This window comes from Dipodomys spectabilis, unplaced genomic scaffold, assembly GCF_019054845.1.
Source record: "Dipodomys spectabilis isolate Male_0828 unplaced genomic scaffold, ASM1905484v1 ptg000328l, whole genome shotgun sequence".
Classification (NCBI taxonomy): domain Eukaryota; kingdom Metazoa; phylum Chordata; class Mammalia; order Rodentia; family Heteromyidae; genus Dipodomys; species Dipodomys spectabilis.
This window is the reverse complement of record NW_024871005.1, coordinates 2201334-2273422: the sequence shown is the minus strand read 5'-3', so window position 1 is coordinate 2273422 and position 72089 is coordinate 2201334. Positions and strand designations below refer to the sequence as shown.

Here is a 72089-nt window from a genome sequence, read left to right as displayed (position 1 = left end):
CCAGAGACAACCCAGGAACAAACACTCCGGCTTGAGTAGAACCTGACATCCTCACTGCTTCTCAGAGAGCAGAGTAGGAAAGGCCGCCCCCCCCCCCACAAGACATCTCCATCTTTGATACTGACAAAGGCCCAGCTGAGCAGCTAGCTCCAACTCAGGCCCTGGAAGAAAACAAAAGAGTCCTTTAGCAGGTCACAGGAACCTGACCTGTCCTGTCAGGCTCAAGTCCACCCAGGAGAAAGTCGCCCCGCCCAGGCAGAGAAGGCTCCGCCCCAGGAGGGGCTTTCTTCACTGGGTAAACAGAGCCAGAGGCTGCCCCTCTCTACAGCATCCTAATCAATCCATTGAAATTCAGTAAACATAAACCTAGAGAATGGCTCCAGGCTGGGCTCTGTGAGTGTCTCTGAAGCTAGCCCCTCAGGGAAAAGCTACAATTTGCTGAAAGGCCTCAACTCTACCCAGAACCTAGCCTCATCACAGCATCTCCAAACTAGAGGAAACAGCCATCTCCCTCTTTTGTGATATTCAAAGCAGACCTCCCTCTCATAGAACTAGCCTGGGAGGAGGATCTGGGTAAAGCAGGGCATTTTTCTGCTTGCTCAGAAAAACTGACTTAAGAAACCAATCAAGCCACAGGAAAACCAAACAGCACAAGTAGACCAGAGACATCATCAAGAGGCTGGTTACAGACACAAGGGAGGTACCGGATCTTCCCATTCCCCCTCCACCCCCACCCCCACCCTCACCAACAAAAAATCAAACAACTCTTTTTTGTACCTTTTTAAAAAATTTTTTTAAAAATTGTTTTCTATTAATCTTTTTTTTTATAATTTTTATTTTAGGTATGTGTGTGTGTGTGTGTGTGTGTGTGTGTGTGTGTGTGTGTGTGTGTGTGTGTGTGTCTGTGTCTGTGTGTGTGTGTTTATCTCTTTTGACCTTTTGGTGCTTTTTATTCTTTTCTTAATTCTTTTCATTTTTTCTCTTCCGTTCATTTTTGCATGACTTAATTGCTATTCTGCGCATCCTCAGATATATACCTGTTGTCGATTATGAGATCTTATCCCTCATTGTGTACACATTTAATCCAGAATTTATTACTCAATTGAAAACTTCTTAGGCTTAAATTCTTTAATACCAGTGTTATCTCTTTATACTTGTATATTTTCTTAAGAATTTTTGTCTTTCCATTTTTTCTTGCTTTTTTTTCCTTTTTTTTTTTTAAATTTAATTTAATTTTATTTGTGAACATACTGTACAGAGGAGTTAGTTACATGGGCAGGATAATGCGTACATTTCTTACCAAGCATTGCAGCCTCCTCCTTTGTTTACCCTTCACATCCCTTCCCAGCCTCCCCCCTCCCACCCTAATCCCAATCCTTCTCCTTCCCCCCTTCCCCCCCTTTCCCCCCCCCCCACCCGCACCAACGTTGTAAAGCTCGTTTTGGACATGACAACTTGTACTTCTTATTGATGCAACAGGTCCACCTGTATCCTTAAACAACTGGTTTTTCCCCATCTCCTCCACAAGTTATACTGACATCAAGTATAGTGAAAGCACGGGTTATACTGTGGGGGAGGGACATACAAAGCAACAAAGAGATAATCTTACAAATGTGTTAGAAACAGATGCATGAAAGAAAAAAAAACATTAAAATACACATCTAACGGTTCATTGTCCTGACATCACATTATCTGACCTTTTCCGCTTGACTCATACATATACTAGATATTACAAATAAGGGAAACCATGGGACCTACGTATCTTTGGGCCTGGCATACTTCACTTAATATAATTTTTTCCAACTTTTTCCATTTCCTAACAAATGGGGCAATGTCATTCTTTCTGATGGAGGCATAGAATTCCATTGTGTATATATACTACATTTTCTTGATCCATTCATCTACTGAGGGGCATCTGGGTTGGTTCCATATCTTAGCTATGGTAAATAATGCTGCAATAAACATAGTTGTGCTGGTAGCTTTAGTGTGGTCTTGTTTGTAAACATTTGGTTAAATGCCCAAAAGTGGGATTGCTGGGTCATAGGGGAGCTCTATGTGAAGTTTTTTCAGGAACCTCCATACTGCTTTCCAAAGTGGTTGAACAAGTTTACATTCCCACCAACAATGAAGTAAGGTTCCTTTCTGTCCACATCCCCTCCAGCATCTATTGTTGTTAGAGTTCTTGATTTTTGCCGTTCTAACTGGAGTGAGGTGATATCTCAATGTTGTTTTGATTTGCATTTCTTTTATGGCTAGGGATGTTGAACATTTCTTCATGTGTCTATTGGCCATCCTTCTTTCTTCTTCAGAGAAGTTTCTCTTTAAGTCTTTCGCCCACTTATTTATTCGGCAGTTGTTTCTTTGAGGATTTGTTGTTGGGGGGTTTAATTTTTTGAGTTCCAAGTATATTTTAGATATGAGACCCTTGTCCGTTGTATGGCTAGTAAAGATCTTCTCCCAATCCGTGGGCTTTCTATTGATCTTGCTAACTATGGCATTTGCCCTGCAGAAGCTCTGCAACTTTATGCAATCCCATTTGTCCAACCTTTCTTTGATTTGTTGTGTTTCCGGGTCTCTATTCAGAAAATTTCGGCCTGAGCCAAGGAGACCTAGGGTTTCTCCTATTCCATCCTGTAATGTTTTCAGAGTGTCTGCTTTGACTTCAAGGTCTTTGATCAATTTGGAGTTGATTCTGGTGCAGGGTGATATATAAGGATCTAGCTTAAGTTTTCTACATGTGGTTAACCAATTTTGCCAGCACCATTTACTGAAGAGGTTGTCTTTCTTCCATTCTATTGTTTTAGCTCCCTTCTGGAAGATTAGATGGCTATAGGTCTGTAGGTTCATTTCTGGGTTTTCAATTCTATTCCATTGGTCCTGAGGTCTGTTCTTATGCAAATACCAAGCTGTTTTGATTACTATGGCTTTATAGTAGAGTTTGAAGTTTGGTATTGATATTCCTCCAGCAGTGTTCTTTCCATTCAGGAGCGTTTTTGCTATTCGGGGTCTTTTATTGTTCCATATGAATTTTTGGATTGCCTCTTCTATTTCCTTGAAGAATGAGGTTGGAATTTGGATAGGTATTGCGTTGAATTTGTAGATAGCCTTGGGAAGTGTTGCCATTTTCACGATGTTAATCTTTCCAATCCAGGAGCATGGGAAGTTTTGCCATTTTTTAAGTTCTGTGTTGATTTCCTTTTTCAAGATTTTAAAGTTTTCATCATAGAGGTCCTTCACTTCTTTAGTTAAGTTAATTCCTAGGTATTTTATTTTTTGTGGGGCTATTACAAATGGAGTTGCTTTCCTAATTTCAGCCACACTTTTCTCATTGTTGGCATACAGAAAAGCCATTGATTTTTTGGGGTTAATTTTCTAACCTGCTACTTTGCCAAAGTTTTGAATCAGCTTGAGTAATTTGGGAGTGGAGTCTATGGGATTCTTTAAATACAAGATCATGTCATCTGCAAAGAGGGAGAGTTTTATTTCTTCTTTCCCTATTTGGATCCCCTTTATGTCTGCATCTTGTCTTATTGCTGTAGCTAGGCATTCTAATACTAGATTGAAGAGAAGTGGAGAGAGTGGGCATCCTTGTCTTGTTCCTGAGTTAAGAGGAAATGGCTTTAGTTTTTCACCATTGAGTATAATGCTGGCTGTAGGTTTGTCATATACAGACTTTATTGTATTGAGGAATGTTCCATGGATTCCTAATTTTTCCAAAGCCTTCATCATAAAGGGGTGTTGGATCTTGTCGAATGCTTTTTCTGCGTCTATTGAGATAACCATGTGGTTCTTATTGTTGCTCCTGTTGATGTGATGAATAATATTAATTGATTTGCGTATGTTGAACCAGCTTTGCATCCCTGAAATGAATCCTGTTTGATCGTGGTGTATGATTTTTTGGATGAATTGTTGAAGTCGGTTGGCCAAAATTTTGTTGAGAAGTTTTGCATCAATGTTCATCAAAGAAATGGGTCTATAGTTCTCTTTCTTTGATGAGTCCCTGCCTGGTTTTGGGATGAGGGTTATGATGGCTTCATAGAATGTGTTCGGTAGTGAGTTTTCTCTTTCAATTTCATTGAGGAGTTGGAGGAGTATTGGTGTGAGCTCTGCTTTGAAGGCCTTGTAAAATTCTGCTTTAAAACCATCTGGTCCTGGACTTTTCTTAGCTGGGAGGTCTCTTATTGCTTATTTCAATGCTTGATATGGGCCTGTTAACCTGGTTTAACTCATCTTTGTTTAGTTTTGGCATGTCAATATTTGCTAGGAAAAGGTCCATTTCTATCAAGTTCTCAAACTTATAAGCATAACGTTTTGAGAAGTATTCCCTTATAATGCTCTGAATCTTGGTTGTTTCCGTGGTGATGTTTCCATTCTCATCTCTGAGTTTATTAATTTGGGTGTGTTCTCTTCTTTTTCTTATAAGATTTGCTAAGGGTCTGTCAATTTTGTTAATTTTTTCGAAGAACCAACTCTTTGTTTTGTTGATTCTTTCTATAGTTTTTTTGGATTCTAATTCATTTAATTCTGATTTAATTTTGATTATTTCTTTCCGTCTACTGGATTGGGGTTTATCTTGCTGCTCTTTTTCAAGGAGGTTTAGATGTGTCATTAAATTGCTAGTTTCAGATCTCTCCAATTTGTTGATGTAGGAGCTCAGAGCTATAAACTTGCCTCTGAGTACTGCCTTTGCTGTGTCCCAGAGGAGCTGGTAATTTGTGTGTTCATTTTTGTTGAATAGCATGAACATTTGAATTTACTTTCTAATCTCTTCCATGACCCACTCTTGATTCAGCAGTGTGTTGTTCAGCCTCCATGTGATACCGGACTTTCTTTGGTGGCTTTTGGTGTTGATTTTATTCCCTTGTGGTCAGAGAGAATGCAAGGTATAACTTCAATGTTTCTGAATTTAGACAAGTTTGCTTTGTGGCTTAAAATGTGGTCTATTTTAGATAACGTTCCATGTGCTGCTGAGAAAAACGTGTATTCTGAAGCTGCTGGGTGAAATGTTCGGTAGATGTCTGTTAAGTCTAGTTGATCTATGCAGCTGTTTAGATCTGCGTTTTCTCTGTTGAGTTTTTGCCGAGTTGATCTATCTAGTGGGGAGAGTGGTCTGTTAAAATCCCCAACAATTAATGTCTTTGGATCTGTATGGGATTTGAGGGAAAGTAGTGTTTCTTTGATAAATTTGTGTGCTCCATTGTTTGGCGAATAGATATTTAGAATTGTAATATCCTCCTGAAGGAGAGATCCTTTAATTAGTATGTAGCGACCTTCTTTTTCTCTTCTCACGAATTTTAATTTGTAGTCTATTTTATCTGATATTAAGATTGCAACTTCCGCCTGTTTATGGGGGCCGTTTGCTTAGTAGATTTTGTTCCAGCCTTTCACATTGAAAATGTGTTTGTTTTTACGGGCAAGATGTGACTCCTGCAGGCAGCAGATAGAAGGGTCTTGTTTTTTAATCCAACTACACAGTCTATGTCGCTTAATTGGAGAGTTCAGTCCGTTAACGTTAAGAGATAGGACTGAGAGGTATTTGGGAGTTCCTGCCATGTTATCCACCTTCTTGGGGGCTGCAAAAACTGGGTTCTTCCTATGGTTCTTGGATTCTCAGTTTGGGTGCAGTTTCTTGGCCTTTATTGTGGTCTTGCTGGTTTTCTATTTGTAGGACATCTTTAAGAATCTTTTGTAGGGCTGGTTTGGTGGAGATATATTGTTTCAATTTTTCTTTGCTATGGAAGGTTTTTATTTGTCCTTCAGTTATGAAGGAGAGTTTAGCTGGGTACAGTATTCTTGGTTGATAGTTGTTTGTTTTTAGGGCATGGCATACATCTTTCCAGGCTCTTCTTGCTTTGATTGTCTCTACTGAGAAATCTGAGGTGATTCTAATTGGTATCCCTTTATAGGTGATTAACCTTTTCTCCTTGACAGCTTTAAGGATCTTTTCCTTGGGCTGAGTTGATCCTGTGTGGATTATAATGTGACGGTGGGATGTCCTATTCTGGTCTGGTCTATTTGGGGTTCTAAAAGCTTCTTGTATCTGAATAGGCCTATCTTTTTGTATGTTTGGGAAGTTCTCTGCTAGGATCCTGTTAAACAAATTTCCTAGACCATTAACTTCTGTTTCTAGGTGCTCCTCTACACCCATTATCCTTAGATTAGGCCTTCTGATGGTGTCTTCCAGGTGTTGGATAGATCTATCATACTTCTTGGACTTGTCTTGGATGGTTGTATGTTCTTTCTCTATAATATCTAGGCTGTCTTCAATCCCTGAGATTCGATCTTCTGCATGGTCTAACCTGCTGTCAAGACTCTCTACTTTGTTTTTTATCTCTTTTCCTGCTAATTGGTCAGCTTTGATGGCTTCAAGTTCTTTGTTGAAGCTCTGTTTTAGGTCTTGTATGAATTTCTTTACTTCCTTAATTTGGTGTTCAATGTTTGTTCTCAAATCACTTAGTTCATTGGTTATGGTTTCTTTCGACTCCCATTCCTTCTGTTGGGTTCCATTCAGCATTCCCTTTGTGGTCTCCCTGACTTCCTTCAGCTCTTTGTTAATGGATTCCATGAATGCCTTTAGTGATCTTTGTGTGTTCTCTACCTGGTCTCTCAATTCCTGAATTACTCTTTGATTAGCTTCCTCCCGTTTGTGGGATTCCTGCAGTTCTCTTTCCTCCCGTTCGTGGGATTCCTGCAGTTCTCTTTGAGTGTTCTCAGCCTGTTCACGCCATTCCTCCCTTTCTCTTTGAGTATTCTCAAGTTGTTCACGCAAATCCTGTATCAGTTTTTGAGTAGCTTCCTCACACTTATGATATTCCTGTATAAACTTTTGGGATGCCTCCTCTCTCTCCCTATCATGCTCATACAGAGTCCTTTGTAAGTTGTCAAACTTCTCATTTATCATGTTTGCCACCAGTGTTTGTAGAGCTATTTGGGAACTCTCCTCTGGATTGTTCATTATCTGATCTGACCCCTTATTATCAAGATTGGGAATTGAGATACCCGAATTTGCCATTTTTCTTGTGTTTTTCCGGCTTACTCTGCCCATTTGAGATGAAAATAGCACCAGTTTTGTGCTAGAACACTATCTTAAGGCAACCATCAACCAACGTTTGCATTTATACAGTCAATAGTCTACAAATACAATCTAGTTCAACAGATACATCTATTCAACATCAAACAACTATATGTTAATGGGCTTCAAACCGCAGATAAGAATTTGGAAAACCAGAAATTTTTAGGGTTAGGGAGAGATGTGGGTAAAAATTAGGAATAGATTGGTGTGGGGAGGCACAGGGAGAGTTAACTAAGTCCTAATCTCAATGCAGGAAATAGGTTGGGTAGGATGCAAGTAGAGAGGGAGAGAAAAAGAAGAAAGGGAAAGGGAAATGAAAAGAGACCAGAAAAAAAAATTAGAAACGTAAAGATTAATATAGTTATGGAGATTGAAAGACCATCTATTTAGAGAGGAATGTGAATATAATGAGAAAACAGGAGGGAGATAGAGGAGATGTGAAAAACTTAAAAAATGCTTAAAATATTATATAGGTATAAAGAGGTAGTACTGCTATTAAGGAATTTAAGTCTCAGAGGTTTTGGATTGAGTAATAAATTTGTGGATTAAGTGTGTACACAATGGGGGATAGGGTCTACTAGTTAACTATGGGTTTATCTGAGGATGTGCAGGACAAGAGTTAAGTCACATACAGAAGAACAAAAGAAAGGAAAAGGTGAAAAGAATAAGAAAGGGAGAAAAAAAAGATCAGAAGTTCAGTAGAGCTAGACAAAAAACAAAAAGATAATTAAGAAAGAAAGAAAAAGAGAGAGAAGACAAGAAAAGAAAGGAAAACGTACATTCACGTATTCCTAAAATAAAAATTATAAGAGGGAAAAAAAAGTTACTGGAAAACAATTATTTTTTCAAAAAAGGCAAAAATTAAAGATTAATAAAAGTTTTAGAAAAGGAAAAAATTTTTTTATATATTTATAAGGTACCAAAAAAAAAAAAAAGAAAAGAAGAAAAAAAAAGTTCTTTGATTTTTTTTTTTATTTTTTTGGGAGGGGTGGGAAGAATCTTGTATCTCCCTTTTGTCTGTAACCAGCCTCCTGTTGGAGTCTCTGGTCAGCTTGAGGTCCTGTGGCTTGATTGGTTTCTTAAGTCAGTTTGTTCGAACAGGCAGAAAAATGCTCTGCTTTACCCAAGATTTTGAGATCCCCCTCCCAGATTAGTTTAATGGGAGGGTGATCTGCTTTGAGAATCACAAAAGAGGGGTGATGAGGCTAGGTTCTGGTAGAGTTGAGGCCTTTCAACAAACAGTAGCTTTTCCCTGGGGCTATTTTGTGAAAAATTCACAGAGCCCACCCTGGAGCCATTCTCAGGGTTTCTGTTTTTCAATTGATTGTGGAGGCTGCTAGAGGGAGGGGCAGCCTCTGGCTCTGGTTACCCAGTGAGGAAAGCCACTCCAATGGCTGGTGCCTGAGCTGGGTGACTTTTCCCTGGATGGAGCTGAGTCTGGCAGGTCACCTCGCCGTTAAGTTCTTGTGACCTGATAAATGACTCGTTTTATTCCAAGGCCTGAGTTGGAGCTAGCAGCTCCTCCGAGCTTTGTCGGTATCCAAGATGGAGATCACCGGTGCTGGGGGGGGAGGGGTGGCCTTCCCTCCTCTGCTCCCTGAGAAGGAGTCAGGACGTCGGGCTTCTACTCTCACCGAGTCTTGGATCCTGGGTCGTCTCTGGTCTGCAAACTGCAGGTTGAAGATGTCTGGTCCTTGTCGGTTCTTGCTGGTGTTGAGTAGAATCCTCTCGCCCGCTGCGTCTGGCTCCTTCGTCCCGGACTCTCTGAGTGAGCGCTCAGGTATGGCCTCCGCTGCGGTCGCCACTGCGACCCTGCCGCCGCCGCCGCGGCTGCTGGCAGGCGCTCAGATGTGTCTTCTTGTCTTGGCTTCCCCTCTCTTGTCTAACTCTCTGTCCTGTGATGGCACACTTGGTGTGATTCTCTGGCTTAGGACTGTTCACTGGAACTCTAAAACTGCTTTCTTTGCGAGAACTTGTTCAGATTCCAGCTTCTCCTCCGCCATCTTCCCGGAACTCCTTTTTTTTCTCTTTTACTTCTCTTTTTTTATCTCTTTCCTATCATTCTGTCCAATCCATTTCCCTCTCTGAGATTAGGACTTGGTTAAATTCACTCTCATTTTACCTCTCCATATTCCTCTAATCCTGTTATTCCCCACATTTCTCCCTAAACCTAATAATTTCTGGTTTAGCAAATTCTTCTTTGCTGTTCTTAGCCCATTAATCCATAGTTGTGTGATGTTGAGTAGATTGTGTCTGTTGAACTAGATTGTATCTCCAGCTTTTTGACTGTGTAACTACAAGACTTCGGTTGATGCTGCCTTAAAATAGTGTTGTAGCACAAAACTGGTGTTACTTTCATACCAAATGGGCAGAACAAGTTGGAAAAACACAAGAAAAATGGCAAGTCTAGGTATCTCAACTCCCACTCATGATAATCAGGTGACAGAACAGTTCATGAATAATCCAGAGGAGAGTTCCCAAAGAGCTCTACAAACACTTCTGGTAAACGTGGTGAATGAAAAGATGGAAAACTTGCAAAGGACTCAGCGTGAGCATGATAGGGAAAGAGAGGAGGCAAACAAAAGATCAATAAAGGAATCTTGTGAGTGTGAGGAACCTACTCAAAGATTAATAGAGGAATTGCCTGAGCAGGTTGAGAGCAGTCAAAGAGAAATAAAGGAATTGTTTGAGCAGGCTGACAACAGTGAAAGAGAAAGACAAGAATTGCATGAGCAAGCTGAGAACAGTCAAAGAGAACTAAAGGAATAGTGTGAGCATGAGGAAGCTAATCAAAGAGTAATACAGGAATTGCGAGAGTGGGATGAGAATAGACAAAGATCAACAGATGCATTCATGGAATCCATAAACAGATAGCTGAAAGAATTCAGGGAGACCACAAAGGGAATGTTGAATGGAGCCCGACAGAAGAAAGGGGAGTCCAAGGAAACCATAACCAATCAACTAAGTGATTTGAGAATAAGCTGAACACCAAATTAAGGAAGTAAAGAAGTTAATATAAGATCGAAAACAAAGCTTCAACAAAGAATTTCCAGCCATCAAAGCTGAAAAATTAGAAGGAAAAGAAATAAAAAAACAAAGTAGAAAGTCTTGATAGTAGGTTAGACCATGCAGAAGATCGAATCTTCGGCATTGAATACAGCCTAGATTTTATAGAGAAAGAACAAACAACTATCCAAGACAAATTGAAGAAATATGACAGATCGATACAACATTTGGAAGACACCATAAGAAGGCCTAATGTGAGGATAAAGTGTGTAGAGGAGCACCTAAAGAGAGAAGTTAATGGTCTAGGAAATTTGTTTAACAAGATCCTAGCAGAGAACTTCACAAACATGCAAAAAGATAGATACAGATACAGATACAAGAAGCTTTTAGAACTCCAAATAGACCAGACCAAGACAGGACATCCCACCGTCACATTGTAATCTGCACAGGATCAATTCAGACCAAGGAAAAGAACTTTAAAACTGTGAAGGAGAAAAGATCAATCACATATAAAGGGAAATCAATTTGAATCACCTCAGATTTCTCAGCAGAGAAAATTAAAGCAAGAAGAACCTGGAATGATATATGCCATGCCCTAAAGACGACTATCAACCACGAATACTGTACCCAGCTAAACTCTCCTTCATAACCGAAGGTCAAATAAAACCCTTCCATAGCAAAGAATAACTGAAACAATACAGCCCCACCAAACCAGCCCTACAAAAGATATTTAAAGATGTCCTACACATAGAAAACCAACAAGACCACAACAAAGGCCAAGAAACCACACCCAAACTGAGAATCCAAGAACCATAGGAAGAACCCAGTTGTCTCAGCCTCCCAAAAAGGTGGAATGGCAGGACCTCCAAATGCCTCTCAGTCCTAACTCTCAACATTATCGGACTTAACTCTCCAATTAAGCGACATAGACTGTCTAGTTAGATTAAAAAGCAAGACCCTTCCATCTGCTGCCTTCGGGAGTCACACCTTGCCCATAAAAACAACGTTTGAAAGTGAAAGGAAGGAACAAAATCTACGAAGCAAATGCTCCCCGTAAAAAGGCAGGAGTTGCAATCCTAATATCAGATAAAATAGACCTCAAATTAAGATTAGTGAGAAGAGGCAAAGACGGTTACTACATACTAACTAGGGGATATCTCCTCCGGGAAGATGTTACAATTCTAAATATCTATTCAACAAACAACGGAGCACCCAAATTTTTCCAAGAAACACTAGTTTCCCTCAAATCTCACGTAGATCAAAAGACATTAATTGTTGGGGACTTCAACACACCACTATCCCCACTAGATGGATCAACTCGGCAAAAACTCAAGGGAGAAACCACAGATTTAAACACCTGCATAGATCAACTACATTTAACAGACATCTACTGAATATTTCACCCAGCAGCAACAGAATACACGTTTTTCTCAGCAGCACATGGAACATTTTCCAAAAGAGACGACATTTTAGGTCAGAAAGCCAACTTGTCCAAATTCAGAGACATTGAAGTTGTATCATGCATTCTCTCAGACCACAAGGGAATAAAATTAGAACTCAACACCTAAAGTCCCCAAAGAAAATCCTGTAACACATGGAGGCTGAACAACACACTATTGAATCACCAGTGGGTCATGGAAGAGATTAGAAAGGAAATTCAAATGTTCATGATATTCAACAAAAATGAACACACAAATTACAAGCTCTTCTGGGACACAGCAAAGGCAATACTCAGAGGCAAGTTTATAGCTCTGGCTTCCTACATCAACAAATTGGAGAGATCTGAAACCAACAATTTAATGAGACATCTGATCCTCCTTGAAAAGAGCAGCAAGATAAACCCCAATCCAGTAGTTGGGAAGTAATAATTAAAACGAAATCAGAATTAAAGGAATTACAATCCAAAAAAAAACAGGTCGAATCAAAAAACAAAGAGTTAGTTCTTTGAAAAAATTAACAAAATTGACAGACCCTTAGCAAATCTTATTAGAAAAAGAAAAGAACACACCCAAATAAATAAACTCAGAGATGAGAATGGAAACATCACCACAGAAACAACCAAGATTCAGAACATTATAAGGGAATACTTCTCAAAACTTTATGCTAATAAGTTTGAGAACTTGGCAGAAATGGACCTTTTCCTAGCAATATTGATATGCTAAAACTAAACCAAGATGAGTTAAACCATCTTAACAGGCCCATATCAAGCAGTGAAATAGAAACAGCAATAAGAGACCTCCCATCTAAGAAAAACCCAGGACCAGATGGTTTTACAACGGAATTCTGCAAGGCATTCAAAGCAGAGCTCACACCAATACTCCTCCAACTCTTCAATGAAATTGAAAGAGAAAGTTCATTACCAAACTCATTCTATGAAGTCATCATAACCCTCATCCCAAAACCTGGCAAGGACTCATCAATAAAGAGAACTATAGACCCATTTCTTTGATGAACATTGGTGCAAAACTTCTCAACAAAATTTTGGCCAATGGACTTCAACAATTTATCCAAAAAATCATACACCATGATCAAACAGGATTCATTTCAGTGATGCAAATTCATCACACCAACAAGAGCAAGGATAAGAACCATATGGTTATCTCAATAGATGCAGAAAAAGCATTCGACAAGATCCAACACCCCTTTATGAAGAAGGTTCGGGAAAAATTAAGAATCCAGAGAACATTCCTTAGTACAATAAAGGCTGTATATGACAAACCTACAGCCAGCATTATACTTAATGGTGAAAAACTAAAGCAATTTCTTCTTAACTCAGGAACAAGACAAGAATGTCCACTCTCTCCACTTTTCAATTTAGTATTAGAATGCCTAGTTACAGCAATAAGATAAGATGCAAACATAAAAGGGATCCCAATAGGGAAAGATGATGTAAAACTCTCCCTCTTTGCAGATGACATGATCTTGTATTTAAAGAATCCCATGGACTGCACTCCCAAATTACTCAAGCTGATTCAAAACTTTGCCAAAGTAGCAGGGTATAAAATTACCCCTCAAAAATCAGTGGCTTTTCTGCATGCCAACAATGAGAAGAGCACAGTTGAAATCAGGAAAGGAATTCCATTTGTAATAGCCCCACAAAAAATGAAATACCTAGGAATTAACCAAAGAAGTGAAGGACATCTATGATGAAAACTTTAAAACCCTGAAAAAGGGAATCAAAACAGAACTTAGAAAGTGGCAAAACCTCCCATGCTCCTGGATTGGAAGGATCAACACCATGAAAATATCAATACTTCCCAAGACTATCTACAAATTCAATGCGATACCTATCAATATTCCAACCTCATTCTTCAAGGAAATAGAAGAGGCAATCCAAAAATTCATATGGAACAATAGAACACCCCAATAGCAAAAATGATCCTTAACAGAAAGAACAGTGCTGGAGGAATATCAATACCAAATTTCAATCTCTACTACAAAGCCATATTAATGAAAACAGCTTGGTACTGCACAAAAACAGACCTCAGAACCAATGAAATAGAATTGAAAACACAGAAATGAACCTACATACCTATAGCCAACTAATCTTTGATAAGGGAGCTAAAAAAAAAAAGTATGGAAGAAAGACATCCTCTTCAGTAAATGTTGCTGCCAAAATTGGTTAATCACTTGTAGAAAACTAAAGCTAGATCCGTATATATCACCCTGCACCAGAATCAACTCCAAATGGATCAAAGACCTGGGAGTCAAAGCAGACACTCTGAAAACATAACAGGATGGAATAGGAGAAACCCTAGGTCTCCTTGGCACAGGCCAAAATTTTCTTAATAGAGACCCAGAAACACAACAAATCAAAGAAAGGTTGGACAAATGGGATTGCATGAAATTGCAGAGCTTCTGCATGGCAAAGGATATAGCTAGCAAGATCAATAGAAAGCCCATGGATTGGGAGAAGTTCTTCACTAGCCATACCACAGACAAATGTCTCATATCTAAAATATATCTGGAAGTCAGAAAATTAAATCTCCCAACAACAAATCCTCAAAGAAATAACTGCCCAATAACTAAGTGGGCCAAAGGCTTAAACAGCAACTTCTCTGAAGAAGCAAGAAGGATGGCCAATAGACAATGAAGAAATGCTCAACCTCCCTAGCCATAAAAGAAATGCAAATCAAAACAACATTGAGATACTACCGCACCCCAGTTAGAATGGCTATAATCAAGAACTCTAATAACAACAGATGCTGGAGGGGATGTGGACAGAAGGGAACCTTACTGCATTGTTGACCCAGCAATCCCACTTTTGGGCATTTACCCAAATGATCACAAATAAGACCATACTAAAGCTACCAGCACAACTATGTTTATTGCAGCATTATTTACCATACTGCGATATGGAACCAGCCCAGATGCCCCTCAGTTGATGAATGAATCAACAAAATGTGGTATGTATACACAATGGAATTCTATGCCTCCATCAGAAAGAATGATATTGCTCCATTTGTTAGGAAATGGAAAGACTTGGAAAAATTATATTAAGTGAAGTAAGCCAGGCCCAAATAAACATATGTCTGATGGTTTCCCTTATTTGCAATAACTAGTATTTGTCTGAGACAAACAGAAACTGTCACACAAGTTGATGTTAGGCTACATGTACCTCAAGATAAAGATTTATATTGTTTTTCTTTCTTGCAATTGTTTCCTACATATTTATAAGATGATTTCTTTGTGGCTTTGTATGTACCTCCCCTGGGTATAAGCCCTGCTTTCACTGTATTTGATGTTGATATAATTTGTGGAGGGGAAGGGAAAAACAAACTGTTTAAATAGGGTTACAGGTGGACCCATTACAACAATGGGATGTAAAAGACGTTATGTCGAAAAACGAACTCTACAACTTTGGCAGGGTGGGGGGTGGGGGGTTGGGGGGTGGTAGGGGGATGTGGGGTGAGGGGGTGGAGAGGGGAAGGAATGATATGGGGAAACAAAGGACGAAGCAATAATGCTTGATAAGAAATGTACTCACTATCTTGCTCACGTAATTGTAACCCCTCTGTATGGTATTTTCACATATATATATATATATATATATATATATATATATATATATGTACAGAGAGAAAGAGAGAGAGAGAACTATACAGTAAAGGGGGTAACAATGCTCGATAAGAAATGTACTCATCACCTTACTCATATAACTGTAACCCCTTGTACAGTATCTTTACAATAAAAGAAAGTTTTAAAACAAAAAAATTCCTCTCTTTCCCTTATGTCATATATCTTGTCTTTTATTCCAGTTAAGAAAAAAATGTGTAATCCATGGTGGTTGGAAGACTGGATCTTTCCCTCTTTGGGTAGTAGCTGAATTTTTGTTGACAGTCCTAATAAATTATGTAATTCCTCTTTAGTTCTAAGCAAGTCTTAGCTTATGTCCACCTTTCCTTCAAAGAATATCTTTACTCTTCCATTAGGATACCAATACTTGGAGAGTTTGGACAGCAAGTTTCTAGACAGGAATCAAGTCGCTTTCAATCATGTGTTTGTTATGCAGAGATGGGAAAAGATATGGAAGAATAGCAGGGAAGGAGGATGAGAGAAATGTAAGTTCACTGTGAGCGTTGGCAGAAAGCAAGTCTTTCAAAGCTGTTGTTGGCATTTCATGAAGGCCCAGGCTGCTACAATGGGGAGAGCAAACAGTGGCAACAGCATCACAGCTACAGAAATACTTTGTGGCTCCCCTTCATCTTGACGTCCTATAGGTCTATTCTGCACCTGTCACCGGTGCTGCACTCTCAGGGACAGAGCATAGTTTGCATTATTTAAGAGGTCCACAGCATCCTGGTGCAGCATGTTCTTTTTGTCTTGACCATTTATAAAGAGGAGCCACATTCTCTTTGATTGGGAGGACATGGATACCAATGTCATTGGAGACATTGTCCTATCGACAATGTTGAAAGCCAGCTCTATGAGTCCTCTTAAAAGACTGATTTCTTGCTCAGGGAACAAATAATCTACTCTCTTGTTCAAGGTTTGAACAAGAGAGTCTGAAGCTCAGGTAGGTGCCACAGGGGAGAAGGTGAATCAATCTCTTCAGCACATCCCCAGCTGGGCCCTTAACTCTCTGGAAGTATTGAAGCATCCTTCCCATCTGTCTTTTTCTAGTTGTTTGATTGTGGGTGTCCAATTTGTTTTCTCCCAATATTTTGTCAACACATCTCCTCATCCTCAGTAACTGAGTTTGAATATTATTGCTTGGAATTGTTCCATTTGCATCCTTACCTAGAATTTTCTATAACTGTTCGAATGACTGTATGATTGAGTGATTGACATGTTGTTTGTTTTGTGAGATAGTGTACTGCCACCACAGCCAGGTGTGTCCTGAACTGTCCAGCCTCTACACCTGCCTCCCATTACCTGGATCACACGTGTGGACCTCTGTTTCTCACCCACTGAAGAGGATTTCAGTAAACCATTCTAATTTTTCCTTTTTGGTCTTCGCTGTGATCTCCACTAGATGATTTCATTTGCTTTACTTCTCACTCATCCTGAGGTTTTGGAGTAAATGTATGTACTATTATTTATGCATGTTTGTATGCATGTACCTTTGGATTGGTACTTGTTTTCTGAACATGTTACTCCATGAGTGGCTCATGAAGACTTGAAGCATCTTTTCAGCTGGGCTTTTCTTAGTGTTTGATTAGTGGTATCCAGTGGGTTATTGTGCTGAGGCACATTCAGGGTTCATAGCCTCCTCCACATGGGGCATTAATATGAGTTCTACACATTGACACAATTACATGATTAATTGTTTTTTTTATTGTGAAAATACCGTACAGAGGGGTTACAATTACATGGCAAGGTAATGAGTACATTTCTTATCAAGCATTGTTGCCTCCTCCTTTGTTTCCCCTTCCCAACCCTTCCCATCTCCCCGTCCCCCTGCCTCACCCTTACCCCTGAGCCAAAGTTGTAAAGTTCGTTTTTCTACATAACGTCTTGTACATCTCATTGTTGCAATGGGTCCACTGTATCCCTATTTAAACAATTTGTTTTTTCCCTTCCCCTCCACAAATTATACCAACATCAAATACAATGAAAGCAGGGATTATACCGTGGGGGAGGGACATACAAAGCAACAAAGAAATCATCTTATAAATATGTTAGAAACGATCACAGGAAAGAAAAAAAACTTTGAATACTTATCTTGGGGTTCATTTCATCTAACATCAACTTATCATAATTAATTGTTGGGTAGAATCTTATTTCAATATTTACAGGGTTCTGTGCATTTTTTTAAAATTTGTGAGTCTGGCTTGGATCCCCACATGATGATTTCTTTGCTTGGGTGCTCACTTATCCTGTGGTGTCTGCATAAATGTCCGTACTTTTATTGATGTATGTATGCATGTATGTATCTTTTGATTCATAAACCATTAATTTTCCTCTTTGGCCTTCACTGTGAGTTCCATGAGATGATTTCCTCTGGTTTTTGCTCAATATCCTATTGTTTCTGGATAAACATATGTACTTTTATTGATGTACATATGCATTTATCATTTGATTGGTATTTTCTCTGAATATGATACTGCATACATGTCCCAGAAATATTTGAAACATCTTTCCACTCTGACTTTATATTTGTGTTCAACTAAATAGTAGTGCCCAAGTCATTTTTGTGCCCAGACATATTCAAGAATCATACCCTACTCTGCATGGGTCATTAACATGAATTCTACTTATTGATACACTTAGATACTTCCTGCTTGTTTAAATGTGTATTTTTTGTTTTTGTGGGTCTGCCTGTTATACAGAAGACCAGACATGACCTGACTTCTGCAGCCTCCCACATCTACCCCCTTTCAGTATCTGTGTCCCACATATGGACCCCCTTTCTGTCTCACAGTTGTTTTTTTTTTAGGTTATTTTTGTTTTTGTTTGTTACATCAACTTAGATGTAATCTCTGAGGCTGAACTGTACTTGGTGTCTCAGTCAGTTTGCACACCTAAACTTGAATCCGGCTTCCAATGTAGCTTTTTCCTTAAATACACTCCTAGAGGGAATCTCCTGGAGTTTCTGCCAGGATTGATTGTGCAGAGTTCTCTCTACTGAGTGAAGGATCCTAGTTTGGGCTAATGTTTCTTATATCTGCTGTGGTTATTGAGATTCTTTGCTTCACACTCAGGGTCTTTTTAGCCATGGGATTTACCTTTGTGGTCAGTTATATTTTTAGTAATTTTGTGTATTTCTTAGTTTCTATCCATGTGCCACATCCATGTATGTATGTATGTATGTGTGTTTCTGTATTCATATATTTGTTATTGACATAATTGTTTTTGTCTTTATTTTCTGAGCCCAGCTATCTGTCCCTGCCACAGTCAGAGCAGGAAACCTCCAGTCTGTTGCCACTGCCTCCCAGAACCTGGATGTCACCTAGTGGTCACCAGTGAAGACTCACAGAAGTGGCTTTTTAATTTTTTTTTTTTTTTAGGCCTGGGATGTAGCTCAGTGGCAAAGTGCTTGCCTATCACGTGCAACGTCCTGGGTTTGATCCCCATACCAAAAAAGAAAAGACCAAAAAAATACAATTAAAAAAAAACAAACAAAATTTTTTTTATTGTGAAAATATTGTACAGAGGGGTTACAGTTACATGAGCAAGGTAATAAGTACATTTCTTATCAAGCATTGTTGCCTCCTCCTTTGTTTTTTCCCTACCATCTCTTCCCTGCCACCTGCTCGACTATACTCTCCCTCCCCAGCCAAATTATAAAGTTCGTTTTTTGACATAGCATCTTGTACATCTCATTGTTGCCATGGGGGTTTTCTTTCTTGCTAGTGCTGCTAACGTATTTATAAGGTACCATGTGGTTTTTTTTGTTGCTTTTATGACCCTCCTCCACTGTATAACCCTGTTTTTACTGTATTTGATGTTGGTATAATTTTGAGAGGAGAAGGGAAAAAACAATTGTTTAAATAAGGATACAAGTAGACCCATTGTAACAATCAAAAAGTGGCTTTTGATGAGTCCTTGTCCATTCTCAGTTGGCATCTGCCCTGGGATTTCAAATCCTGGACTTTCTTTGTTTGATTGTGAATTCATTTTTTCTCTACTAATTAATTTCTGTGGTTTTTACTTATGTATCTACCTATGTACAGACCTCCCAAGTTTGTATTTCTGTCTGGGTCAATGTTTGTTTCATTAGTTCCGTATATGTCCCTGGAAGTGTTGAAGCATCCTTCCAGCATGCCTTTTATCTAGTTGTTTGATTGTTGATGTCTAATATACTTTTCTCCCCAGATTTTGTCCAAACATCTCTCCATCCTCAGTAATTGAGTTTCAGTATTATTTCTTGAAATGGATCCATTTACATCCTTACCTAGACTTTTATCTGACTGATTGTTTGAATGACTGCATGAGTGACTGATGTCACTGACGTGACTGATGTTTGTTTTGTGAGACAGAGTATTGCCACCACGGCCAGGTGTGTCCTGAACTGTCCAGCCTCCACACCGGTCTCCCATTTCCTGGATCACACATGTGAGCCTGTTTCTCACCCACTGAAGAGGATTTCAGTAAACTCTTTTCATTTTTCTGAGTTGGTCTTCACTGTGATCTCTAGTAGATGATTTCATTTGCTTTGTTTGCTCACGCATCCTGTGATATTGATGTTTTATGCATGCATATATCTTTTGATCAGTAGTTGTTTTCTGAATATGTTGCTGCATTTATAGTCCAGAAAGACTTGAAGCATCTTTGTGGCCTGGCTTTTTGTTAGTGTTCCCTTAGTGGTGCCTAGTGAGTTATTATGCCCAGACACATTCACACATCATACCCTCCTCCACATGGGGCATTAATATGATTTCTACTTATTGACAAACTTACATACATTTCATGTGTTTAATATGTATGCCATCATTTTTATAGTTTTTTTGTTTTTCTTTTGTCTAGCTGTTATACAGAAGTCCAGATATGTCCTGACCTCTGCAGACCCCCACATTACCAATTTCAGTATCTGGATCACACATACTTACCCCCTTTCTGTCTCAAAGTTGTCTTTTTTATGTTTCTTTTTGTTTTATTTTTCATATCTCTGCTTGGATGTAATCTCTGAGGAAGAACTGTGCTTGCACACCTATATTTGAACTATGTTTCCACCTGGCTTTTTTCTTTAAATACACTAATTGAGGTTATCTCCTGGAGTTTTCTGCCAAGGTTGATTGTGCAGGATTCTCTCTTGTGAGTTTCCGAGTTTAGACTAAAGTTTTCTGTTTCTGCTGTTGTGATTTATATTCTTTTCTTCATATTGTATGTGTCTTTTTAGCAATGAGCTTTTTCTGTGTGTTTGAATTCATGTTTAGTGATTTCTGTATTTCTTCATTTCTATTTATGTATCAGGCATCTGACCCTCCCTGCATATTTATGTACATGTAGTTCTATATTCATGTATATTTTTCTCTCTTTTTTGTCAGTTGCAGGGCCTGAAATCTGGGCTTGGGCACTTTCCTGAGCCCTTCAGCTCAAAGCAAGGCGTTCTACCACTTGAGCCACAGTGCCACTTCTGGTTTTCTGGTGTCTAATTGTTGGTGAGAGTCTCACGGACTTTCCTGCCTGGGCTGGCATTGAACCACTATCCTCAGATCTCAGGTTCCTGAGTAGTTAGGATTGCAGGCATGAGCCACCGGACCTGGCTCATGTATATTTCTTATTGATATGTTTGTTTTGTATTTATTTTCTGAGCCAAGGTGTCCCTCCCTGAAATAGTCAGAGCAGGAAACCTCTGACCTGTTGCCACTGCCTCCTAGGACCTGGATGCCACCTATGGGCCACCAGTAGGGACTCATGGAAGTGGATTGTGGTCTGTCCTTCTCACTTCTCACTTAGGGTCTGCTCTGGGATTTGAAATCCAGGACTTTCTTCCTTGATTGTGAATTCATTTTTTTCTTACTAATTTCTGTGTTTTTTCCCTAATATATCACCTATGTGCTAACCTTTCTAATATGTATTACTCTTTGGCTCAGTGTTTGTTTCAATGAATGTCTGAGTTACACAGTTTTCCCTGGAAGTCTTTTTTTTAAGTAAAGGATATTTTATAAGAATTATATATGTATATATATACATATATATAATACATAATGGTAAATATCAGAAAAGAATTAAAAATACCTACTTTAAATTTGCAAAATTCATCATTATAATTCAGGTCGTAGGAACATTGTATATAATCGCTAAAGTAGTACAAATTTTAGATTGAAAATATAATGAAGAGGAATTGTTTTATGACTTGAAATGGATTCAGAGACCTCAACTATAATTTTAGTCTTTCTTAAAATCAAAAGAATATACATAAATAGTACACTTGCCTAAAACTTCAATATTCAATATATTTTCAAGAAAATCTAACTTATTTAATTGCATTATCAACTAAAGGTAAGTTTCTTTTTTATTTTTTATTGTGAAAATACTGTACAGAGGGGTTACAATTACATGGGCAAGATAATGAGTACATTTCTTATCAAGCATTGTAGCCTCCTCCTTTGTTTCCCCTTCCCATCCCCTCCCAGCCTCCCCTCGCTCCCCCCACCCAATCCTCCACCCCCCACCAAAGTTGTAAACTTCGTTTTCGACATGACAACTTATATTTCTCATTGTTGCAACTGGGCCACTAAAGGTAAGTTTCTACCAATCATGAGGCAGAAGTTTTCAAACTTAAATATATTTATAACCAAAAGAGGAAAGAGTGTTCCTACTGCTTGTCATTTGATTCATTTTTATATATCAAGATCTTTTTTTTTTAAACACATACTTTCCTTTTTCTTTTAATTTTTATTGTTTTTTGTTTATGTGGTACTGGAGAATTGATCCCAAGGCTTCATGCATGCTAGGCAAGCACTCTACTAAGCTTTTGAAATTTAATGTCTAGGGCTGGGAAGGTGGCTCAGTGGTAGAGTGCTTGCTTTGCATGCCTGGGGCCTTCCCCAGCACCACATAAGCAAAAGGAAAAAAGCCGGAAGTGGTGCTGTGGCTCAAGTGATAGAGCGCTAGCCTTGAGCTGAAGAGCTGAGGGACAGCGCCCAGGCCCGGAGTTCAGCCCCACAGCCGGACCCCCCCCCAAAAAAAAGAAAGAAATTTAATGTCTATACCCTTGGAGGTAAGCAGGTATAATGCAGAAGCTTCTGCATATGCCATCAGATACAAGGAACATACCAGAGGTGGATCCTCCAGTGGTGCTGGCTGAAACGAGAACTGGAATACAGATGATGTTTCTACAATGAGTTGTTATCTAAACAAGTCTCAAAAAAGCATCTTCTACTTCAAGTTGAATTGTATATTAATGTGTCACAGTTGGATAAGACAAGTATCTTCCTATCTAGCAGTTGACTCAGATGTAACACTTTTTCTCTTATAACAATGCTGTTATGTGATAGTTTTTCTTTTCTAATTGAAAAAATCAACTGTGGTGATCATCTCTGTATCTTTTTGTTGCTGCATTGTATTCTGCATGGTACCATTAATTCTACTGTTTTTAATTATTACTTAACTTGATGATGATATATTTTTAACTTTTCACTTACTTTATGAATTCTCTTGAGTATAACCTCCTCTGTGTTTTTCATTGTCCACTTCACAGAAATGTCCCGTTTTTCAATAACTCTCCTTTTGCTGTCTGTAATATAAACTTGTCACCAACTTACAGTGCCCTACTTATTGACCAATTGATTGTTAAGTGTTCTCCTCCCAACTGGAACAAAAACATTCTTTTAGGATAAAGGTTTGCAAAAGTGTCTTGACAAATCCCATGTCCAATCAATATTTATTAAATAACAACTAGATTGTCTATGTTAAAATTTATATAACTGATTGCATCAAGCAGAGTCTAGACTGTCAGGTTGAAATACATAAGGCATGCAATCTGGTGATTTATTTGGAGGCTAGAAATGATTAAACTTGATTCAGCTATCCTTGGTGCTTCAAAACCAACTTAAGTTCCACAAGAACAGGATGGTTCCTACCTCACCAGCATCCCTGTATCTCCTAAGGTCCATTCACACACAGTCTCCTTCCCAGACTTCCCCAGAAAACACCCAACAAATCCTCTCTTCCCTGAACCAAAACTCATTTCCTTCCTTTCTCTGAGAAAAACAAGTTTATTTACTTAGTAATAAAAAGCATCGCTAGTATTCAGAACCTTTGAAAAAATAGTAATCCAGGCCTTTTCAATGTAACTAAATCAGAAGCAGAGCTGATTTCTTCTCTATCCTGCTAGAAGCCATAGAATGGCCAGCAGCGTAGAGGGATTCAGATGCCACCTGAGGCCCAATCTTTTCTTTCCAGGTATGTTTCTGGTTTGCTACAGCCCTAGCCACAGCCATCTCAGCACTATGGCATCCTGGCACAATGTAACACCACAAAAGCCATTAGATAGTCCAGAGCTTGAATGATGTTTTTGAATGGTGTTTTTGAATGATCAGCTTTGAACTGAGCTATTTTATAAATTTCCTGAAGATCACCATGGTATTATGAGGAATTTGTTCTTCTACAATTTTTAATTAATTGTTTCTGCTATTACTTTTCTGACTCTGAACACCCTCTTAGAAAGTTCCTCACCACACTATGTCTGTTCTACAAAATAGATCTTTAAAAGTTCTTTAAGCTAAGCACCATTAATTCAAGGCTATAATCCTAGTTACTCAGGAGGCTGAGATCTGAGGATCGTGACCGAAAGCCAGCCCAGGCAGGAAAGTCTGTGAGACTCTTATCTCCAATTAACCACCAGAAAACTGGAAGTGATGCTGTGGCTCAAGTGGTAGAATGCTTGTCTTGAGCTGAAGAGCTGAGGGACAGCGCCCAGGCCCAGAGTTCCAAGACCCACGACTGACCAAAAAAAAATTTCTTCAATTAGGATCACCTCTTAGATCAGAAACTGAAGTAGTTTCCTTACCTCTTTAATTCTCCATAAAGCATCAATATTATACTGTCACATAAGAATGAGTGTGTGTATCTGTTATGTCATTTACTTTTTTTAAAAAAGTAAGAAGCTCTTTAATTCTCCTGTGTCCAATATACGCACTCATGAGCATAATTAGAAATTCTTAGTAAAGGCCACAAACAATTCCCAAGGAAAATCATTAAGTTAAAATCCTCTTCACTTTATGCCATACATCTTGCCTTTTATGCCAGTTAAGAAAAAAGTTGTAACCCTTGGTGAGTGGATGACTGGATATTCCCTTTTGGGGTAGTTCGCAGTCCTAGTAAATTACGTAATTCCTCTTTAGTTCTAAGCAAGTCTTAGCTTATGTCCACCTTTCCTTCAAAGAATATCTTTACTCTCCCATCAGGATATAAACACTTGGAGATTTTAAACAGCAAGGTTCTAGGCAGGAATCAAATCACTTTCAATCATGTGTTGGTTATGCAGAGATGGGAAAAGATATGGAAGAATAGCAGGGAAGGAGGATGAGAGAAATAAAAGTTCACTGGGAGGGCTGGCAGAAAGCAAGTCTTTCAAAGCTGTTGTTGGCATTTCATGAAGGCCCAGGCTGCTACCACGGGAGAGCACGGTGGCAACAGCATCACAGCTACAGGAATACTGTTTGGCTCCCCTTCATCTTGATGTCCTATAGGTCTATTCTGCAGCTGTCACCAGTGCTGCACTCTCTGGGACACAGCATAGTTTGCGTTATTTAAGAGGTCCGCAGCATCCTGGTGCAGCAGGTTTTTTAGGGCTTGGCCATGTACAGAGAAGATCTTATTACCCTCTTGGAGTGGCACATCCCGGGCTGCAGCCTCATTCTCTTTGATTCAGGGGATGTAGATACCACTGTCATTGGAGACATACTGTTGATCTGTCCCACCAACAATGTTGAGGCTCAGCTCTAGGGTTCCTATAGAAAGATTGATTTCTTCCTATAGAAAGATTGATTTCTTCCTAAGAGGTCAAATAATCCACTCTCTTGTTCTTGGTTTACTGCTCTTTGGGACTGGTCTGAAGCATAGGGAGATGCCACAAGTTTGAAGGTGAATCAAGTTCCTACTTTGTCCCAAGCTCAGCTCTAACCTCCTTGGAAGTCTTGAAGTATCCTGCCAGCCTTCCTTTTTCTAGTTGTTTCATTATTGGTGGCTAGTATACTTTTCTCCCCAGATTGTGTCAACACTTCTCCCCATTCTCAGTAACTGAGTTTGAATATTATTTCTTGGAATTGTTCCATTTGCATCCTTACCTAGAGCTTTATATGACTGATAGTATGAATGATTGTATGTGGCTGGTGAACATGTTGTTTGTTTTGTGAGACAGGGTATTGCCACCTCAGCCAGATGTGTCCTGAACTGGCCAGCCTCCACACCTGCTTCCCATTACCTGGAATTACATATGTGGGTCACTCCCACCGACTGAAGAAGATTTTAGCAAACCATTTCATTTGCCCTTTTTTTTCTTCACTGTGATCTGTCATAGATGATCTCCTTTGCTTTGGGTGCTCGCTCATCCTGTGGTTTCTAGATAAGCCTATGGACTTTATTGATGAATGTATGAATGCTTGTATTTTTTGAACAGTAGTTGTTTTCTGAATTTACTCCATATATGGCCTAGGGAGACTTGAAGCATCTTTGCAACCTGGTTTTTTCTTACTGTTCAATTAGTGGTGTCCAGTATGTTTTTGTGCCCAGACATATTCACAGATCATATGCTCCTCCACATAGGGCATTAACATGAGTTCTACTTATTGACATACTTACACACTTCATACTTGTTTAAATATGCATTTCATTATTATTGGGTTTTTTTTTGTTCTGTGAATCTGGCTGTTATTCAGAAAGGACAGACATGTCCTGCCCTTGCAGCCTCCACTTTTCAGTATCTGGATCACACATGTGGACTTCCCTTTGTGTCTCACAGTTGTCTTTTTTAGATTGCATTTTGTTTTTGTTTCTTATCTCAACTTGGATGAGATCTCTGAGGCAGAACTTTGCTTGCTCTCAGTCACTTAACATAGGGAGACTTCATTCATGTTTCTGGCCTAACTTGTGTCTTTACACTCCTAGAGAGAATATCCTGGAGTTTTCTGTCCAGGTTGGTTGTGCATAGTTCTCTCTTCTGAATAGAAGTACACTAGTTTGGACTAAAGTTTCCTGTTTGCATTGTGTTGATTTATTTACTTTTCTTCATACTGCATATTTCTTTTGATCCATGGGATGTACTAGTGCTTGGCTGCATTTTTAGTGATTCTTTTGTGCCTAGTCCCTGTATATGTATGTAGATGTGCTTCTGTATTCAAATATTTCTTAATAACATGTTTTTTTTGTCTTTATTTTCTGAACCAAAGTGTCCCTCCCTGCCACAGTCAGAGCAGGAAACCTCCAGCCTGTTGCCACTGCCTACCAGGACCTAGATGTCACCTAGGGGAGTATACTGGGGTCTGATCTAAATGGCGTTTAGCAAATTAATTTCATTTTTTATCTAGGTCTGCATCCACAACTGGACTTCATTCTTTTTTTGTTTTCTACTTTGATTCCTATTTCATTTTGTGTGTTATTTGTCTTTGTTTTAATGTATTTATGCATTTCTATTAATCTGTAGAATTTTTTACTTGTTCAGTATTTGTGTCAGTGAATGTCTTAGATACCTGTTTGACCCTGGAAGACTTTTTTTAGACTGATGTATTTTATTGGTTGATTGATTGATTGATTGATTGTCAAGGTGATATGCACAGTGGTTTCAGTTGCATAAGTAAGGTAATGAGTAAATTTCTTGTCCACCTTGTTACCCTTTCCCTCAGTTTTCTCCCTCTCCCCCAAGTAATGCAGATCGTTTCCAACATATTGTTTTGTGTATATAGCTATTGAATTGGTTCTCCCTTGTCCTTTGTTTCACCATTCTGTTGTTCCCCTTCCCTTCCATAATTCAAATAAATATATATACAATACCAGACTACCAAATAGAATAACAACAAACAGTATACCATAGGAGGAAGAACATACAAAAGAAATAAAAAAATCACATAGTACATTAAAAACAACAACAACAAAACACTTGTGTCCATGTGTTGGAGTTCATTTCGCTTAGCATCATCTTATATGGTCATATATAGATAGATGTAGAGCTATTCTGTTCATCTCCTAAGATTATCCTAGATGTATACAAATTATTGCAAATAAGGGAAACCATGGGATCTATGTTTTGGGGGTCTGGCTTACTTCACTTAATAAGATTTTTTTCCAGGTCTTTCCATTTCCTTACAAATGGGGTGATGCCATTCTTTCTGATGGAGGCATAGAATTCCATTCTGTATATATACCACATTTTCTTGATCCATTCATCTACTGAGGGGCATCTGGATTGGTTCCATAGCTCAGCTATGGTGAATAATGTGCCGATAAACATAGTTGTGCTGGTAGCTTTAGTATGGCCTTGTTTGTGGTCATTTGGGTAAATGCCCAAAAGTGGGATTGTTGGATCATAAGGGAGCTCTATGTGGAGTCTTTTGAGGAACGTACATACCAATTTTCAGAGTGGTTGAACAAGTTTACACTCCCACCAGCAATGCAGTAGGGTTCCCTTCTGGCCACATCCCCTCCAGCATCTGTTGTTCTAGAGTTCTTGATTATAGCCATTGTAACTGGGGTGAGGTGGAATCTCAATGTTGTTTTGATTTGCATTTCTTTTCTGGCCAAAGAAGTTGGGCATTTCTTCATGTGTCTGTTGGCCATTCTTATTTCCTCTTTAGGAAAGTCTCTCTTTAAGTCTTTAGCCCACTTATTAATGGGACAGTTGTTTCTTTGATGTTTTGGGTGGATTTAATTTTTTGAGTTCTAAGTATATTTTAGATATGAGGTCCTTGTCCGTTGTATGGCTAGTGAAGATCTTCTACCAATCCATGGGCTTTCTATTGATCTTGCTAGCTATGTCCTTTGCCATGCAGAAGCTCTACCATTTCATGCAATCCCATTTGTCCAACCTTTCTTTGATTTGTTGTGTCTCTGGGTCTTTATTAAGAAAATTTTGGCCTATGCCAAGGAGCCTTGAGTTTCTCCTATCCCTTCCTATAATGTTTCCAGTCTGTCTTTTTCTTGCTTTTTGATTGATGGTCTCTATTCACGTTTTCTACCCAGACACCTCCCATACTGGGTTTCAGCTTTGTATTTTGCAATTTTTGTTTCATTCTTGTTTTTGAGTGAATGAATGACTAATATAAATTTTATTTGTTTATTGAAACAACCACCTAGAATAGGTGTGCCATGAACTATCTATCCTTCCCTGTCTCTTCTCTATACCTTCCTCACACATGTTGCCTAACCATTTCTCACTCATTAAAGGACATTTTGATAAACCATTTTTCTCTTTCCTTTTTGTCTCTACAGTGGTGTGTACTTATGGATTTCCCTTTTTTTGCTTACTCATCCTATTTTTTTGATCAAACTCTTTAGTTTTATATGTGTATTTATTTATATAACTCTTTTATGAGTATGGTAGCCCAGATTTGGTCCTGGAATACTCAAGCATCTTTCCACCCTGTCTTTCACTTGTTGGTCTGTTATTTGAGATGAGGGTGTTTTCTGCCCATACAGATTCACATATCTGTCCTTAGTCAATATCTGGAATTCAATACTGTTTATACTGATTTAAACCTTTACATACTTATTTTATTTTGTTGGTTTTGAGTGTCTGGGAGTTACAAAGAAAACTAGGTATGTCCTCACCTCTGCAGCCTCCCACATCTGCCTTTCACTATCTGGATCACACATTGAGGGCCTTATCCTTGCTTGCTTACTCGTTCAGCCTGCACTCTTACATGTGAACCATGCTTCTAGGATGACTTTTACTTGTTATTTTGGCAATAAAGTCTTTTGAACTTTTCTGAACAGAGTGAGGATTCTCATCTTACCATTCTTATTAGTCTAATAAATATTTGGAGCCTCTGCTACCATACTTTATTGAGCATTTTATTATTTGTGTTCATATGTTTCGAGCTGTATTGCTATTTGGGGTTGTGTTTTACCACTTAGTTCATTCCTATTTCTTATTTTCTTTTCCTTTAGCCATTAATTTGTTTATTCATTTATCTATCTATTGTTTAACCAATCCATTGAACCATCTATTCATTTATGGATCCTTCCATGTACTCACGCATTTTTTATATAGTTGTTTCTAGGAATTTATTAATTACACATTTTTTGGTTTTTTTTTTTTGTGACCATGGTCTCACCCAGTGCCCAAGGCCATCAGGAACCCTCCACCTTCTTCCATCTGCCCCTCTTGTTCTAGATTACACATGTGGACCTTGCCTCTGGTCTCACTGTGGTTTATCACTTACATTTGTTTTGGTATCAATTACAGTCAAAGTAGCCTCACTTGACAATTTTCAATTATTTGCCAAATATTTGCTAGTGATTTGGTTTCTTACTTTGAATCCTAAGTAGTGTGAGTGTTCTGGTTACAACCATACCAGGCACATAATTTGTAAATATTTTTCCTCAGCCTCTTGCTTGCCTTCTGTTTGGCATGCCAGTATTTATTTATTTTTTGTATCTTTTTTAAAAATTTTTATTTATTTTTTATTGTGAAAATACTGTACAGAGGGGTTACAATTACATGGGCAAGATAATGAGTACATTTCTTATCAAGCATTGTAGCCTCCTCTTTTGTTTCCCCTTCCCATCCCTTCCCAGCCTCCCCCGCTCCCCACCCTATCCTTCCCCCCCACCAAAGTTGTAAAGTTCGTTTTCGACATGACAACTTGTACTTCTCATTGTTGCAATGGGTCCACCTGTATCCCTATTTATATGATTTGTTTTTTCCCTTCCCCTCCACAAATTATACTGACATCAAATGCAGTGAAAGCAGGGGTTATACTGTGGGGGAGGGACATACAAAGCAACAAAGAAATAATCTTATAAATGCGTTAGAAACAAATGCGTGAAAGAAAAAAAACATTTGAATACATATCTCAGGGTTCATTTTCCTAACATCGCCTTATCTGACCTTTTCTGCTTGACTCATGCATATACTAGATATTGCAAATAAGGGAAACCATGGGACCTATGTTTCTCTGGGCTTGGCATGCCAGCATTTATTGAAGAGTGTGTTTGTTTGACTAAAGACTTATTTGTCATTTTGAATTTTAGGGATGATTTTATGGAAGTCATTTCTCAGAAATATTTTTCCAATTCAATTTCACATCTAACTCAATTTCACAGCCATGTTTTTCTGTTTTTTTAATATAAGTGTTTTTATTGTGAAAATATGTACAGAAGGGTTACAGTTACATGAGCAAGGTAATGAGTACATTTCTTATCAAGTATTGTTGCATCCTCCTTTGTTTTTCCCCTACCATCCCCTCCCTCCCACCTCCTCAACTACACTCCCTCTCCCCCAGCCTAAATTGTAAAGTTCGTTTTTCGACATAATGTCTTGTACATCTCATTGTTGCAATGGGTCAACCTGTATCCCTATTTAAACAATTTGTATTTTCCTTCCCCTCCCCAAATTATACCAACATCAACTACAGTGAAAAAAGTTTTATCCAGATTGGTAAGTTTGATTGGATAGATGGCACTCTACCACTTGTGTCCAACATTTGTTACTGTTGTGTGCTGAACTTTTGGGAAGAGCAATCTCTTGGAATTTCTACCAGATCCAATTGGCCAGTTGTGTCATTCCCAGAACCTGTGTGATCACAGGTCTTAACTATTGATCATGGTTAAATTGTGTTATTTTTTTGTTTAATTTTATCATCTTTCATAAAAATGCATACATGTATTCACATACCTTTTTCCTTGTTTATTTATTTTTGTTTGTTTTCTGAGATTGGTGTTGCAATCTTGACCAGGCATGCCCAAATTTTGCATCCTCCCCCATCTGCCTCCCAATATCTGAATTACACACCTGGGCCACAGTGTTTCTCTGACTGTTGTGTTGTTCTTTTAGTCATTTTTGGATTTTGTAGTGTGATTTGAATTCAAAGACTCATGTTTGTTTGTTTGCTCACTGAATTGGCATTTTTGTACTTGAACTATGTTCCCATCTTGTTTCTTTTCTTGTCATTTTAGGGATACTGAAATCTCAAATTACTGCCCGTGCAGATTCTCATTGTTTCAACATTTTGACTACCTATATGGCTTGTAGTGTGTCTGGTGCCAAATTACTGAAGTTTTATTTTTCATTTTATATTTATTTTTATGTTTACTGTTATTTTTAATTTTATGATGTTTTCCATATTAACATTTATTTAATCTATTCTGGTCATGTACATACATGGGTGTGCTTAAGTATTAATGTGCTTATTACTTGTATATTTGTTTTATCTTTGTCTTCTGAACCAGGGACTCTCCATCTACCACAGCATATCCATGAATATTCCAGTCTTTTGCCTCTGACTCTATAGTACCTGCATTACATATGTGGGTCCTCATTCCAAGCGCATTGTGGTTTATCATACACATTCTCCTAGGTGTGAATAATGTTGAATGTTTTCTCAACTGCTTTGCTCCCATACCTTGCTAGATACTTCCTAGTGATTTATTTCTTACTTAGAAATCTAAGTGACTTTTAGGTGTACTGTGTTCAAGCCTTGCGGGTATATTATAAGATGAGAATGTCTCGATTTTATTAAAACATTTGCCTCTTTTTTTAGTTACCATGGTTTGAGTGTTGTTTATCAGAAGTTTTTCTTTTTCAAGGTCAAAGCATTTTGCAAATTTTGTTCTCGTACATTGACTCTCTTTTGGCACTCTCCCACTTGTGTCTCTATCACTGCCTTTTGCTTGTGTTTTTATAGCAAGAGTATCCTGGAATTTCTCCTGGTCCTTTGGGCCTTATCTGTCTGAGTACCTTTGTTATTATAGATGTTATTATAGGGATGACCTACTGTTGTTAGGTTCATTGTGGGTTTTTTTTGTCATTTTTATTTTATTTTATCATTTATTAAAATTTATTCATTTACTTACCTACCTGTTCATTTTTCAATTTGCTTATTTATTTAGTGTGTTTTCTGAGGCAAGAAATTACAACCTATTACAGGCTGGCCTTGAACTCTCCAGCGTTCCACACCTCCTTCCTCAGCACTTGGATTATATATGTTAGCCACCACTTCTGTCCCACTACAATCTTTAAATCATTTTTTTGTCTGCATTGGAATTTGAACTCAAGGGCTCACTTGCTCACTCCTGTGGCACTCTTGGACTTGAACTCTGCTTCTAGCCTGGCTTTATTCTTATTCTACAGAGACTGCTCTTCCTTATCTCATCTTCTTCAATAGTTGATTGTGGCTTCTAGTGCACATTTTTATTATTGCTTTTTGTGTTAATCTTTTAAATTTACTATTGTGTATTGTTAATTGTTCTTATTTACTTTTATTTTTATTTGATTTATTGATTCATGTGTGTATGTATAGATAGGTGATAGATAGATAGATAGATAGATAGATAGATAGATAGATAGATAGATAGATAGATAGATATTTCTTGTTTGTCTTGTTTTGATTTTCTGAGTCTGGGTTCCCCCCACACACACTGCTTTATCTCAGAGGCCATTTGTAAAATCCTCCATCTTCTTCCTTCTGCCTCTCCAGTACCTGGATTAGAGGTACAGCCTTCCATTACATGTTCACTGTGGTTTGTCACAGTTTCCTAGTTGTAAATAATGTCCAATGTCCTCTCACCAATATCCATATTTATTTATTTTACTTATTTACATATTTACTTATTTACTGGTGATTTGTCTTTTTACTTTGCATTCTACATATTAGTTAGTTGTTTTGGTTTCCAGCCTACCAAGGATGTGATTTTCAAATATTATTTCTGACCTTTTAGTTTTCCTTGTGCTTGTTATCATAGTCACTTTTCAAAAGAGAGTCTCTCAATTTTAGTTAAGACTCATTTGCCATTTTTTTAAATGCCAGTACTGGGACTTGAAGTTAGGGTCTGTACACTCTCCCTGAGCTTTTGTGCACAAGGATAACATAATCTACCATTTGAACCACAGTTTTTTCTGGTTAATCAGCTCCTAGAAGCTACTGTTTTTTAATTTTAGATATTAGAGTTGAGAGTTGTTGTATCTGATGTTTTGCTCTAATTGATGTTTATCAAAAGTTTATTCTATTTTTTGCTTATTTTTCTGCAATTTCCATGGTATACCCTTACACCTAGTTCCTCTTAGTTTTCCTACCCTTTTTCCTTCAGGATTACTTTTTTTTTTTCAAAATCATGACATCATACATTTTAGAATTAGGTAATAGTACTGAGCCACTCCTTCAATCCTATATTTCATGTTCAGGTTGAGATAAGTCTTTCCCCAGCCATAGTTCCGATCTGAATAGTTTGACTCTTTCCATCATGTTTGGAGACCTGCTTCTGGTTCCTTAGTCCAAGATTATAGATGTGTGCCAGCATAATTGATTCCTTTTTCCCCTTACTTTTCCTGCAATTGTGCTTTTGATTTCTATAAACTTCACTGTCATTTTTTTTGCTGTTTTCCATGTTTTCTTTGTACTAAATATTTTCTGGTGTAAATTTTCCATTCCTTCAGTGAGTCATACTACATTTTGGGCAATTTTTAAGTTGGTGCATTTACTTCCAATATATATGCTAATTTAAAGTATTTTAGGTTTTTGCCATTAATTCCAATAAAGAGAATCTTAGTTCCTTCATAGCTTCCTTATCCCTTTTATTTTCTTCCATTATTATAACAGTATATTTATATGTATTACAAACAACAATGTAATATTGCAATTACTGCTTTTTGTGATAATCACGTTTTTAATAAGATAGTAAAAGTATGATTATAGAATTCTTTTTCCATAATTAGTATACATATAGAATAATCTTAGCAGATGAGCAGGATAGCTCAATAGCTATGTACATATGATCATATAAGATGATGCTAAGCAAAATGAACTCTTAGACATGGACACAAGAGGTTTTTCTCTGTTGTTATTTTGTTTCATGTACTATGGTAGTTTTGTTTATTTTGTGTGTTCTTCCCCCTATGGTATATCCTCTGTTTTTGCTGTATTTGAGTTTGGTACCCTGGTATTGTCTATACGTTTATTTGAATTAGGGAAGGGAAGGGGAACAACAGAATAGTGAGACAAAGGACAAGAAGGAACCAATGCAACAGCAATATACACAAGACAATATGTTGGAAAAGATCTGTACAACTTGTAGAGGCTGCAGGGAGGGAAAGTAAGAGAAAATTGAGGGAAGGGGTAACAAGATTGACAAGAAATGTATTCATTGCCTTACTTATGTTACTGAAACCCTTCTGTACATCACCTTGACAAAAAGAAAAAGAAAAAACATTTAAAAAGAACAATTTTAGAAAAAATTATTTTTCCAGAACTTGGGATTAAATTTAAGGCTTCATGCTTTCCTAACTGATATTCTACCACTTAAGTCATGCCACTAGCCTGGCTTTTTGCTGGTATTTTGGAGATGGAGTTTCTCAGACTATTCTGCCCAGGCTATCTTCGAACTAAGATGCTGAATTTGTCAATCTCCTGAGTAGTTAGAATTGTGGGAGTGAGTCACCATCACCCCACTTGCATATTTTGATAATAACTTTATTTACCATTTTTGCATCTTTTTATTTCTGAGAAATTTTTTCTCTATTTTCTTTGTTTTTCATTGAGACAGTGTCTCACTCTATTGTCCAGGCTAGCCTCCAACACTTGGGTTCAAGTGACCTCCTGCCACAGTCTCCAGAGTAGCTGGAACTACAGGTTAAGTGCCACTGTACCCAGACTGGCACTCATTATTTCTTTCGGTGCATTCAGATTATTATTAACTGCCTGTTTTCTTCATTATACTTTTGTCTGACCCTTTCATTTTTATTATTAAAAATATTGCATTTCTATATATGATTTGTATGCATATATAATTATATGGAGCACTTGCTTAACAGTAAAAATTAACGATTTTATAATTATGTTTATAAGCACTTTACCACCATGCCTGTAATCCTAGCTACTCAGGAGGATAATATCTGAGGATGGTGGTTCAAACCAACCTGAACAGGAAAGGGAAAGTCCTTGAGACTCTTATCTCCAATGAACTACTCAGAAAAAGCTGGAAGTGGTGTTGTGTTTCAAGTGGTAGTGCACTAGCCTTGAACACGAAGATGCTCAGAGCAAGTACCAGGCCCCTAATTCAAGTCCCAGGATTGGCAAAAATAATTATAATAACATTTTACCAGCATTTTTTGCCAGTATGGGAGTTTGATGTCAGAGCCTTGCCCTTGCTTGGGTTGCTTCTCTTTCACATCAAGTGTTGTAACAACATGTGAGCTCCATCTCCAGCTTGGCTCTTTGCTGTTTATTTTAGTGATAGAATCATGCTGATTTGTCTGACCAGGCAGAACCACCAGGCTTTGAACTATACTCCTCATGATCTCACCATTTTGAGTAACTAGGATTATAGGCATGAGCCACCAATGGGCTGGCAGTGGAGGGGGGTGAGGTGGGGGTGGAGTTCAAGGGCTTGAACTCAAGGGCCTGGGTGGATCCATGAGCTTTTTTGCAAAGCTAGTGCTCTACTGCTTGAGCCACAGCTTCATTTCTGGCCTTTTGGTAGTTCATTGGCGATAAGAGTCTCACAGACTTTCCTACCTGGGTTGACTTTGAACTGCAAATTTCAGATTTATCCTCCTGAGTAGGTAGGATTACAGTTATGAGCCACTGAGTCTTTGAAATGTGTGGGTTTTAATTATTCGGTGGTTCCCTTTCATTCAGCCTGATTAACATCCCTGAGAATTTCTTTTTTCTTTCTCTCTTCCTTCCTTCCTTCCTTCCTTCCTTCCTTCCTTCCTTCCTTTCTTTCTTTCTTTCTTTCTTTCTTTCTTTCTTTCTTTCTTTCTTTCTTTCTTTCTCTCTTTTTTTTGTTCTGGCCCTGAGGATTGAAATCAAGGCCTGGGCACTGTCTCTCTGCTCTTTTGCTCAGGGCTAGCACTCTACTACTTGAGCCACAGCTCCACTTCTGTCTTTTTGGTGGTTAATTGGAGGTCATAGTCTCATACACTTTTCTGCCTGGGCTAGCTTTGAACTGCCATCCTCAGATTTAAGCTTCCTGAATAGCCAGGATTATAAGTGTGAGCCAACAGTACCTGGACTCTGAAGTTTTTGTGGGACAGTAATGCTAATTTTTTAATGTCTTACTGCTTTTGTAGCAAAATCACCACAAATCTATGCAAAAATTTAAAGCATACATTTCTGGAAGTCAGAAGTCCATCCATCTTATTTTAGCAAAATCAAGGTATCTTCCAAGCTGTACTTCCTTTGGGGCTGTAAAGGAAACTTGCTTTCTTGTCTTATTCTGATTCTAGAGGTTATCCGCATTCTCTTTTATTTATTTTTCCAGTCCTAGGGCTGGAACTCAGGGCCTGGGCACTGTCTCTGAGTTTCATTTGTTCAAGGCTAGCATAATCTGTTCCTCTGATTTCAAAGCCATCCACAGCTTAGACACATGTTTGTGGACCATAAGGCTTACTGTCTTTTTCTTCTTCAAGTTCAGCTCTACTGTTTATTATCTGTGATTTTTTTTCAATTTAAAATGTACTTTTTGGGACTGGGAAGGTGGCTCAGTGGTAGAGCACTTGACTTGCATGCATGAGGCCCTGGGTTCGATTCCTCAGCACCACATAAGCAAAAAGAAAAAAGCCGGAAGTGGCGCTATGGCTCAAGTGGTAGAGTGCTAGCCTTGAGCTGAAGAGTTGAGGGGCAGTGCCCAGGCCCAGAGTTCAGGCCCCATGACCGGACCCAAAAAATAAAAATAAAAAAAAAATAAAATGTACTTTTTCATTCAAAAATTTTACTTGTCTGTTTTTGAAAATAACATTTATTAATACTTTTTATTCGATGAGTCATTGACAAATTCTATCTTCCTATAATTCTTCCACCATTATTGTCTTTAGTTCTTTGAACATATTCTTAACAGATGTTATACAGCTTTTGCCTAGTAACTTAACATCTTTTCCCCTCAAAGGCAGCATCTAGTGCTTAGGATTTTATGAATTGTTTTTCTTTATTGCCATATATGAGTCACACTTTTTCTGTTTCACTGAGTATCTCTTAAACTGGGTATTTTAGATAATACAACAATCCCCTTCTTTGGTAGTACTGTGGTTTGAACTCAGAGTTTCATGTTTGCTGAGCTTTCTGACTGAAATTCTATCACATAAGCCACACCTACAGTGTGACTTTTTCCTGGTTGTTTAGAAATGGAGTCTAGTGAACATTTTTGCCCAGATTGGTTCTTGATCTTTCTGGTCTCACCCTCATGAGTAGCCAGGATTATAAAGCACAAGCCACCAGCTTTCAGCAACATTGATTATTTCCAATGTGCAGTCTTGAATTATGCCTGAGTTGATTTGGTCTTTGGTTCTTCTTGGGGCTTGAACTCAGGGATTGGGAACTGTTTGTTCTTGAGCTGGTTTTGTTGTTGTTTTGGCTTGGGTTTTTTTCCTCAAGTATAGCATTCTACCACTTGAGCAATACCTCCACTTTCAGATTTTATTTTTTGGTAGTTTACTGGAAATAAGAATCTCACAAACTGCTCCAGCTGGCTGGGAACCATGATCCTCAGATCTCACCCACCTGAGTAGCAAGGGTTACAGGTCTGAGCCACTGGCACGCAGTTTGTTTAGCCTTGCTAAATTGAGGCTGGATCAGCACATGTAGTATTTAGTCACTGATTGTCCCGACCCGCAGGACTTCAACGAGGGCAGTGAACCTAAGCTAGAAGGAATGAAGGGACAAGAGACACGAAGAATGACAGCAAGACAAGGGTTCTGATCAAGCTGCAAATTTTTATTTTTCACACAGGGGTATTTGTATGCTTGGAATAAGGAAGCTTTTTCATTGGCCATTAAGGAAGCTTTTTCATTGGCCATAGCAGTGCAGGATGTTTGCTTAGGGCAGGGGGAAAGGGTGGTCGTTAGCAGTTGCAGGATGTTTACTTAGGGCAGGATGAGGGTAGGATTCTGTAAACTCAGCCTCAAGATGTTCCAGTGAGATAGTCAAGCCTATTATGTTGAGAGACTCAACTTTTGGCTCTCGACAACTGATTATGGATTATGCTTAAGATCCCTGAATCAACAAGAATTTCTGCCTTGTATTAAGTCAATATGTGGCTTAGGGATGGCCTTCATGCATCAACTTTATTCATCAGTTCTTTATGTTTCACTGACCTCCATTTCAGGTTTCAAACTGATCTATCTCTATTGTCTCAACTTCTGATTGTCACCTGTGAATTCTTTTGTGTTAGAAAGTGCCTTATGCTAGTTATTGCAAATAAGGGAAACCATGGGACCTATGTTTCTTTGGGCCTGGCTTACTTCACTTAATATAATTTTTCCAAGTCTTCCAAAGAAACATAGGTCCCATGGTTTCCCTTATTTGCAATAACTAGTATATGTCTGAGTCAAGGAGAAAAGGTCAGATAAGGTGATGTTAGGGAAATGAACCCTAAGATATGTATTCAAATGTTTTTTTTTTTCTTTCAGGCGATTGTTTCTAACACATTTATAAGATTATTTCTTTGTTGCTCTGTATGTCCCTCCCCCACAGTATAACCCTTGCTTTCACTGTATTTGATGTCAGTATAATTTGTGGAGGGGAAGGGAAAAAACAAATCATATAAATAGGGATACAGGTGGACCCATTGCAACAATGAGACGTACAAGTCCTTATGTCGAAAATGAACTTTACAACTTTGGGGGGGGAGGAGGTTTGGGGGTAGCAGGGGGAGGATGGGAAGGGTCGGGAAGGGGAAAGAAAGGAGGAGGCTACAATGTTTGATAAGAAATGTACTCATTATCTTGTCCATGTAATTGTAACCCCTCTGTACAATATTTTCACAATAAAAAAAAAAAGAAAAAAAGAAAGAGAAAAAAATAATAATTTTTTCCAAGTCTTTCCATTTCCTAACAAATGGGGCAAGGTCATTCTTTCTGATGGAGGCATAGAATTCCATTGTGTATATATACCACATTTTCTTGATCCATTCATCTACTGAGGGGCATCTGGGTTGGCTCCATATCTTAGCTATGGTGAGTAATGCTGCAATAAACACAGTTGTGCTGGTAGCCTTAGTATGGTCTTGTTTGTGATCATTTGGGTAAATGCCCAAAAGTGGAATTGCTGGGTCATAGGGGAGCTCTATGTGGAGTCTATATGGAGGAACCTCCATACAACTTTCCAAAGTGGTTGAACAAGTTTACACTCCCACCAACAATGCAGTAGGGTTCCCTTCTGGCCATATACCCTCCAGCATCTGTTGGTATTAGATTTCTTGATTATAGCCATTTTAACTGTGGTGAGGTGTTGTTTTGATTTGCATTTCTTTATGGCTAATGAGGTTGAGCATTTCTTCATGTGTCTATTGGCCATTCTTATTACCTCTTCAGAGAAGTTTCTCTTTAAATCTTTAGCCCACTTATTTATTGGGCAGTTTTGTCTTTGAAGATTTGTTATTAGTGGATTTAATTTTCTGAGTTCCAAGTATATTTTAGATATGAGACCCTTGTCCGTGATATGGCTAGTGAAGATCTTCTCCCAATCCATTGGCTTTCTATTGATCTTGCTAGCTATGTCCTTTGCCATGCAGAAGCTCTGCAATTTCATGAAATCCCATTTATCCAACCTGTCTTTGATTTGTTGTGTTTCTGGGCCTCTATTAAGAAAATTTCGACCTGTGCCAAGGAAACTTAGGGTTTCTCCTATTCCATCCTGTAATGTTTTCAGGGTGTCTGCTCCAAGGTCTTTGATACATTTGGAGTTGATTCTAGTGCTTTGTATGTACCTCCCCCATGGTATAACCCCTGTTTTCACTGTATTTGATGTTGGCATAATTTGGGGAGGGGAAGGGAAAAAAAATTGTTTAAATAGGGATACAGGTTGACCCATTGCAACAATGAGATGTACAAGACTCTATGTCGAGGGCTGAGAAGGTGACTCAGTGGTAGAGTGCTTGCCTTGCATGCCTGAGGCCCTGGGTTGGATTCCTCAGCACCACATAAGCAAAAAGAAAAAAGCCGGAAGTGGCGCTGTGGCTCAAGTGGTAGAGCGCTAGTAGCCTTGAGCTGAAGAGCTGAGGGACAGCGCCCAGGCCCAGAGTTCAGACCCCCACGACCGGACCCAAAAAAAAAAAGAAAAAAAAAGAGAGACTCTATGTCGAAAAAACGAACTTTACAATTTAGATGGGGGGGGGGGAGGGCGGAGGGGAGCGGAGTGTAGTTGTGGAGATGGGAGGGGAAGGGAAAAACAAAAGAGGAGGCAACAATGCTTGATAATAAATGGACTCATTACCTTGCTCATGTAATTGTAACCCCTCTGTATGGTATTTTCACAATAAAAAAAACTTACTAAAAAAAAAAGAAAGTGCCTTAAATTCTGCAATGCTCTGATCCAAATCATGTTGACTCCCTTGGAAACAGCATTTCCTGGATTTCCCTCCTTTCCTTTGGCAAATCCTTTTCATTACAAAGTGAGAACAAGACAAATATGAAGTGTGGACTAGAGTTGTCAATAGATTTCTTCCCTTTGTCTGGTATAAATTTTCCACAAGTCTAACAAAGGTAAAACAGATCTGAAAAGGCAAATAATATTTTCAAGGGCAAAATTGGAAAGACTCATCCCTCTATCTCTTCATTAGAACATTCGCTTTAGAAAGTTTTTAATTGTGACGTTTTTCTCCTTTGAGATATATTTAAATCTTTTTTTCTGTTTTTTCTGTTTTTTTTAATTTTTATTTTTGACAATATGAGACCTGAGCCTAGAAATACATACACCTTTTTAATAAGTTTTTTAATTGTGAAAATACCATATAGAGGGGTTACAATTACATGAGTAAGGTAATAAGTACATTTCTTATCAAGCATTGTTGCCACCTCCATTTTTTCCCCTACCATCCCTGCCCTCACATTTCCATGACTACACTCCCCCCATCCACCTCTCCCCTGGCAAAGTTGTAAGGTTACATTTTCCACCTAACATTTTGTACATCTCATTGTTGCAATGAGACCACATGTATCCCTATTAAAACAACTTGTTTTTTCCCTTCCCCTCTGCAAATTATACCAACAGTAAATCTTTTTGAAAGCCATGTGTGTCTATGTTGAAATGAGCTATACAACTTAGAGGCTGGGAGGGAGGAAGTTGGGGAGGTGGGGAAGAAAGGGATGGCAGGGGAAAAACAAAGGAGGAGGTAACAATGCTCTATAGGAAATGTACTCATTATCTTACTCATATAACTGTAACCCCTCTGTACAGATTTTTACAATAAAAATCATATGTATATGAAAGAAAGCAGAAGACAACACCCTTAAAGGAACATGACAAAATTGCAAAAAAAAAAAAAAAAAAAAAGCTGTGTGTGTATATTGAGATTGAACTCAGGGCCTCACACTCTGTCACAAACTTCTTGCTCACTACTGGCATTCTGCCACTTCAGCCATGACTCTTGCCTGATATTTTGCTGATTAATTGGAAATGGAATTTCATAGACTTTCCTGCTCAGGTTAGCTTTGAACCTATATTCCTTCAGATCTCAACCTCCTGAGTAGCTAGGATCAGAGGAGGGAGCCACTAATGACCATCTTAAAGTTGTTTTAAAAATTATACAATGCACTATTAGGACTAAAAGACTACACTAGGCCCCAGTAAATAAGATCCTTAGACTCACTCATGCTAAATGCCACATAGAAACCAAAACAGAACAGTTTTTTAATGGAAAAACTTAGGTATTTAACTCTAGTTTTTAACTACTTATAGAGATATGATGGAAAGTATATTTTTAAATTTAGGACATGGAGGAAAGGTATAGGAGAGGGGAGGAAAGAAAGGGTAATTCTTAATTTATGAGCTCTGTGTTCTATCTACAGTCTCTCTCTCTCTCTCTCTCTCTCTCTCTCTCTCTCTCTCTCTCTCTCTCTCTCTCTCTCTCTCTCTCTCTCTCTTTCACACACACACACACACACACACAAAACAAAAATACAACTACAATGAAATCCAGAGGTAAAGATCACGGTCTTAAAAATATACCTGGGTAGAACTCAAAAAACTGAATCCCCCAAATCTTCAAAGAAACAACTGTCCGATAAATAAGTGGGCTAAAGACTTAAAGTGAGACTTCTCTGAAGAGGAAAGAAGAATGGCCAATAGACACATGAAGAAAGGCTCAACTTCTCTAGCCATAAAAGAAATGCAAATCAAAACAACATTGGGATTCCACCTCACCACAGTTAGAATGACTATAATCAAGAAATCTAGTAACAACAGATGCTGGAGGGGATGTGGCCAAAAGGGAACCCTACTGCATTGTTGGTGGGAGTGTAAACTTGTTCACCCACTTTGGAAAGTAGTAAGGAGGTTACTCAGACTCCACATAAAGCTCTTCTATGACCCAGCAATCCCATTTTTTTTACATTTATCCAAAGGATCACAAACAACGCTATACTAAAGCTACCAGCACAACTATGTGTATCACAGCATTATTTACCATAGTTAAGATATGGAACCAACCTAGATGCCCCTCAGTAGATGAATGGATCAAGAAAATGTGATATATATACACAATGGAATTCTATGCTTCCATCAGAAAGAATGGCATCGCCCCATTTGTTAGGAAATAGAAAGACTTGGAAAAAAGTAAGTAAGTGAAGTAAGCCAGGCCCAAAGAAACGTAAGTCCCATGTTTTTCCTTATTTGCAATAATAAGTATAAGACGAGGACAAGCAGAGAAGGTCAAAAGCTATGTACATATGACCATATAAGATGATGTTAAGTGAAATGAACCCCAAGATAGGGACACAAGTGGTTTTTTTCTTTCTTGCTATTGTTTTTTAACGTATTTAAAATGTACGATGTAAGTTTTTTTTGTTTCTTTTGTATGTTCTTCCCCCACAGTATAACTCATTTTTACTGTATTTGATATAGGTGCCCTTTATTGTGTATATACATTTTTCTAATTTTGGGAGGGGAAGGGAAATAACAAAATGCTGAAATAAGGATACAGGATGACCCATCATAACAATGAGATGTACAAGGTACTATGTTGAAAACGAACTTTACAACTTCAGTGGAGGAGGGAGAGGCTGGGTAGATGGGGAGGGGAAGTTTGGTAGGGGAAAACAAAGGAGGAGGTAACAATGCTTGATAAGAAATGTACTCATTATCTTACTCATGTACGGTATTTTTACAATAATAAAATCTATAAAAAATAAAAAAGCATGCCTGGGGCCAGGTACATGGCTCAAATGTTGGAAGATTTGCCTAGCATGATGGAAGACCTGAGTGCCATCTCTATTACTGCCAAAAATGTCTTTCAAGGTGCAAGCATTTTCCCCAGCACTGGGGAAGTAGGGTCAGACCTTCAGTTCCAGAGGATAGCCTGGGATCTAGAACGTGTGTAAAAATAAAGGGGAAAAAACAGGACAAATATATTTTAATAAGAAAAAAAATAATAAATGCATTGAGGATGCAAAAAAAGGGAGAAATGAAAGTAAGCCCAAGAAATAAACAAAGAAAAGCAGAGATAACAAAGTGAAAGAATTATACACTACATATATAACATTCTTTGGGCATGTACCAATGGCTCACAGCTGTAATCCTAAGTGACTCAGAAGCAGAGGCCTGAGGATCATGGTTCAATGCTAGACCAGAGAAAGAAGTCCATGAGACTCATTTCCAAACAATAAAAAGCCAAATGTGGAGAGGTGGCTCAAGCAGTACAGAGATAGACTTTGGCAATAAAGCTAAACGACAGCATCCAGGCCTCAGTTCAAGCCCCAGGACTGACACAAAAAGAAAATAAAACGTTAAGTTCTTTGGGATCGTTAAGTATAGATAAAGCATTAGTGAACAAATACTGAAGAGTAATAAAGAAAATATTTGGAATTATACCATAATAATGATCATTGGAGTTTACTTGTTAAATACCACACAAATACCACCAAATAGATGTGGAATGGGCTATTAAAAAGGTCTCATAAATTGGCAAAAATGGCTCTAGGAAACAGAGAGAACAGAATATACCATTTACCATGGAAGAGACAGAAGGAAAATTGCAGACTATCCTCCAAAAGTGTCCAAGGCCCAAGAGATTCCAGGTAATTCTATTCATTCTTCTCAAACTTTTCAAACTGCTCAGGAAAAAAGGGGGCACCGGGTCGGCGCAGGAAGGAGGAAGATCTTAAACATCTCTTTTGGGTATTTCTCTGCTTTTCTAATTGCACGTAAGATCCCTCCCAAGCTTCAGCCAAGTCATCAATGTTCCTTTAATGGAACCCAGTAGTATCAACCAACCAACTCAGGAAAAAGAAGAGGAAGCAGGGCTTATTCCAGCCCAGCCCTCTCACTCCCCCAATCCTCCCATGATGCTAGTCCTGCTAGCACTACACTACACTGGACCACAGGGTTGGAGTATCTATTCACAACTGGATCAGCAAACGCAGCTGTTAAGATGAAAATGCACACAAAATCAAGAAGGGTCCTCTAATTGCTAAGGCCCACAACAGCACTGCTGTTCCTGAGGAGCTTCCTTCAGCATCTGACCCCAAAGCTTTGGTTCTCAAAGCTTATTTTCATTTCTCCCTCTTCTTGAACTGGATTGTCAATGCACTTATTCTTTTTTTCTTATTAAAATATATTTTCCAGGTATTTTTTCCTTTTTTCCCACAGGTTCTGAATCCCAGGCTATCTTCTGGAACTGAAGATCTGCCCCCACTTCCTCATTGCTGGAGAAAATTTCTGTACCTTGAAGGCCATTTTTGGCAGTAATAGAGATTGCACTCAGGTCTTCCATCATGGTAGGCAAATCTTCCGACATTTGAGCCACATACCCAACCCAAGACATGTTTTTAAGGCAGTGATCTTTACCTGTGGATTTCATTGTAACTGTATTTGTGTGTGTGTGTGTGTGTGTGTGTGTGTGTGTGTTACTGTAGATAAAACTCAGAGCTCACACATTTGGGCAAGTGTGCTACAATTAAGCTACACCCTCATTCCTCACTTTTCACTTTTTGAGATGAAATCTCAAACTCAAGCTTACCTTCAACTTCTTGTCTCAAGTGGTCCTTCTGCATCAACCTGCTATGTGACTGGTACTAAAGATATATCATCATGCCTGGAGATTTAACTGTATCGTGCAGATAATAGTGTGTAGTTTCTTTTTTAATTTGCAAAAAGAATTCCTGCATAAATGATGTTTAAAAATTTTTAAACTATCACAGAATTACAGAAAATTTGTTAGTGTGGTAATACTTGTTGTAAGTCCAGTAGTCAGGAGGCTGAGGCAGGAAGATTATGACTTTAAGGTCAGCCTAGGTTACATAGTGAGATGTCTCAAACCACACTATAATCAATCAGGACCCTGAGTTTCCAATTGCAGTGCTGCAAATAGTCGCAATCATCATCATCATCATCACAATTACCCAAGTATTGAAAGTACATTACAGAGAACTTTTCTTTCTGAACCATTTAATATTACCATTTAAGATTGTTCTTGGATGCTTTAGCAGGACAAAGGCATTGTCCTGTATAACCAAATCCAGCCACCAGAATCAGAGAGTTATGTACTATATTGCTATCATCTGATCCTCGAATCTTACCACTGCAAATAAGGTCATTTCTAGCAGAAGGGAGCCCATTCAGAATCCCATGTTGCATTTTGTTTTCCTCTCTCTTCAGTCTGAAACAATTTCCATAGGCTTTCCTTGACTGTGACACCTTAAAGGTGAACATTAGAAGTCAGTACCCCATACCACCCCACCCTCCCTCGCTGAGGATCCAACCCTCAGCCTTGGCTTGTACCTGTGCTCTATCACTGAGCTGCACACCCAGCCTAGTCACTTTGTAGCTCACCCATGAGATGGGTTTGTCTGCAGTCACAGCACCCTCGGGTTCTGCATGTTGAATAGGAGGCTCACACAGGTGATGATGTATCTTTTTCAACCACTCCTCAGATGTGGAGTGCAATGACTCAATACTGATGTTCACTTCTGTCCCTTCATTGAAATAGTGTCTGTATGCCAGGTTTCCTCTCCCCCTCCCTTTCTCCTCCTCATCTCCATCTTCCCCTTCTCACGTCCCTGCACCTCCCCCACCACCTCTCTATGGGTGATGTTGGAATTGAATCCAGAGCCTTGTTCCTGCTTCTCAGTGCTCTATCATTGGGCCTACTCTCCAGTCCCTCTTTCTCTAATTTGAAGTTTGTACTTTTCATTGTAATTGATGAGTTTAAAGTGGACAGGTACTTGATACTAGGTAGGTATTTACACTCTTCCTCACTTCAATTCATGTCATCATGGATTCGTGGTTTACTCTTTTATTCAGTCAGTTTTAATCTATGTTTTTCATTACTTGTTTTGATATCCTCTAAATTTTTTGTTGAAAATTATTATCAAGTCACATCCAGTGATTAATAAAAAATTTATAGGGCAGTCCCTTCTACCCTTGCTGATTTCCCAATTGTTAATATTTGGTCTAATTTTGAAGTGCGGTATCATTGCTGAGAAGTTGACACTGGTGCAATGCAGTTTATTCCCACCTCATCAGTTTTCCATTAATCCATGTGTTTGTGGGATTTTTTGTTCAGGTATGTCACCTGTACCATATTTACCATATTTAGGGTACAGGATGGTTCCAGTCATTCAAGCTCCCCTTCTCCCACATTTTTCTGGGCAGAACTAGTCCTATTTTCCCTACTATCCTCATCCTTGATAATACATATTAGCTTTGCTATTTTATCATATAGTATGGCATTTTTGTGTGTCTGCTGGTCCTGGAGCTTGAACTTGGGACCTCAGTGTTGTCCCTGAACTTTTGTACTCAAGGCTACTCCCCTACCACTTGAGCCACAACACTTCTGGCTTTTTGCTGGTTTATTGGAGATAGAGTCTCACAGACTTTCCGGTTCCTGCCTGCTTGGAAACTGTAATCCTCAGATCTCAGCCTCCTGAGTACCGAGGAATACAGGCATGAGTCACCAAAGCCTAGCGTTTGGTGGCTTTTTAAGTTTGGCTTTTTTTCTACTCATCTGATTCCATGGCTAGCATTTCATAATATGAATATTCTGCAGTTAATGTTAAAAAGGCATTTAGATTGTTTCTAGTTTAGCGTCATTACGAATAAAGATGTAGCTGCAATATTTTTTTGTTTTATTTGTTTTGTTTTGGTTTTGCCAGTCCTAGGGCTTGAACTCAGGGCCTAGGCACTATCCCTGAGTTTCTTTTGCTTAAGGCAAGCACTCTACCACTTGCACAACAACACCATTTCTGGCTTTTTCTGATTATGTGGTACTAAAGAATCAAATCCAGGGCTTCACGCATGCTAGGCAATCATTCTACCACTAAGCCACATTCCAGCCCTGCAATGTTGTTCTCTCTCTCTGTGTGTGTGTGTGTGTGTGTGTGTGTGTGTGTGTGTGTGTGTGTGTGTGTGTGTGTGTGTGTTTAGCAGGGTGAGCGCGGGTTGTTTTTATTTCTTTTTGTTATTGTTTTTCCATCCTGTGAGTTGAACCCAGAGCCTTGTGCATGCTAGGCAGCACTGAGCTACACCTACTCCAGATATTTTTATTTTGAAATAAGTTGCAACTAAATGGTCCAGACTAGCATTGACTGCCCAAGTAGATGGGATTACAGGTAGTGTGTACCACCATGCCGGGGTATTAAAGCAGCGATGAAGTTTCATGTACAGGTTTTTGTAGAAGCCTAAATTTCCATCTCTCTGGAATAAATGATCAATAATACAATTTATTTATTATATTCTTAGGTTTTTCTTTTCATTTTGCAGTGCTTGAGATTGAACCAAGGACATTGAAGATGATGGCCAATACTCTGTCACTAAATAAACCCCAGTATCTTCATGCCAGTTCTTTATATATGGCTTTACCATTACCCATTGCCACCAGAAGTGTACCAGTGAACAGTTTCTCTGATTACAAGTGTTTGGTGTTAATGCTATTTCTTTTATTATGTTATTAATTGTAAAAATAGTGTACAGAGGGATTACAGTTACCTGAGTAAGGTAATGAGTACATTTCCTATTGAGCATTGTTACCTCCTCCTTTGTATTCCCCTACCATCCTCCCCACCTCACCTCCCCAATTCCTCCCTACCCCACCCCAAGTTGTAAAGTTCATTTGCAACATAGTGTCTTGTACACCTCGTTGTCACAATGGATCAACCTGTATCTTTATTTCAGCATTTTGTTATTTCCCTTCTTCTCCCCAAATTAGAAAAATATATATACAAGATGCAGGGCACCGACATGAAATACAGTAAAAATGGGTTATACTGTGGGGGAAGAACATACAAAAGAAACAAAAAATCTCACATTGTACAGTTTAAATACACTCCCCTATGACCCAGCAGTCCCACTTGGCATTTACCAAAATGATCACAAACAAGACCATACTAAAGCTACCACCACAACTATGTTTACTGTAGCATTATTCACCATAGCTAAGATATGGAAGCAACCCAGACGACACTCAGTAGATGAATGGATCAAGAAAATGTGGTATATATACACAATGGAATTCTATACCTCCATCAGAAAGAGTGACATTGCCCCATTTGTTAGGAAATGGAAAGACTTGGAAAAAAATTATATTAAGTGAAGTAAGCCAGGCCCAAAGAAACATAGGTCCCATGGTTTCCCTTATTTGCAATTACTAGTATATGTCTGAGACAAGAAGAAACAGTCAGATAAGTTGATGTTAGGCGAAATGAACCCTAGATAAGGATTCAAATGTTTTTTCTTTCTTGCGATTGTTTCTAACATATTTATAAGATTATTTCTTTGTTGCTCTGTATGTCCCTCCCCCACAGTATAACCCCTGTTTTCACTGTATTTGATGTTGGTATAATTTGTGGAGGGGAAGGGAAAAAACAAATTGTTTAAATAGGGATACAGGTGGACCCATTGCAACAATCTTGTACATCTGTACAAGATGTTGTGTCAAAAAATGAACTTTACAACTTTGGCCTGGGGGGGAAGGGGGAAGGGGGGAGGGGAGATGGGAAGGGAATGGAAAGGGAAACAAAGGAGGAGGCAACAATGCTTGATAAGAAATGTATTCATTACCTTGCTCATGTAATTGTAACCCCTCTGTATGGTATTTTCACAATAAAAAAAAACAATAGCAAGAAAGAAAAAAATCACTTGTGTCCCTATCTTGGGGTTCATTTCACTTAACATCATCTTATATGGTCATATGCACATAGCTTTTGACCTTTTCTGCTTGTCCTAGACTTATACTAGTTATTACAAATAAGGGAAGCCATGGGACTTATGTTTCTTTGGGCCTGGCTTACTTCACTTAATATAATTTTTTCCAAGTCTTTCCATTTCTTAACAAATGGGGCAATGTCATTCTTTCTAATGGAGGCATAGAATTCCATTGTGTATATATACCACATTTTCTTGATCCATTTATCTACTGAGGGGCATCTAGGTTGGTTCCATATCTTAGCTGTGATACACATAGTTATGCTGGTAGCTTTAGTATAACCTTGCTTGTGATCCTTAGGGTAAATGCCAAAAAGTGGGATTGCTGGGTCATAGGGGAGGTCTATGTGGAGTCTTTTGAGGAACCTCCATACTGCTTTCCAAAGTGGTTGAACAAGTTTACACTCCCACCAACAATGCAGTAGGGTTCTCTTTTGGGCACATCCCTTCCAGCATCTGTTGTTATTAGATTTCTTGATTATAGCCATTCTAACTGTGGTGAGGTGGAATCTCAATGTTGTTTTGATTTGCGTTTCTTTTATGGCTAGAGAAGTTGAGTATTTCTTCATGTATCTATTGGCCATTTTTATATCCTCTTCAGAGAATCCTACTTTAAGTCTTTAGCCCACTTATTTATTGGACAGTTGTTTCTTTGAGGATTTGTTGTTGGGAGATTTAGGTTTTTGAGTTCTAAGTATATTTTAGATATAAAGCCCTTGTCTGTTGTATGGCTAGTGAAGATCTTCTCCCAATCTGTGGGCTTTCCATTGATCTTGCTAGGTATGTCCTTTGCCATGCAGGAACTCTGAAGTTTCATGCAATCCCATTTGTCCAAACTTTCTTTGATTTGTTGTGTTTCTCAATCTTTTTAAAGAAAATTTTGCCCTGTGCCAAGGAGCCCTAGAGTTTCTCCTATTCCTTCCTGTTATGTTTGCAGGGTGTCTGCTTTGATTTCGAGGTCTTTGATCCATTTGGAGTTGATTCTGGTGCAGGGTGATATATAAGGATCTAGCATTAGTTTTCTACAAGTGTTTAACCAATTTTTCCAGCACCATTGTATTTTTTTAGCTCCCTTATCAAAGATTAGGTGGTCATAGGTCTGTGGGTTCATTTCTGGGTCTTCATTTCTATTCCGTTGGCCCTCAGTTCTGTTCTTGTGCCAGTACCAAGCTGTTTTGATTACTGTGCTTTGTAGTAGAGTTTGAAATTTGGTATTGATATTCCTCCAGCACTGTTTTTTCTGCTAAGGATTGTTTTTGCCATTCGAGGTCTTTTATTGTTCCATATGAATTTTTGAGTTGCTGCTTCTACTTCATTGAAGATTGAGGTTGGAATATTGATAGGTATCACATTTAATTTGTAGATAGCTTTTGGAAGTATTGACATTTTCATGATGTTAATCCTCCCAATCCAGGGGGGAATGGGAGGTTTTTTTCACTTCCTATGTTCTGATTAAGAAGTGGTACTGTGGCTCAAGTGGTAGAGCACTTGTCTTGAACTGAAGAGCTGAGGGACAGCACCCAGGCCCAGAGTTCAAGCCTCACAATCGACAAAAAAAATATTTCTAAGTTCTGATTTAATTTCCTTTTTTAGCTTTTTAAAGTTTTCGTCATAGAGGTCCTTAATTTCTTTAGTCAATTCCTAGGTATTTTATTTTTTGTGGGGCTATTACAAAAGGAGCTCTTTCATGATTTCAGCCATGTTCTTTTCATTGCTGATATACAGAAAAACCATTTATTTCTGAGGGTTAATTTTATACCCTGCTATTTTGCCAAAGTTTTGAATCAGCTTGAGTAATTTGGACGTGGAGTTCATGGGATTTTTTAAATAGAAGATCATGTCATCTGCAAATAGGGAGAGTTTTACTTACAACTTTCCCTATTTGAATCCCCTTTATGTTTGCATCTTTTCTTATTGCTGTAGTATTATTTCTTTAGTTATTCTGGTTTACTAGTGTGGTTTTAATTTACATTTTCCTAAAAGTTGGTTATGTGGATACCTTCCATCTATGTATATCTTTGGTTAAATGTCTGTTTATCAATTGTGTGGGTTGTCTCATCAGGATATATCTTTATGTATTGTCAAGAATTTTTGTTTAGTGGTTCTTTGTTGGTGCTGGGAATGAAATTCAGGTCCTCAAAGGTGCAAGGCACTTGTGGTCTACCACTAAAATATGCCCCATTCCCCACTGTTGAGTTCTGATAGTCATATATCCTAAAAATTGCTTTTATTGGATATATAATGATATATTTATATCATTTAGATCATTTTCATCCACTTGTTCTTGTTGCCTTGTTAATCATAGGTCTTGAACTCAGGGCCTGGAAACTATCCTTGAGCTTTTCTGCTCAAAGTTAGAGAACTACTACGTTGAGCTATAGCTCCACTTCTGGTTTTCTGGTGGATAACTGGAGACGAGTCTCACAGACTTTTCTGCCTGGGCTGGCTTTGAACTGCCATTCTCAGGTTTTAGCCTAGGTAAGCTAGGATTACAGGCATGAGCCACCAGCACCCAGCTTTTTTTGTTATGATGTGGGGCTTTTTTTGGACATAGGGTCATCATGTGTACCCTAGTTTGAATTCAAGTGTTTTTGCTGAAGGCTGGCAGTCTACCACTTGAGCTCCATCTTTACTTCTGCTTGTAGGTGGTGAATTGTAGATAAAAGTCCAACAGACTTTCTTGCCCAAGCTAGCTTTGAACTGAGATCCTCAGATCTCAGTCTCCTGAATAGCTGAGATTAAAGATGAGTGAACAGTGCATGGCACTTTCTTTGTTTCAATTCATTTTATAATAAACATTTTCCTGTGTGTGCTGATACTGGGGCTTGACCTCAGAGCCTGGGTGCTGTCCTTTAGCTGTTGCACTCAAGGCTGGCTCTCAGTCACTTCAGCCACAGTCCACTTTCAGCCTTTTGCTTGTTAGTTGGAGATAAATGTCTAAGACTTTCCTCCCTAGGGTGGCTTTGAACTGTGATCCTCAGGTCTCAGACTCCTGAGTAGCTAGGATTACAGGTGTTAGTCACTAGCACATGACTATTTCATCCTTTAGTAGGATCTTTAGCTGAGTAAAAGCTCTTAATTTTGATTTGGTCTAGTTAATGATTTTTTTCTTTTATGGATCATGATTTGTGTTAAATTGATAGCAAAGATTTTGTTACTCTTTTTTCTAAGAATGTGTAGTTTGACACATTTTACAGTGAATTAAATGTTGCCTGAAGTGTGAGATTCAAGCCAAAATTGACTTTGGTTTGCTTTGGTTTTACTTACGATGTCTAGTTGCTCCAGTTAATTTGTTGAAAAGAGTAGCTGTCCTCCACAAACTGCTTTTCACCTCTAGTAAAATCTGGGTGCTTGGCATTGGAAAGGCCTTGGTTTTAGTCTCCAGAACTAGACAAAAACATTTGAAGATTTTCATATGTTCATTCACACATTACACAACCAAAACTCTTTAGATACCAAGAAACTCATAATCCTAATTGTGAAACTGTCAGCAACTTTACTCATTTTTGGTCCCCTCTGGGTCTGTCACAAATTTCTCTGATTAATCCAAGACTCTTATGGTTTGGTTCTTATTTTTACTTCCCTAAGTCATTTTGATGATGATGTACATTGTGTTTGGCTAAACATCATATGATGGATATAGAATTTGACCCATGCCCCATTCTTGATGCTAGGCATTGAACTTAGGAATCTATCTATCTATCTATCTATCTATCTATCTATCTATCTATCTATCTATCTATCTATCTATGCTGCTAAGAATGTGCTGTACTACTGAGCATACTTCTAGCCCCTGGAGTTTGCTACTTCTAAAACTGATAAGGTAATATTTTAAAATTCAGGGCTACATTGCCTAACATACACAAGCCCTCCTGGTTATGTCCTCATCTGTGCTAGTGTGAGGGTGGGTACAAAACCAAAAACAGTTGGAACTGGAACTTTGGTGCATTCTTCTAATCCCAATCAATCAGATGTTGTGCAAAATAAAGTTGAGGCCAAAGGATAACTTCAGCCAAGGTATTCAAGATTAGCCTGGTGGATATAATGAGATGCTATCTTCAAAAAGAAAAAGAAAAAAAGGTAAATTTGTGTGAATCTACTTTTAGGGTTTATACTTTATCATATCTGTATCATTTTCCTTAACCTTGCTAGCCTCAATTTTCCCAGCTGAACTGAGACTAATGGAATCTACCTCCTCACATCTAACATTGAGAATGAATATTTTATATGAATGGAGAAATGTTATTATTTATTTGATCAGAACACACTGTGCATGCATCTACATATACTGTACTCCATTAATGTGTCTAATTATTACATTTTAATCACAATTTATTTTTATGTGAGTACTGGTGCTTTTCTGCTCAAGGTTGGTATGCCACCACGTGAGCTATACATCTGCTTCTGGTTTGTTAGTTAATAATTTGGAAATAAGAGTCTCATGAATTTTTCTGCTTAGGCTGGCTTTTAAACTATGTTCCTCAGATCTCAACCTCCTGAGTAGCTAGGATTACAGGTGTGAGCCACCAGCACCCACATTAATCAATTTTGAAAATACTTCAGGAGCAAGGTAAATCCTATAATGTCCACTAGGGAGCATGATGCCATTGCTGGAATTACCTGCTAAGAATGATTTTGCAGTCTACCTTAAATCTTCCTTTAACATCTGAGAAATGAGGCTTAAATTTGATGAAGTAGATGAAAGGAAAAGGGAATTACCTACCCTGCCCTGAGCCCTCTGTTCTCTTACTGGCCCCAAAGAAGTCTAAATTCTCAAACGTAACTAGCAAGCTTCTTCACATTGCTTCTTCACAGTGGACTTTTTTGTTTCTGTTTACCATCCCAGAAAGAGGAGTACTGAGTTAACATTTACATGTTATCTACCTAATTTTTTTTTTATTTTCAACCCAGAGAGCATGACACGAGGTAAGATGAAGCTTGATTTCATTTCACAGCCTAGAACTTTCATTTCATTGAATCATGGTTTTAATTTGCATTTTCCTAGAAGCTGATTACGTGGATACCTTCCATCTATGTATATCTTTGAATTTCACTGAATTCAGGCCCCAACTCTTCATTCTTGGAATACAAATTTGAGATCTCTCAAGTGCTAAGAGGAGATTGGAATTCTGGGAACAAGCCATTCACAGCTATGATTTCAAAGTTCAGAATCTCAGTTTTTGATAGTAGTTGCTATTGAGAGATAGGCCAGGGCATTTCCCCATGCCATTTAGACTAGAAAGGGTCCAACCCTTCTAGGATATATGGTGTAGTTGTACACTGTATCCTGTATATTAACATTTCTATCACATAGCCTATAGTGCTTGCTGTAGGAAATTAGGGACAAGCAAGGGCACAATATGGGCAAAAATGTAGAAGGGCCTGGCACCACCGGCTCATGCCTGAAATCCTAGCTACTCAGGAGGCTGAGATCTGAAGATCTCGGTTAGAAGCCAGCCCAGGTATTAAAAGTCTCTGAGACCCTTATCTCCAATTAACCACAAAATGCCAGAAGTGGAACTATGGCTCAATGGGTAGAACACTAGCCTTGAGCAAAAGAGCTCAGGAACAGTACCCAGGCCCCAAGTTCAAGCCCCAGTGCATGCAAAAAATAAAAATCATAGAAGGGTAAATCCTGATTCTCTTCCCTGAGTGGTGGCGCCCTTGTTTACCCATTAGAAACCACTGTGTCCAGCGGAAGAGCAAGTACGTGATGGTCAGAGGCAGTCATACCATAGCTTGCTGAGTAGCTAGTGAAATCTTAACACTGTATAAGACAGGTAAGGTGATAGCCAGCCTACTTTTTACCAGTGTGTTACAGATGTGTAACTTAAGAAAGCACTCAACAGATTTGATATCTCACCCCAGTTTCATTGTTTGGCAGTGAAACAAGTAGGAAATAAGCCAAAACCAAACAGGCCTATTATATGTAATTATAGCATAGCTTGGTCTATTTCAGACTCAAGATTTGTCTTACTTTCTGCACATAAAGCACATATTCCACAATGGCCATGAGCATCAATGTAAAAAATTCTTAGGAAGAGCAAGGTGGCTCTGCAATGTTTGTCCAACAATGTAAGGGTCATGTTTTTTCCCCAATATTATAGTGGATACAAATCATGTGCCATCATTATATCCATATCTATCTCTCTATCTATCTATCTATGTACACACACACACATACACACACACATATATGGAAAGGAAAAATGAGAGAAATGTTTGTATGGCTTTTTTCAAAACTTGGTTATTTCTGGATAGAATGATTTTTTGTAACTTGGTATTTGTTTTTGCGTCAGATCTGGAGCTTGAAATCTGGGCCTGGGCACTGTCCCTGAGTTTTCATACTCAAATCTAGCATTCTGCCACTTGAGCAACAGCTCCACTTCTGGCTTTTTGGTGGCTAATTGGAGATTAAGCCTCACAGGCTTTGTCTAGCCTGGACATTGCTACTTAGGCTGGCTTTGAACTGCCTGCCATACGTCAGCCTGCTGAGTAGCTAGAGTTACAGGCATGAGCCACTGACTAGTACCTGACCTTCATTTGTATTTGCTTTTTAACTTTCTGCAGATAAATTTTGTAATCAGAAAAATTATGTATTTTAAGCAATAAATTGTAGAATGAAGAATGTTGTAAATGTGTCTGTTGCTATGCTCATGGCTGGCATACTAGTAGTTACTCCAAGCCAAAAATTCACTAAGGGAAGAGAAGTCTGCCAATGGGTTTCACTTGGGAACAAAAGTTACAGTTTTGGTGAGAATGAGGGTGTCTTTCTGAAATATGAATTTGCCTTCTGACCAACCTTCCATACTTAAATTGTAAGGGCCTACAAGCAAACTCTGAAGAATACTTTTTTGAACTTTTATTACACAAATTTTCAAACATATACAAAAGTATAGAGGATAGTATAATGAATTCTCAAACATCCATCACACCACTTCAATAATAATAAAATCAGAACCAATCTTATTCCATCTATGCACTCACCTACCCCACCCTCAGATTATACGGAAGCAAATAGCAATACTGTATCTGTCCTTTTTTTCAGAACATTTCTCTAAAAGAATTAAAAAAAAATGACCAAAGTACTGACCATATCACACTTAAAAACAAATTGTAAGATGTGTTTTTATTTCAAATCCTGTTAAGATTTTGAGACACAATCAATACACTTCACTAGTACCATGAAGCAAGGTGTAACACTGCAACGGAGTTCAAGCTTTACCCAAGGTAATTGCTTTATAATGCAAAAGAACAAAACTACCATTTTAAGAGCTACTTTTGGGCCTTTTCAAGGAGCTGAAGAAGAGTGCTGACATCACATACCCCATGATAACCAAACTCAATGAACGTCTGCGCTTTTCTTAAAGTTGTTCTCCTAGAAGCAGCTGACCCAAGTCCCCTCTTCAAATCCTTCATTTTCTGTTACCTCTTTACAGCAGTATCTTACCCAATAGTCTTTTCTAAGTGACAATGTAGCGTTCCACCAGAGCCCCCTGAATTTTCATATACTGAAAGTAGTGGGGGGGAAAAGCTAGCTGAGTATATAGAAAAGTTTTAGAAACTATGGTCAACTGGAACAGTAAGAGGCAAAAGAAACCTAGGCAAACTAAATGACAAAATTAACTTTGAAAGTGCCTATCTAAGCAGTCTTTCTTGGCTCTGGCATTAGATAACACATTATATTGAATCTGCAAATTGAGAATAGCAATTTGTTTTCTTCCTTAAGATGTTAAGATGGCATGTAAGTAGTGATTAGAGCATCGCAAACAAAATTAAATGTATTATTTTCATATTATTTTAAATTTTTAGAAAAACACAATATCGTTTATTGTATTTATTCTTACAATTACCTTTATAGCAAGTGATTTTTGAATAAACTTTTAAGCAAATTAACAACAGTACAAAAACACTAAAGTTGTTACACGAAGGACTGATTCTACAAAATGTTGCCTTAAGTGATGGCATACTCTTTAAACTGTGCAAGCCACTGTGCGGTATGACATAGAAATTTGAGTAATAATTCATGTCCTTGAACATCTTAAACTGTCTTGAAATGTTTCTGAAACACCTGAATCACAAAAGCCACATGTATGGTGCTTAGACAGCATATACTCTACTAGCACCAGATTGGGAGGGGAATGTTTTGCCACACAGGGATTACAAAATATTAATTGAATCAAAGACCTTCAGTGATGCCAACCATATTTCAAGTAGTGCCTCAGATGCAGAAAATGCAAAGAGTAAGGAAAAATAGTCTTTGCTCTCAAAGATACAGTCTAATGGCAAAGGCAGACACATCAGAAAAGCACAACAAAAGGCTATAGGTGCTGAGTTAAAGTCTGTTCACGTACAACAGTACAACAACCAGAGCAAGAAGAGTCAGTGGAATAGACGGGGAAGGAATGTCCCAAGATGTAAGAGGAAAACCAGATGAGCTGTCTCCTCGGGAACGTTAGAAGTTGACAAATCCATCGTGCAGTGGATTCACATCAATGATTCCTGAACATCTTTACTGCTCATCTGGAAAGAGACAGCAACATACAATTAGGAGCCTTACATTAACAATTTTTCCCACTGACGAAATTATTGAGGGTTTATCAATCACTTGGTACTTGGGAAACTGTCACAGAATCATCTAATGGAAATCCTATAGGTGTCTGGATCAGCAATTGAAAGAGAGTGGCAGCCCCAAAAAGTCTCAGGAAACTCATGATACTAGAAGTTATGCAAAAGGGGAATGTAAATTTAAGACATAAAACATTTAAGACATAAAACTCTCTGTTCTTGACTCTAGGCTCATGGGAGTCATTCAGGCTGGTGGCCATAAAGTGATACCAATAGATTAAATCCAACTGTAGTAACATTCACATAGAATAGGATTTAAGCCTCAGTCAGAAAAGGCTTCTCATTGTAGAAGTTTATGAAGTATCTATTTTTATTATGTCTGGTGGCAGATTTTTAAAAAACATAAGCAGGAGATAATTAAATAACTTAGCTAAAGCTACAGAATAAGAACTGGAACTAGGTTTGTCTGACTTCCAATGTCGTTTCTAAAACATCAAGTTCTCTCATAAAAATGTCATATTTTAATGTAATCTCCATAGTGATTTCCAGTTCTCATAGTGCTCTTTGCTCGAAAGTGCTTCAAGTCTGCTAAATATAGTATAGTAAATTATCTAGAGAAAACTACAAAAAAAATACCTATGAAATTCTTTTTGGTAGTATCTGGCAGCTTCTTCCACAAAGGAAGCCTGAAAGTGAAAGCTCTAGCCATGTCAAAATTTTTTATCTGTATAATTACATTTACTATAATTAGTAAGTATAAACAAATTGCCAGTCTTATACGGATCTTTTCTTTCCTTTCTTGGCGGTACTGGAGTTTGAACTCAGTCTCTCGCACTTGCTTAGGCAGGTAGGTGCTTCACTATTTGAAGCATACCTATCTTACCTTAAATGGATCTATATGAAAGAAAGTAAGAAGCAATTGAACAATTTCACCTCTTTACAATTGTTTTCTTTAAAGTGTGGATAACAAATTTTATATTTGCACAAATTTTATATCTGCATGCACATAAACATTTCCAGTATATCTAGGTATCTACATTTCCTTGTTTTCTCTTTACACATGTGCAAGAATAAAACACTTGACCACGGGGCTGAGAGCTTAGTGGTATGGTGCATACTTCAAACTGAATCACCAAAACAAAACCAGAAAAAAAACACTTGAGCAGCTAAAAATGTGCAGAATATGTATAAAATGTGAAGAAATTAAATTTGATTCATAACTGAAAATCACAATTATCTGTGATGAAAACGTTTTCCTTTTTTAATTGAAGGACAATAAAAGTTAACTGTGCATTTCTGATACTATCATAAAATGTGTAAGTGGCTTACAACAGTTTCAGGAAGAAAAAATTAATCCTTGTGGTACATCACTATTTTGGAAGACTAAACTGATTATTGAGTTAGTCTTAAAAGGAGCTTTTAATTATTGGACAAGACTTTTATACTGTTTTACAAAACCTACTTAATTCATACTGAAAAAAATCTATTCTAAAAATCCTACTTAAATTATACTGAAAATGTATTCTAAAAATCTATTATGTGTGTATGTATGTATATGTATTATGTACATATATATCTGTTCATTGTATTTCAGTTTGTCAGAAGAAACAAAAATAATCCAATTACACTATATGATAAACTTGTCTTGTTTTGTGTGGGTACTGGTGATTGAAATCAGTGCTATCCCTTAGCTTTTTCACTCAAGGCTGGCACTCTACCATTTAAGCCACAGCTCTACTTCTAGTTTTCTGCTGGTTAACTGGGGATGAGTCTCATAAAATTTACTGCTCAGGCTGGCTTTGAACTGCGATCCTTAGATTTCAGCCTCCCAAGTAGCTATGATTACAGGCTTGAACCACTAATGCACAGCTGGGTTTTGCACACTTGCTTGGCTTTTTCCTCTCATGACTGGCATTCAAACGTCAGTACTGCCAAAAAAAAAAAACCTAAACAACTCTTTGTTAAAGCTGGGTGTCAATGGCTCATGCAATACTCAGGAAGTTAAGATCTAAAGATTACAGTTCAAAGCCAGCCTGGGAAGAAAATTCCATGAGACTCTTATCTCCAATTAACAAGCAAGAAAACTGGAAGTGAAGCTATGGCTCAAATGGTAAAGAACTAGACTTGGGTGAAAAAGTGAAGGGATAGTACCTAGGCCCTGAGTTCAAACACCAGTACTGCAAAGAGAGAAAGGGGGGGGGAATTTTATTAGTATAATATTTTATAGTATAATCAAATACAATGTTTTTCCTCTAACAAGCTGAAAAAACTCCCATGGACTTTTCTGCTCCAACTGGCATTTGATCAAGTATGTTCCTCTTCAGATCTCATTGTCCTGAATACCTAGGATAATGGGTATGAGCTACAAGTATTAGTCTGTCATATTTTTAATACGTTTTTTATTGTGAAAATACTATAGAAAGGGGTTATAGTTACGTGAGCAAGGAAATGAGTACACTTCTTATCAAGCATCGTTGCCTCCTCCTTTGTTTTCCCCCTACCATCCCTTCCCTCCCACCTCCACAACTACATCCCCTCCCCCAAATTATAAAGTTCGTTTTTCGACATAGTGTCTTGTACATCTCATTGTTGCAATGGGTCAACCTGTATCCCTACTTAAACATTTTGTTTTTTCCCTTCCCCTCCCCAAATTATACCACCATCAAATATAGTGAAAACAGGGGTTATACCATGGGGGAGGGACATACAAAGCAACAACAAAAAAAAAATCACATGGACATATTTTTTAACTACTTACATTCCAGTTTACCATTTCCTTTGGAAATATTAGTGCAGAAAATGTTTGGTAATCTGATACTTATATTTTATGTTTATTTAAATGTAAACAAACATTTTTAAAAAGAGAAATCACATTTGTTTAGAAAATGTGACGCACATTTTAGTAGCATATAACAATATGAATTCGTGAAATTACAACTCAAACTCAATGAAGAAAAATATTATAGTACTATGAATGATAAAAGGCAAAAAAAAACACAAACTGTTAGCAAAAGGCATATAGGTATCATTCAAAATCAGAACTATTCCCTGGTATTAGTGACAGCAGAGCAATGTAGAGATTGGGAGGATTAATTCAGGAGCTTTTGGGCTAGTGGCAATGTTGCTTTTTGATCTGCATTCTGGTTATCTGTGTTTACTATGTGCAAATTCATTAAACTCTATAATTAAGACTTTAAGATTTTATGCATTCCTCCATATATATGATGACTGTCAGCAAATAATTTTTAAAGATTATGCCCAGTAAATCTTTAGCAGTAATTGTGTTTAAACATCTTTCCATCTCCAATAATTATTTTCCAAAGGAAGCGTTCATTCCACCTAACTTCAAACATAGCTCCGTGAATAAAGGAAGTTCCAAAAGACAGACAGGTTTTTTAGATGGGGTGTTTGCTGTCAAGCAAGTATTAATGCCAATGGGAGTACTCAAAATTGAGCACAACCAACTTTGGGCTGCAAAGACATTCGCTCCAGGTCCCATTAGTGAGACTGCTGGGGTGTCCTAAGGTCTTGGGATGCCCATGACAGCTGAGAGGGGGGAGCATTAACTCACTCAACTAGGAAGCAATCACTACCAAAGCTCACACTCCTCTGCTTGCTTGAGTTAGCAAAGTTTAACTAGGTTTATACTAAAGACAAATATATGAGAGACCACTTCCCATCACACATGCATCGTGAGAGAACCAAGGTTCTTCTAGCCATCCAAACGTGGCACTTGAGAGTCCAGAACACAGGTTTCACGGGAAGATGTGTTTCCCTAGCAAATACCCAGAAATACCTATTCTCTAGGGCAAAACCTCGTAAACTCTACAGGAAATGGCCGTGTCAAGTCAGCAGTGAGGAATTGCCCAGTGTGAAAATTTCTGTCTCTGTCTCTCTCAATGTCTACATAGAAATACACAAAGAATTGTCTTGACAGGAGCATATCAAAACCCATCTTTGAAGCTAAAATTACTATTGGCTGAAGAAAGCATAAGATGTAAAATTTCAGATTTTCCTTTTCCTTTTTTTATTTTTCATAATTTTAAAATGGATTCTTGCAACCCACTCCCACCCCAGAAGGGATCGCTGACAAGCAGGAAGGCTGCTGAAGGAGAAAACAACAGGAGATGCCAACCCTGACCAGGCCGGCTGGAATTTAAAGGCCTCCACCAGGCAAGGAAGGAGCCAGCAGTAGCCTGGCATCAGAAATGCGCACGCATACTCACGCACAAACATATGGAAATGAAGGGGGGAACCCAAACAAAAACATCAGCGGGCCCGCCCCGCCCCCGCCCCCCACAAGCAGGGCCGGCCGCGAAGGCACCTTGCCAGGCAATGGTTTGCCGGCGGGCCTCAGGGAGACACTGCAGTGTCACCAAGAAGCGATATTTCCATCGCGTCTGCAAAACGTGCGAACTGTCTGCGAGCAGCCTGGCAAGCCAGACAGCTCGCAGCGTGATTCGGAGGTCCGCCTGCCAAGGAAACAAAAGAAGCCTTGCTCCTGCCCGCGCGACCGACCGCACGCACATGGCAGCTGAGGGGCTCCCGAGGGCTGCGGGCTGGAGGGACCGGTTTTCGGGGGGGGGGGGGGGGCGACGACCGCAGCGTCGGCGCGGGAGGGAGCTGGACTTACTGAGGCTGGCTCTCGGGCGGAGGCAACGGCGGGGCCACGGAGTTTCCATTGGTCGGGGAGCCGCCCAGCTTCAGCTTCTCCAGGTACGCGGCGTGCACGGGCTTGTGGCACTGCAGGATCTTGATGGCATCCTCGATCTTGAACCACTCGCGCTTCCGGCCGATGCTCAGCGAGTCTTCCCAGTCTTCCAGCAGCTCGGTGACGGTGAGGACGTACACGTAGGTGCGGTGCTTGCGGTCCTGGTTCTGCTCGAAGACGCCCAGCAGCCGGCCCAGCTTCCCCTTGACGCCCGCCTCCTCGTACACCTCGCGCACCGCCGCGCCGCCCGGCTCCTCCTCGGGCTCCATTCCGCCGCCGGGCACGATCCAGCGGTCGGGGTAGCGGCTGCTGCTCACCAGCAGCACCTCGTCCTCGCGCTCGCTGCGGAAGCACAGGCAAGCCGCCCGCTGCTTGAAGCCCTCGGGGTCGTAGGTGCGCGTCTGGTTCGGCTTGCACTTCATCCTCGGAGCCGGCTGCGCCCTGCGGGCCGCGCGCGGACACCGGGAGCTGCTGTGGCGGCTGCGGCTGCGGCTGTGGCTGCAGAGAGAGGGCCGGGCGGGCGGGCGAGGGAGCGAGCGACGCAGCGAACGAGGGCGGACGGCTGGAGACCGAGGCGCCTCTGCTGCGAGCCAAGCGGAGCCGCGGGGAAGATGAGGCGGGCGGAGGCGGGCGCGGGCGCGGGCGCGGGGGCGGGCCGGCGTCAGGCAGCCAGTCACTCGGGCCGTGGGGCGGGCAGCGCAGCCCGAGCACGCGGAGGGTCCCGAGCCCGCCGTCTGATTGGAGGCGTCGCTTCCACCGCCCCCTCACGGAGTCGGGAGCCCGCGATGCCCCACAGCCCACCGCGTCGCCGGTGCGCAGCTCCCTCCACCCCCACCCTCAGCCCCCGTGAGCTGCTCAGGCAGGGGTTGAGCGAGGTGAGGCGAAACCGCGTGCGCGTTCTCACTCGGTTCGTGTGCGCGTCCGCGGGAACGGGCAAGGGGCGGGGCGGGGGTCTCCCTGCTCCCGCGGAGCGCGCTGCCGCGGGCACACTGCGCAGGCGCCCGGCACCTCTGCCATAGGGAACCTCCTGCCCACGGACTGCATTGTGCATGCCTAGAAGCCTCTCCGTGTGTATCCCAGCCAGGCCCTGCTGTGGCACTCCCAGACATTGCCCTTCCCCATCCCCACCCTGGAGAACCTCACACAAATGCCCCCTTCCACAGCTAGGCCAAGGACTGCAGTGGCTGCCATGATGCTTATTGATAGGAAGGGCAGGTGTCATCAAAATGACCATTGGCATTCCTGGCAAAGCGGTCTTTGCTGAGTCACACGCAGTTTTCACTCTTCAACAGGTTCTCCACCTTGTCAAGCATCCTGACGCAGGCCTTAATTCAACACGTTTCTTTTTCTTTTCTTTTTGTTTTGGATTTTGGCAATAGTACAGTTTGAACTCAAGGCCTTGCAGGTGCTCTGAGACTTGAGCCACTCCCCTGGCCCTTTTTGTTTAGGTTATCCTTTGAGATAGGCTTTCCTTCACGCTTAGGCCTGCCTGGATCAGGATCTTCCCATTTGTGATCCCCCTGCCTAGAAGCTGGGATGACAGGTGCCAGCCACCATGGCCCAGCCAGGGGTGGAGATGAAGCCCTGGAAACTTCTTGCCTAGATTGGCCTGGAATTGGCATCCCCAGATCTCAGCTTCCTAGGGAGCTAGTATTCCAGGCTTGAGCCACCATGCCAGGCTAACACTTGTTTTCAAAGCCACATTTACATTTCTATTCCTCAGTGTTCTCCTCAGTAAACTTCTAGTCCCTCATTTCAGCCCTTCATTTGCTCTATGAAGAACATGCACCTCACAACTGGAGAAGCATTCAACTGATCTTAAGTCCCAACTATCTCCATCCACACACACCATCCATCCTTGTCTTTTTTAAATTGTCTTTCAGTAGTTGTATGAATGGATTTCAATTCAACCTGTCAATTTATGAGTACAGTGCCTCTAGATCTGAGTCACCTTTGCTATCCTTCCCCCCCTATTCTAACCCCTTCCCTCCCTTCTATTTTCCTGGTTCCATTGTCATATATGTACGTTGAGTCCTCTCTCTCCCTTCCTCTGCCCCTTTCTACACACCCACTAGATGATTAACTGACAGTTTAACAAAATGAATGCCAGGCAACTGAAACTAGTGTCTTTCAGCTAGAGGTGAGGAAAGCATACCCATGGAAATACCTTTGTGACTTACATTTTTACTTTGAAGTACAGAATGGGACTCCAGCAAGGTCACTTGTTGCCCTCAGATCTCCATGATCCAAGTGATGACACTCCAAACTGAAAATTTTAGCAATCTAGAACTTTTCTCACCTTTTCTATTTGTTCATAATATTTCCTTAATCCCTTCTTTTGTCAAAAACAAAGGAGAGTTAGGTGCTGGTGGTTCACACCTGTAATCCTAACTACTCAGGAGACTGAGTTCTGAGGTTCGCAATTCAAAGTCAGCCAGGTCAGGAAGTGGCACTGTGGCTCAAGTGGTAGAGTGCCCCCCTTGATCTGAGGAGCTGAAGAACAGCGCCTAGGCCCAGAGTTCAAGCTCCATGAGTGACAAAAAAAAAGTCAACCAGGCCAAGAAAGTCTGTGAGACTCACATCTCTAATTAACCCACACAGAAAAGCTGGAAGCGGAGCTGTGGCTGAAGAGGTAGAGTGCTAGCCTTGAGCAAAAAATGCTCAGAGATAGTGCCCAGGCCCAGCACACACCACCACCACCACCACCACCATTTACAAAGGTAACTGTGGGAGTTGGGAGAAAGAGAGACTTGGGGAAAGAAAAGACACCTTTTCTGCACTGCTTTGCGCCCTTTTCCACATAGAACATTACACTGCCCCTCCCATATGAGTATTTTTAGCCATAGGGCCACAAGCAGATGCCACACAGCAAAGGCAGAAGGGAATAAGGACTTCATCTGTGCTCCCATGAAGCAATGTCCAATTCCAGATTAAAGGCACCATTGCCTCCTTCCCCTCTCCTTCGAAAGGAACTTTCTGGCCTAGAAGATTGAAGCCTTCAGCTGAAGGTTAAGGGCTCTGGGGAAAAATCTCACCATTATTCCCCAAAAGAGTGATGATTGGTGTCATTGGCAATCATAGCCACAACCGTTTTATAGAGGCTACTCATACTTCCTGACTCACATGTATGCACACATATGTATCCCCATGAACACCCACACAAACACACACACATACACACACACACACACACACACACACACACACACACACACACCATCCCATGGCTGAGACAGGTCTCAATTCCCTTTACATCTTCCAAGTGGGGAGGGGGGCTTAAATTACTGGGCCAGGTCTCAGGCTTCTGGAAATGGGTGCATACATTTGAAGAAATGGAGCCTATATCCTGCCTAGTTTATTGAGCTCTTCTTGAATTCAATTTCCATCCATAGCTCTAGTTTTCCTCTGCCAGGCCTGGCCCTGAATTCTACAGTCAAAAAGAGCTAATAGTGTTTCCTTATTCCATTGACAATGCCAGCTTCTAGGCCTTTTGCCCAGGTTACAGTCTCCACCTCCCTACCCACCCCATTCCCTCCCTCCAAGAAATTCCAATCCCTTTTCCTCTGCACAAATCTCCATTGGGATGATCTGCCTGGATGATTCCTCTTCAGAGTGCTGTGCCTTAGCTCCCTCTTGGGACAACAACAGATATTTTCCTTCTGACCTTTGAGGTCCCAACAAAAAACAAGAAATATCAAAGTAAGCAATGAGCAGCATAAAGGTTGAGGAAGAAGGTCATCCTGTGTCACATGCCCCTTACCTTCACAGTGTGAGATTCTAGCAAACAAGCCTGTGGTCAGGGAGACAGGGAGAAGAAGGAAACGAGTTACAGGAAGTAAATGTAAGGAAACTATTGGAAGACTCTTCCAATTAGCCAGACAGCTGGGCCCTCCTATGCTTGCCTCCACAGTCCTACGAGCAAGTTTGCACATCACCAAAAGTAGGGGTGGGGGTCACAGACCAAGCTACGGGGTTGCAGCTCCTGTCTGCTAGGCCACCTGGTGGTTGGAGAGGGCAAGAAAGAAGACCAGAGGGACCAGCTGCAAAGGACAGGGCTGACAGAGGAACAAAAGACTGGTGTTGAGTGGGAGGACAGGTAGGATATGAGCTAAGGTATCCAGAGAGCTTGGGGCCCAGGAGTTGAAGTCCTCTCCTGTGACAGTTGGAGCCTTCCAGATGGCCTCAGGTTTGAGGAAGCCCATGGAGTGGAGCTGCCGCCGCCACTGATGGAATCTCCCTTCTGGCATTGGCATGGGTGAGTTTGCACTTCCAGCCAAACACTGGATCATCTGTTCATGAACTGCTATTAGTAGTGGGAGTTCCTGTGAGAGGAGATGTGGCTGTCATGGCTGGTGAGGAGGTGGAGCCTCGGTTGTAGTTCCAGAGTTGCTGTCTGTCTGTGGTGCTAGGATCTATGACCTCCCAAAGGAGCTAAGGCTGGTGTCAAGGTGCAAAGGTGCCTTGCTCTCTCCAGAGTCTGCCTACCCTGCTGCATCTTCAGTAAGACCTGCAAGATGCAGGGATTGGTGAGGATGGAGAAGGACTCCTGGTTCTGCCTCTGCTGTGGAAAGACAGGTTGCTGCAGGCTGAGCTGCTCCTTCAGCTGTGGCTAAGCAGGGCAACCCTCATGAAGATCAACATATTCCCCATCATCTGAGCAGCAAAATCAGGGTTCTGGTCCATGGTTGTATCATGCTGTGCATGAGGGGTGTTGCGATCACATTCTGCCTTAGCTGGAGGATTACAGAAATCTGCTGCAGGATTGTGTGCATTTCTGGGCTATTGAATTTTGCTGGCCCCAGGCTAGCCCCATGGATCCATAGTTGTTGATTGTACCTGGCTCATCCGCCATCCTCTCATAAACTCTTCACTGGGACGGGAACCTTTGGAGGTGGGGAGCACCTGGGCACAAAGGCTAGGCATCAGCTCTCTATTCTCAATAGGAGGTGGCTGGGAAGGCAAGCTGTCCGTTCTAGGCAAGAGAAGAGAATGCAGCACTGACCTGGCCATGGTGGGCCACTTAGGGCCCAGGACAGGCATGATGTCCTTGGAGAGTCTCTCCATGTTTCATAGGGCTACATCCTGGTTCCACATCCATTCTGCCTTCATGGCTGGACTCCAAGCCAGCTCCATTGTCTGCCTCATGTTGATTGTGAGGCTAATCTCAAGGTTCCCCTTCATCAATTGCTACTTCTGGGGGTTGGTCATGATTGTGTGGCACATCAGGAACACTAGATATTTTATCTTGGAACAAGGGGTTCTTTGTGATTTATGACAGCCTTGTGTGCTTAGATATCATCTGTCTTTGTACCTGTGGCTGTAGCTTTATGAAGCTCGCAGAGCCCAGGCCCAGGCTGTCCAGGCCCAGGTTGTCCCCAAAGACAGAATAGTTGCAGAATCCTGGGGTAGTCCTTTCCAAATGGGGACAGTTGTTCCCCAGGTTCTTCTGTCAGCATGAGAAATGGCCCTGGTAGAGGTGGAGGGCTGGGCAGAGGTGGCAAAGCAGGTTTAGTGGAGGGTGCTGTGCTGAAGTGGGGACAGCAGTGTATATGGGGGGAAGCCACTGCAGCATCTGGATCTTGAGCCTTCTGATGACCTAGATGGTCAGTGAGCTTATCCTGGACCCATGCTGGTTCAGTGTGTCTCAGTCCTTGAGGATCTTACCTGGAAAGACCTGAACCAGCTGGTCCTATGGGCAGTGAATCTTCTGGGGATTTTCCCTTTGCACTTGTTTACCTAAGCTCCATTTCAGGCCACAATTTCCTCCTACTCCTTGAAGGTTTCATGGTGACTCAGTAAGGGGCCTCTTCTCCCCATGGTGCCATAGCAGCCCACCAGCCTGCCCTCCTCCTCCTCATCCTTTTTCCCCCAACTTGCCTAGCCCTGCTCAAATCCTTCTATTCCCCTCCCCTTCCCTCTCCCAATCACTTCTTCCTTCATGCAGATCTCTGCTGCCCCTAAGGTATACACTGTCACAGCTTATGCATCTTGCTCTCTCTCACTGACCCCCTCCTGGCATCAGACAGGAGTCATGGAAACAGCTTTTTTAAATGAAATCATCGCTTCATCTAGAGAAAAGACTGAAAAGCAAGTGGAATGTAGCTATGAACCAGCTATGACATTTTTAAACCTTACAGCTTCCCAAGATCTGATCAACACCATTTCTACCCTAAAACATTAATGAAAATGATCCCATTTTCAAGTACAGCCAAGAATGTTCTTCCTCATTTTATATACTTTGCCATTATTTAAGAAGAACATGAAAAATAAGCAAAAAATCACTTTCAACTTGGTCAAAAACAGGCTGGTATGGGTAAAAGTAAGAATCCAGTAAGTCAGCCAGCTGGACTGTCTGCATCAGTGACTGTCTGGGTCCCAAGGTAGCCTCTTGTGCACTATGGCAAATTTCATTCATGGTAAGAGTTGCCAAAACATACTGTACCCGACATTCTTCCTTGGTAATATTTTTCTACCTGGAAGATCTGGGTACCCAAGAGGATGTAGCTTCCACTGAAATTTGAGGATTGTCAGACTCAAAGCTGACAGGATTAGCTCTGAAACCAACAAGCCCAGAATACATATTGTGATTTTGTCTGAGCCAGGAAGGAGCAATTAACAAGGAACAGGGCAATTAGGAGGCCTGAGAGAAGCCTGCAGTTGCTGTTAGGAACCTCTTCTTCTGTGGCTTAGGTTTGGTGAGGTTTAGGCCTGAGAGTAGGTTTAGGCCTGAGAAGAACACCCAGAAACAGCTGGCACCCAGGGTTGAGGAAGGTAGACACTTCTCCATGCTGTCCAGTACATATGGCTGGACAGTGGTACCACAGTTGTTCAGGAGAGCTACCACCAACATCTGCCTGAGAGACTTTCTGATATTTGGAGGGGAGCAAAGCCAAGGGAAGGGATTGCATCCTAATCAATGAGGAGCTCAGTGGTGGACACTGGAGCAAATGGCCTAAAGCTCTAGTTGGCCTCCCTTAGTATCTACAAAGTCTTAGGTAAGTTTACAGCTTCAGCCTCAGTATTTCTCATCTGTAGAATAGGGCAAGTGAACTACCTCCTTCCTGACACCTCTCTCCAAGAGGCTTTTCTGACCCTGTGCACACCTACCCCTGTCACAAGGGCTCAATAATCACCCTCTGATTCTCTAGGCTTACTTTACACACTGATTCTGTCAGAGCCCCAGATCCTGGTTCTGTGAGCTCCTCTGTGAGGAGAGGAAGGACTGCAAACCAAGCTGAAGTGTAACTGCTCTCCTCCAAGTCAGCACTGTGTCTAGGACTGGAGCCCAGGCAGGGACTTCAAGTCACATTGACGGAATGACAGAAGCTACATGGACCCCAGGACAGACAGTATTATCCCTCTTGATTGTCTCTTACTGACAGGAAATGAAATGTGAGATTCCCAGGGCCGCTTCTTACCTGCCTTTTCCTCTGGAGCAGGAAGAGATGGGGGGGGGGGGGGGTGCTGGGCCTTTGACATCAACCCCCAGGTGTTCCCAAATTCTTTGTTTTGCCCTCCAACATGCAGATGGCTTCACAATGGTCTCTAGTAGGTCTTTCACTGAAATGTTCTCAAATACAAATGTTTGAACACAAAAGACCCCACATATTTGTTTCACTAGTTGAGTCATGGGATGTAATCAGGACAGCTTCTCAAATGCTTCCTGTGAATCATGGCAGAGGTGTGCCCAGAGCCAGGAGAGCTAAACCAGTGGTCAGCTAATTGGGAAGGCCATGTGAGTGCCTCCACTCTCCCCTGCCCTTCTCCCCCTTGCTCACTAGCTCTGCCCCTCCCAGCTGTATCCCTGCACCAGGGAGGAACAGAGCTGCCTAGGCCCTCTCTCCTGCTCCTGTTTCCTGGGTGAGGACTGAGGTGCCTCCAGAAGCCTCAGGGTCTGCAGCACTGGCTGCTGCCTGGCCTTTCTGGCCTGCCATTGCTCAGTGCCCATCACTCCCCCACCTCTGGCTGCCTTGGACTCTGCAGGCATTCCTGAGGGCCTGAACCCAAAAATCCCTCTCCTATTTTTTTCCAGAGTTTTTCCCCTTTCTTTCCATGCTAAGTCCACACTCCACTAATGCCTGGGCAGTTCTCAGCCCCCCAGACTGCCATATTACATAAAATTAGTTTGCACACTCATGTTTGCCCCCTCTTCCTCTTAAGCCTAGTCCCATTTCCTGTGGCCTAAGTTGTCTTTTTATTATAGCAAATATCTTCTAGCAGAATGAAACTTACAACATGAGTGTGCTTATTCTCTCTCTCTCCTCCAGGGCTCCTGCTGGAATAAATGCTCTTGAGCCTGGCACTGATGGCTCATGTCTCTAACCCTAACTACTCAGGAGGCTGAGATCTGAAGGGTCACAGTTTGAAGCCATCTAGGATAGAAAATCTGTGAGACTATCTATTAAAATAACTACCTAAGCCAGGCATTGGTGGCTCATGCTTATAATCCTAATTACTCAGGAGGCTGAGATCTATGGCTCAAGTGGTATAGTGCTAGCTTTGAGAAAAAGGACCTCAGGGACAATGCTCAGGAATTGAGTTTGAAAAGAAAAAAAAATCCTAGCTTAGTAAATAATGCTGCAATAAACATAGTCGTGCTGGTAGCTTTAGTGTGGTCTTGTTTGTGAACATTTGGGTAAATGCCCAAAAGTGGGATTGCTGGGTCATAGGGGAGCTCTATGTGGAGTCCTTTGAGGAACCTCCATACTGCTTTCCAAAGTGGTTGAACAAGTTTACACTCCCACCAACAATGCAGTAAGGTTCCCTTCTGTCCACATCCCCTCCAGCATCTGTTGTTATTAGAGTTCTTGATTATAGCCATTCTAACTGGAGTGAGATGGTATCTCAATGTTGTTTTGATTTGCATTTCTTTTATGGCTAGGGAGGTTAAGCATTTCCTCATGTGTCTATTGGCCATCTTCTTTCCTCTTCAGAGAAGTTTCTCTTTAAGTCTTTAGCCCACTTATTTATTGGGCAATTGTTTCTTTGAAGATTTGTTGTTGGGGGATTTAATTTTTTGAGTTCCAGGTACATTTTAGATATGAGACCGTTTTATGGCTAGTGAAGATCTCCCAATCTGTGGGCTTTCTATTGATCTTGCTAGCTATGACCTTTGCCAGGCAGAAGTTCTGCAATTTCATGCAATCCAATTTGTCCAACCTTTCTTTGATTTGTTGTGTTTCCGGGTCTCTATTAAGAAAATTTTGGCCTGTGCCAAGGAGACCTAGGGTTTCTCCTATTCCATCCTGTAATGTTTTCAGATTGTCTGCTTTGACTCCGAGGTCTTTGATCCATTTGGATTTGATTCTGGTGCAGGGTGATATATAAGGATCTAGCTTTAGTTTTCTACAAGTAGTTAACCAATTTTGCCAGCACCATTTTCTGAAGAAGCTGCCTTTCTTGCATTCTATTTTTTTAGCTCCCTTATCTAAAATTAGATGGCTATAGGTCTGTAGGTTCATTTCTGGGTTTTCAATTCTATTCCATTGGTCCTGAGGTCTGTTCTTGCCCCTCAGTAGATGAATGGATCAAGAAAATGTGGTATATATACACAATGGAA

The 72089-nt window shown here is 40.0% G+C and overlaps 1 protein-coding gene and 3 pseudogenes across 1 annotated transcript; all 4 read right to left on the bottom strand.

Moving 5' to 3' along the window:
- Positions 1-13177: 13177 nt before the first annotated feature.
- On the bottom strand, positions 13178-44848 carry LOC122128311 (annotated as a pseudogene).
- Positions 15677-19560, bottom strand: LOC122128312 (annotated as a pseudogene).
- Positions 44849-57115: 12267 nt separating the features above from the next.
- Positions 57116-62952, bottom strand: LOC122128294 (diphosphoinositol polyphosphate phosphohydrolase 3-alpha). Its single transcript, XM_042702538.1, has 2 exons — positions 62453-62952; positions 57116-57774 (listed from the first exon to the last, which is right to left on the bottom strand). The coding sequence occupies exons 1-2, from the start codon at positions 62950-62952 to the stop codon at positions 57771-57773; spliced, it is 504 nt and encodes a 167-aa protein (XP_042558472.1). The 3' UTR covers positions 57116-57770.
- A 3567-nt stretch (positions 62953-66519) lies between these two features.
- On the bottom strand, positions 66520-67594 carry LOC122128310 (annotated as a pseudogene).
- Between the last annotated feature and the right edge of the window lie 4495 nt (positions 67595-72089).

What these genes read in the sequence shown, in the direction of transcription:
- LOC122128294 (XM_042702538.1), bottom strand. Translation starts at nt 62,952, where the DNA reads ATGAAGTGCAAGCCGAACCAGACGCGCACCTACGACCCCGAGGGCTTC.